Source organism: Melopsittacus undulatus, chromosome 1 (genome assembly GCF_012275295.1).
Source record: "Melopsittacus undulatus isolate bMelUnd1 chromosome 1, bMelUnd1.mat.Z, whole genome shotgun sequence".
NCBI lineage: Eukaryota > Metazoa > Chordata > Aves > Psittaciformes > Psittaculidae > Melopsittacus > Melopsittacus undulatus.
This window is the reverse complement of record NC_047527.1, coordinates 38,171,161-38,243,249: the sequence shown is the minus strand read 5'-3', so window position 1 is coordinate 38,243,249 and position 72,089 is coordinate 38,171,161. Positions and strand designations below refer to the sequence as shown.

The 72,089-nt window shown below is 39.7% G+C and overlaps 1 protein-coding gene across 1 annotated transcript; it reads right to left on the bottom strand.

The window, feature by feature from the left end:
* Positions 1–15,087: 15,087 nt before the first annotated feature.
* CA8 (carbonic anhydrase 8) lies at positions 15,088–64,885 on the bottom strand. Its single transcript, XM_005152521.3, has 9 exons — positions 64,807–64,885; positions 64,310–64,501; positions 60,299–60,423; positions 39,369–39,464; positions 36,884–36,946; positions 35,469–35,517; positions 32,728–32,840; positions 26,145–26,316; positions 15,088–15,555 (listed from the first exon to the last, which is right to left on the bottom strand). The coding sequence occupies exons 1-8, from the start codon at positions 64,883–64,885 to the stop codon at positions 26,182–26,184; spliced, it is 852 nt and encodes a 283-aa protein (XP_005152578.1). The 3' UTR covers positions 15,088–15,555; positions 26,145–26,181.
* Positions 64,886–72,089: the final 7,204 nt, after the last annotated feature.

The window sequence follows — 72,089 nt, the reverse complement described above, 5'->3', positions numbered from 1 at the left end:
GTTTTAAAGGTTTAATCCTGTTCCACTGGATGGGGTGGTTTGCCACTGAACTAGATACTGAACCATCATGGTCAAACTATGAATGAAGTTTGGAAGCAATTAATGCAGAATGCATATTCCTGAACATTTTGCTGCAGTATACATTTTCAGAATGTACATTTTGAAGTATACCTGTGGCTTCCTTGAAATATTCAGTGCCTGCAATGAGCGAAAAAAAGGCTGGGAGGAGATGAATTAGTTCTTTCAGTTAAAAGTATAAACTTTTTTGTTGACAAAGGATGCAACCAATAAGAAATCTTTGACATTTCTCTTTGAGAAGATTACAGATCTTTCTTTAAAACACCAGTTTTAAATCCTGTCTTGTTATATACACTTGATAATCTTAACATTCCGTTTTATAGCAACCTTTTTCCAAATGGCTTTTGAGTCAGTGCCTAAGTCCAGTAGCCACTGCCCCTTTGAACACTCTTTATTCTGCCCAGTGCCTAAATTGCTGACTACACCAGATGAAGATGAATTACTTCAATGAAAAATATTCAATCATCAAAATGGCTGCTGTCTTTGCTGAAACTGTATTAAAAACTAGAAGTGGCATAGCGTAGATATTCTCAGTATTAGTGATGTATTAAAGAAATCAGTAATACATATACCATTTAATATGTTTATGATTCAAGAGCTGGCAAGATAAATACATCCAAAAATACAGTGAGTAACTTCCTTTACTCTCTTTATGTATTCTCTTTTTTCATGAACTGTTGTTTACACCGAAATTTCCTGTGTCTATACAGAAGTTATGCTACCTCTGCTGGTAAATCTAGCTATTTTAATCTGTTTGTGTTGATCCAGCAAAAATGTGCTTGGTACATCCTCTGGTGGCAGTACTTGGAAACATCAGTTGGGTGTGCAAAGAACAAACCAACCAGGTTTTGTCTTCATGTTTCTTTTCCCTGCTTAGGCAAAGGAGACCTGTGGGCAAGAGTGTCCAGAATGAGCCACTGGGGAGCAGATCACCTTCCTTCCAGGATGAGTTGTGCTGGGATGACCTGCTAGCCACAGGGCTGTCCACCACTTAAGCTCAGAAGGCTGATGGTAATACCACAGCTCTCCATTTGCACCCCTCCATGCCATCCTGCCACCTCAAAGTATTATGTTTTTATGGAACACAAGAGAAGTTGTGTAATTCTTGGTTGTGGTTCATTTCCCCAGAGTGCTTTAAGGTTGAAGGAAATTGCAGTAGACTTATTGAAGCACTGGTACTCAGGCACAGGTGGGAAAACCCTGTGCCAGGGAGGGAGATGAGAATATACTCTTGGCTCTCTGTATTTAGGACAAACTAAATATTATTGAAGCAAATTTCCACTAGGATGGATGAGCCTGACTGAGCAGAGGGTGGCAGCCAGGCTGTTGAGAACCAGGTTCATGAAGTCCCCTCACCTCTCCTTGCTTCTTCCCAGGCAGCCCAGGCACTGCTCCTCCTTCAGGGAGCTGGACAGTGCCACTTATAGATTAATAACATTAATAATGTGCACAAAGAGCAAAGAAAGTTGTATGAAATAGATATGAAATTATATTAATTTGTAATTGACTAGCATGTGATTGCCTAAAGAGCATGTGTAAATAGCTCCTTTTCTGATCAGAAGGTCTTGTTTTACTCAAAAAATAGCTATTTGCTTTTCTTCTTTTTTATCCTTTTAACGTCAGGAGATGAGCAACATACAAATGTTTTACTCTACTACTTTTCAGTTTAACAATGAAGAGGGATTAGTTACTGCTTAATCAACTTCTTTATTCCCAAGACATTCTGATGAGGCTCATGAAATTAAAACAAGCAGATTTCTCAGTCCCGAACAGTGGGTTGTGCTGAGGGTGAATTTCTGCCCTCCAGGGTGAGCCCTATGAAGGAGAAAGAAAGGAAAGGAAAGAAGGGCATCAGGAACCACTGGGAGGTGGTGTCAGGTGGGATCAGCGCCATCTGGCCATCACTTGCACCACAGTCTTCAGGTGGTATGGTGGGTTCTCTGTACCACAGAGATGAGATCACAGCCTTGAGGTGGTAATAGGCTGTTAGGATCAGGACCAATCTCTGTGTCTCTGCCTGAAGGCACTGCTAGGCCTGTCTGTCCCTAGGGAGGTGCCACAGGACAGGAGCTGCTTCACTGTCCCTGGCTGCTCCTAGCTGAGTTGGTGGGACAGGACAGGTTGAGTGTAGATCTGACTGAAGGTACCATTGAGCCTATCCATTTCCAGCCATACGAGCAATCTGCATTTCAAGAGACTGACTATATGGCTAGCCAGAACCAATGCCCTTTTTTTTAGTGATTTGTTGTGAACAATCGATAATTACTGCTTGCAACCCTAATATTCAATTATTTATTTGATCATTTAAGTATTTAACTTCATTATTAGAAGGGCAAACTATTAGATTCTCTGGGTATTAGAATGTCTTACCGTAGATCTGGCAAGAGCAAAATGTGTTCAACTACATAACATGATAAGCAGACAAATAGCTTCTAGGCCATGTCTTACTGCTCAGAGATAATTTGCCTGAGGTACTACGTAAGAGACAGATCTTGAAAAGAGCTTTGAAGAAGTGAAGTGTTTGGACTATCCTTACTGATTCTCCAGTACTTGAAAAACAGTAAATAAAGAGATATTTCTTGTTTAAAAACACAGGTCCTGGAGATCTGTGAGTCAGAAAAAGAGAACTGACTCATCCTGCAACCCAAGCTGAAGGACTAATGAGAATGAGTGAAATATTTCTGTCACTCCTGATGGACCCACAAAGAGATTCATATGTCTATATTGGAAGTGGTCAGCATCCTTTTTCAGCTCTTTCCTCAAGACCCATGCCATGACTGCAGTGACAGGAAAGATTCTGGATTTGTTTTGATTGTTTTGTGTTCTATCTGGTTTCCTTCTCATCGTCCCACTCAACTGCACCTCTAATTGTGTACTTAGTCTTAGCAGGTACACAAATGAGCGAGGACAACTTTTATCTCATAAAGTTCAGAGTTCGGCCTCAGATTTGGCTTTTCCCCTTAGGGCTGGAGGAGCTTTTCCTTACATTGCTGTCTTTTGCAGTCTCTAGGGCAGATGCTGCTCTTTTAGACTGCATCTCGATCTTACGTCTGGCTGAGGCATACGACCTGGATGTGCCAAGCCTGCTAACCCCTTGCAAGAGTGGTCAGTTTCCAATGGCTGAATGCAGATCTCAGCTGGCAAGCAGCAGGCAATGGAGTTACCCAGTGTGGAAACCATCAGCCACAGCTATCTTTTGTCTGCAGCTGGCACCTTACCCTGAGATACATACACTGGCCAGATGTGGGAGGCAACTCTGGCAGCCCCCATCTCCCAGGCAGGCTGTTGCTGACAGCCACACTGCTCAGCTTGTAGCATGGCAATGGCAGAGCAGCTCTCAGACTGGTTGGGTGCTGGCAATGGCTGATGTCTGCATCTCCCTGATAAGACCAGTGCTTGCCTAAGCTCCTCTTTCCATTCTGCTGGTGGCTATTAGGCTGCCAGCATCAGGGGAGCAGAGGGCTTCTAAGCCATGCCAAGCAGCACACTCGCTCTGTGCCCCATCTCCACTGGCAGAAGAGAACAGGCAGCACTGTCTCCTGATGAAGTCAATATGAACGACTTCTCCTCGGTCCACAGGAGAGCGCCCACACCCTTGTCTCGTAGAAAGCAGTTTCTCAGAAGGAAAAGATCAGCAAAGCCTTCTCATACCATGCTCCAAGGGTGACTTGCAAGTAGCCACTGAAAGGCAGCTGGGAGCAACATCCTATGGCAAGTGTGCCTCCAGCCTCTCCTTACAGCACACCATGGTTCAGTGTGATGGGCTGAATAGCACCTGAAAGGAGGGGGCTCAGGAAGTGCCAAGGCTCAAGTTAAAGATGGCTGTTTCTAAGCTAATTGATTTGCAAGTTTCAGAGTGAAATAGTGGCTTGAGGTACAGATTCCAGACACATGCTGCCTAAATGATGTGTTGACTGTATTGGCCAAACAACATTTTACTGCTGGATGCTTCATGTATTTTCTATCATGGGGCCTTGATATTAAAGAACAAGGGAAGGTTATTGAACCCAATGTGGATTAATGAAGGAAATTCTACAGTCTGGGCCATTCAGTGTTCAAGGCCAGGTTGGATGAAGCCTTGGGTGACATGGTTTAGTGTGAGGTGTCCCTGCCCATGGCAGGGGGGTTGGAACTAGATGATCTTAGGTCCTTTCCAACCCTAACTATTCTATGATTCTATGATTCGGGGATGAGGTGAAATTACCCTAAGGATGCTTTCTAGTCTTCACATCAGGAAGTTTATTACTTTGCTGACATTGGTGTTACTGAGGCTGTAGTTAGACAAGATGGTAAACCTGTTTCAAGATGCTTATTACAAGATCAAAAACCCTGTGGCCATATGACACAAAACACTAAAACAACTTCAGTCTGTCAGTTCAAATTTATTCCAAATATTTTGAATTCTTAGTACAACTTCAATCTGTCTTGACAGATCAGTTTTTAGCTCATCCTGCCCACTCTGATTTTATGCCGAATACACATCATCTGTTTACCCGTAGCTGGGATAAAGCCTGGCATATATCCATACCCTGTACTCTGGCTAATTCTTCAGAAATATGCCCATGCCTCATTCAGATCAGATTTGTACCATGGACTGATCCAGGAGCACATAGATCTTACTGCTGTGGAAGCACAGACCACATGCACGCTGTTTACAGAAGTGGTGTGTGATGGAAAGAATCTAGGAAGAAAGTAAAAGTATAGAAATTGGGGGAAAGCTGATGAGCAAAAGAGAGTGATATCTGACTTAAAAAGAGAAAGAAAGAAAAAAAAATGAGAAAGAAAAGCATGTGAAACAAAAGATGGGAAAGCCACACACAAAACTGCATGCAATACAAATACGGTTACACATAGTACCAGAGCTAAAGCATTGAAAATATGGATTAAAGATAACTCAAAACTAGACAGAAGGTTAATGCACACTTCAGAACCTGATGAAGGCATTGCTGGGTGAAAATCTGTGGTGTATTTTATGAAGACCAGGCCAAATAAAGTCAACGTATCTGCTTTAATGTTGGTTGATCATAAGTAACTGCAAGTCACTTTGGTGAAGCAGTCTGGATTGTACATATGGACTTCAATGTATTTTTACTACAGCTCTGAGAGTAAGGCTGTACAGCTGGAAACAAACAGGAAGAATGCACAGATAAAATGGGAGGACTCTATCTGGAGAAGATGAAGAAAATCTCATTAAAAGCTAATGAAAGACAATTTAAGAGACTAAGGAGATAAAAAATACCACATGATCTCATTAAATTAGTAATTGAAAAACTCTTGAGAGCAAATTTAGACTTGACAGATTTCTAACTCTTTTCCTTCCTCTAGCCAAATGTACGCCTCTTATGGGTACAACTGCTTTGTTTTGGGTGACAGCAGTTTTACCCTTGCATGTAGACATCCATTGCAGCTAAAATGTCAGATGTAATTCCTTACTGGGAAGGAGACCATATTTTGATTTTTTCCTCTCCTTCTTCTGGCTGTTAGGGAAAGGGACAGGCACAAGGAAATTGAGGGGAAAAGGGGTACATCATTACCTGGTGTCTTGTTGCCTAATGAGCTTGCCAGAATTGAAGATATTTAAGTAATTCTTTCTTAGAAATAGGTGGGAAAGCAGCATTATTAAAAAACACAAAAGCAGTCTCATGTGTGCATAGCTAAATGTCTTTCTATATTAAAAGATTACCAAAGTAATACCAGATCACTCTTTTCTAACTGCCTAAGTAGCAAGAATCATAGAATCATAGAATGGTTTGTGTTGGAAAGGGCCTTAAGATCATCCAGTTCCAACCCCCTTCCCATGGGCAGGGATGCCTCACAATAGACCATATCACCCAAGGCTCTGTCCAACCCAGCCTTGAACACTGCTAGGGATGAAGCATTTATCACTTCTTTTAGCAACCTGTTCCAGTGCCTCACCACCCTCACAGTAAAGAATTTCTTCCTTATATCTAACCTGAACTTGCCCTTTTTAAGTCTGAGCCCATTACATCTTGCCTATTGCTACAGTCCCTGATAAAGGGTCCCTCTCCAGCATCCCGATAGGCCCCCTTCAGATACTGGAAGGCTGCTATGAGGTCTCCACGCTCCAGGCTAAACAGCCCCAACTTTCTCAACCTGTCATCATACGGGAGGTGCTCCAGTCGCCTGATCATCCTCATAGCCCTCCTCTGGACTTGTTCTAACAGTTCCATGTCCTTCTTACATTGATGACACCAGAACTGTACATAGTACTGCAAGAGGAGGTGTGCATTCAAGAACACAAAATCTCTCCTATTTAGAGACAGCAACATAACCACACATTATCACTCTCTTCATTTACAGGCCAACTGCCAGATACTTTCTCAAAGAGCATACCTTTTTAATTTTTCTTTCTGCTTGAGAAATAAAAACAATTACTTGGGAAATGTAGCATGCAGGTTGGTCTGGAAAGATGCTGAAGGCTAAATGAAAAGAGAAACAGGTGATCATTAAAAAAGGCATATAAAGCATGAATAAAACTGGCTAAAATTTGGAACCTCCATAATTTAGTGGATCCTGACATAATTAAAATTTAATTCTGGTTCAGAAAAATACTAGAAATGTTCAAAAGGGCACTTTCTTTCCTTACAGCTGAAACAAAGATCCATCTTCCAAGGGCTTCACTGGCTCCTTACTTTTGAGAGCCCAAGATTATGCACCCTGTGCTGCTCTTTCAAGACAAATCATCTACTTACAATAATTTCAGGGGGGTTGTGAATTAAAAAACAAAGGTGTTACTGTGCAGAAATGCAATGAACAACACAGCCTACCATGCATGTAAACAGCAACAGGATTCTGCTCTAATTCAAAAAGAAGTAGCAAGGGCAGCCTATTGGTTGCATCTCCACTTCTTAAAAACAGAAAGTCATAGAGTCATAAAATAGTTAGGGTTGGAAAGGACCTTAAGATCATCTAGTTCGTCCTTGTCACTCTGCCCCTCAGATTTGTGAGTTTGACACTCAATGTTATGGACAGTAAAAGAAAGTTTCGGCAGGTCATAACTGCAAGACACCCATCAGATCTTCCTTTTCTGCATTTACTAAATGAAGAGGGTGTGAAATGAGCTTGTTAGCCTTTTAGTGATTAAAAACAAAGTTAACTGTGATGGCACACTAACCACAATTACAGTAATCAACTCTAAAATGAGAATGAATCCTTAATATTAGATTCAATTTTGTTAATGAGAAACTGGATTTAAGAACTGTTACTTGATTAACTAACCAAGAGATGTAAAGAAGCAGGGAAAACCTGAACGTAATACACCACCTAAATCCTTTTGGGAAAGGGTAAATACTGTAATATTAAGCAGTACACAAAAACCAGCTGTGCTCTGCAGCCACCTGATCCTAAATGCATTTGGGAAAGAAGGCATACCAGGAGGAGAAGGCATCAGATCAGGAGAAGCAAGGGGAAGTTTTATCTTGGAGCAAGCAAACAAAAGCAACATGATACAGGTGTCAAAAGCCCTTGGAGGGAGGAGGTGGAGCTTCAATTTAAGTGTTATAGGACACCATTAATCTGCCTGTATAGCGGTGCTCATTTGTGGCACTGCAGGTACTGCCTTACCTAAAACGGTAATTTTCACAAAACTTCACAAACTTCACTTATCCCCAGACTGTGGCCAGAGATAACAGGAACCTCTGAAACTGGGTGTCTATACTCAAGCAATACTTGCTTTCCAGACATGGCAAAGACCCTGAAAGCATAGGACTTTTTCCCCTATCCCATTCTTGCAATTGCAGCACAGTGAGCACATAGGAAGGTGTCCCAAACATTGTGCCTTGGGGAAATCCTGTGGGAAACCTGTTTATGCCAAACAGGTAAGCAAACATCTGCCCATGCAACACACACTTAGGCTGGGCTATCCGATTGTTCAGGAAAGTTGTGTGTGTTGCTTTAACGTGATAAGTTATTATGAAGGAAGCTCTTGGGGACTATACCTGGGCTCACTGTGCTCACAGTTTTCAGGTTTGTGTTTCCTAACAGCACCAATTCCATTAAAAACAAACAAACAGATGAGCTCCATTTTGCAAATAAGAAACAGCAAAAGCCAGTGGGACTCCCTCAAGAGCTGGAGACAAACCAGCACCAGGACTCATGGTGCTCTTCAAAGCCACTGGTGGCTCTGCTGCCACTGGCCCCAACACCATGAAGATCTCTGTTACAACCACAGCAACACTGGGAGAGCGGTGGCTGCGGTGTGCCAAGGACCTGCTGGGGCCACAGGACTGATGTTTTAGTCACCCTTACTCCTGGGGACATCGCTACCACAGCCTGACTTACCACTGTCTTTGTTGCAGGTTACTGCTGCTTCCTGGCGCCACATGTCCCGCTTAATTGGAATTCATGACGGCCTAGATAGTGGTGATTTAATCTACAGTGTTTATTTGTGAATTTTATCTAAGTAGGTGTGATCTCAACAAATGGCTTAATCTACAGTTTTCTTTCCAATTTTCATGTATGTGATTTTTCTTACAAAGCGTCTCTTCCCACAGACCCCTCCATGAACTAGGCCATAGCTCAGAAAAGATAGATGCCAAATTGTGATACAGAGAGAGACATCTGCAGATATGGATTTTCTTTGTTTGCCTTTTATGCTGGGGAGCAAACCCTGCCTGAAGCTCTATAGCATGCAGACATCTAGTGGTTAGATAACATAGTGCAATTAAATATTTTACAGGACACCTGTACAAATTTTACACCATCACATCATGACCTGAAGGTCAGATACCTCAGATGCTGTTGGAAGCAGATTGTATGCTTCTCTGCAAGTCCTTTTTCCATTCATTCAGCCCTCTTCACGGGTATTTGGAGATGCTCTGGCCTCATGCATTTCTAGGATTTCATTTTAAATTGTGTGGAACTAGGGTGGTCAAAACATAAAATGCCAAGAAATCAGGAAGGTTTAAAATGCTGAAGCACATCTGCTAAATCACAGCCTATAATTTCACACTGAGACTCATACACTTGGTAGTCATTACTGGCTTCCCTGCCAAGAGCACACAGCTCTCAGGGTTTTTTGTGTTTGTTTTTTATTTGTCTCTTGAGTAAACATCTCCTTATCTATGTGAATTACTACACGTTTCTAAGCCATGAATAAATCTTTGCACTACCTTTGGTTTGCATCCTTTTTCTTTCTGCTCAGCCACGCATATGTTTACCCAAATAAAGAGAACGAACCTTTTTCTAATTATGATTCAAAATAATGAAATTCACTTCAACTGAACTATAGTGCAGCAGGAGGAAAAAATCTGGTATCTCCACAATGTGAGGTTAAGCACACATTGTCTAGTACTGCTTTATACCTGCTACTTAAAATACTGCTGACAAGGTGTGTCATATGCCATTGTATGTGTTTCACTGACTTATCATAGCTTTCATCTCTTTCATGCTCACCACTGTTAGATGTTTACATGGGAGGCTCTTCAGAAAGCACTGTTTATAGTGTATATTTATATTAAAGCTCAAGGGAGGCAAAGAGTTTATGGCTATGTAAGATCAAGACGTTTTTGTCTCCATGGCAGGCACAAACATTACCTTACAGAATAAGCACAAGAGTTGCTTGTGCACTAGAAGCTCCAGCCTTCTCAAGCACTTTGCTATTTAAAAGAATGGAGCTTGTGTTATGACTTTATTTCTTTATTGTCTTCCAGTGGGTGAGTAGGGAAGGTTACCCAAAACAAGGAATGCTGTGAATAGTCAGGATCTGGGATAAGGATTGGTACCCAAGGACAGCCAATTCCCTCTAATTCCCTGGAACTGAGAGCAGCAGTCTTGGGGAGTAAGTCTCGCTAGACATGGTTTCTAATTGTTGATTTGGGAACTGACTTGAGTCAATCAGCTGGATTTTCACAACCCAGAATGGACCACTTCCAACACAAGCAAACTGAGATGGAAATACAGAAGGAATATTTCTAGCCACATCCCTGCTAGAGAGAAAGACACTTAAGGAAGCTTCTTTATGTTGTTTTTGCTTCATGCTCTCTTTATGCTTTCTCTTTAGTTTGTTATTTAAGGCTTAAATAGCTCACTGTGTACTTTATAGAGCAAGCTATTTTTATCTACTATTTCCCCTTACTATACTCCATCTTCATTGTTTGCCTGATATTCTGGGATAAGAGCTTCTGGATCAAGATGGGGTTAGGCTCTGGAGAAGGCCAAGCAGAAACAAAGAGCTGCCACAGCCTCTGTGCACAGCATGGGAAGAACACTCGTGAGAAGGACTTGAAGATACTGGACAGAAGGGCCTTAAAAAGTGACCAGCATTGAAAAACTAACCTTGCAATAGAAGTCATCTATTGTAAATTCAAAAGGAAAAAGACTGATGAGGTAACCTGACAACTACCTTCAAGGAAGGCTGTATGTGGTTCTGGGCAACCTGATCTAGTTGAAGATGTCCCTCCTTACTGCAGGGGGATTCGAGTAGGTAACCTTTGAAGGTCCCTTCCAACCTGAACTGTTCTATGATTCTATGATTCCATACTGAGTCAGTGCTGGCTTTCTAATTTTTCAAATAAGGTCATAACAAGTTCTCCTGGATGAAGACCACATGTGTTGCAGGTCAACATGAAGTCTCTAACTGGCTGACTCCTGAGTCTTCTTTTTATACCTGGCATCAAAAACCCAGTCTGTGATGACAGAGGAAATCCTCACATGATACAGGGGAGAAGGCATTTGCAAAGTGAGTGTAAAGATAAGTTTATTAATACACTTAAAGAATTCAAAAGAATACTGTAACAGAGAAAGTCCCATGAGAAAAATTATAATGTCTTCAGAGCAAGTCTCAAACAGTATCCAGGTCCTTTATTCAAAATAAAGGACCTGGAACTGAATAATGGATAATGGAAGGAAGAGAAGGGAAAAGGACTTTAACACATGCTCACTAAGCAAATGGAAAAATATCCCATCATACAAATACCAACAGTATATGTACAGTAATGGTGGATGATGTTAGTCAGTTTTCATACTGAAATTTATTAACTATAATTAGAAGTTCTAAAATTCATTTTAAATTGTCCTTGGTTTAAAAATAGTTTTTCTATATACAGTATTCTAAAGACAGGAATGCACACACAAATGTATGCTTACAATGACAGTTAGGGCTTCATAATCAAATGTGCACATAAACACTTCCAAACACATCCTGCATGATCCAGCCTCATATTTATTCTCCAGCTGCGCAACACTGATGTTTAAAGGAAAAACACATCTCAAAGCTAACTCCATGGTTGATGATGCCACCATGAAACTCAGCCAAGGAGGAAAAGTCAGGACAAAATTTGTCCTATTTCCACAATCCTCAACCCTAAGAGAGGGTTTTCCTCTTTTCCTCTGCAGTCACCATTCACTAGGAGGTTCTCCCACTTCTACAAGGAAGGAAGCTCCTCCTCATTCTCATTAGAGTCGATGTGACAACCATGAGAGGATTAATTTACACAAGGCTATTACTGCACCGATGCTGTGCCCACCACTCAAACAATGAATGCAAGTCTGAGCTCATGGCAGTTGCCCCCCTGGCATGTTCTGGAGAATGCTGACGTGTATGATTCCTTGTGAACCTGCCTGTGCATGGATGGATCTCCCCCTCCTCATTGCTTCTGCAGTCTCAGCAAAATTCAACTGAAATTTCTTAGTAAAAATAGTTTTCTTTCCTTATGTTGTGCTGTTGTTAAGCACTTTAAATTCTTCAGCAACAGTAGGCTTCAATTACCCTCTGGGATTCAAGAACACCAAAGAACCAACATTTAGGAGACAGACAGTAGCCATGGACAACTCTTATTTCCTCTCAGACTCAGTGTCCTAGTTCACACCTGTTTCTATACACAGCTACCATAACATGCTTGACACTGTAATGTCTGGGATCAAGCCTAGCCTTCAATACAAACTGATTTATGCCTGGTCACTTCCTAGGTGTATTTGGGGTACAGGCCTAGTATTCATTATTGCTCCACCTATGCCTTGATTTTCACACAAATGTGAGAGCCAGAGCAGAAGGCAGCCATAGGGAGCCATGGTGCTTTCTAAGAGGCTCCTCTGATCAGAACAAGAAGGAGCCCATCATCACAACCTGGAGTGCAAAGCACATCACACCATAGTCTAAAGTCAACTTAAGAGCTTAAAGCATCCTAAGGTTTCCAGGGAGCTCCAGAAAAATACAGAGGAAAACAAAGAATACATCACCTGCAGGAGGAAGTTCAACAGCAGGCATCCTGCTCCGATTCACCTGCCTTCTCCCAAGAGCTGGATTTCTTCCTACAGTTTACCAGAAGGCTGCAGGTCCAGCTTTTGCCTCATGAAGCACATAGCTGCTTTGAAGTATTATTGTCACAGATTTGTTGATCAACAAGTGTATAACTACTCAACACCTCTTGGAAACTTGTAATTCACATTTCTAATAAATCTGTACAATTATGTGGAACATTACACACACAACTACTTACCTTTAAAAATACTTCCACAGAAGTATTTCTTCATATATCTATCTATATATATTCATATATACAAAGAATAGTTCTTTGAATATCTTCACAGAAGATAGCAATCTGATTCAGAATTTTAGTGGCTGTAGGCTTGAAAAGGAAGTTATTACACTACCCTCAGAATACCTCTATCAGTGTTTATGATTTCTTAAGAATACTAATACAACAGCAGGCATGTGGAACTCTAATTGGGGAGTAGCAGGGCCTTGCCACACTCAATAAAACCTCTCATGGGTGCAGTGTAACTGAAGTAATATAGAGAGCCCTTCCTGGAAACTCCTCCCTGCAGACTTCTACCAAACCCAGAAAGACTAATTTAATTTTTCACAACATACCACAAATGTGGTTTGACCCATCTGTAATTAGAATGGGTGTGCGTTTTGTGAATGAATCTGTTGCTATAATTAGACCTAGTTCTAAAGACAAAATACAGTTATAAGTATTTTTACTGCTGGGTTTTTTTTCCCTCTTTCAAAGCCAAGCATAGAAAAAGAAAGTCTGACAAGTGCTGAGACAAATTTACTAACCTCAGTTCCTCAGTAGTAATATTTATATGACCAGAAGTTCACTGTACAAGGCAATGCAGGAAAGAACAGCAAACACAGGAAGGGAGCACAGGAAAGGGAAATCATGGACTTTTTGGTGGAGACATTACATCACTCGCTTTGCAATGCATTTGTATCACAGCCCAAATAATATCAGCAAGTTCCAAGATAAGGAATATGTTTATTTAGAGAATAAATCTAGTTCAGATTTCATCATAATGTCAATATTTGCCATATTAATGTTCCTCTCAGCTAATACTCAGTAGTTAATAACATATTGTGTGCAGAAGGAAAAGATCTTTCCAATGAGCTGTGCATATAACCAGGGAATTTCCAGGTTTGGAACATGGTTCACTCTGCGTTTTGGAGGGCTCCTTTATTGCTGGTTGCACAGAGGTAGCAATAGGTCTTCAACCAGCAGAAACCAATTGACTTCCATTTCACAGGTCTTTGTCTGGGGTTTGTTTTTTTCAAGATTTTAGTACCAAACCTGACAACTAGGACAAATAATCAGGCTCCTGTCAAAAACTACAGACAGTCCAGCCAGGCCATTGCGTGCCACTGCAGCCGACTTTATCCTCTATGGCAGGATGTGGACCAGTGGAAGGGCAGGCTCTGGTGATCAGCATGTTGGGGTTGGGCTCTGGCTGCAGCTGCCTGGGGAGTCATTGCTGAAGGAAAAGGGGCAGAAGCAAGCAAAGCTGCTACATGGACATCATAGAAGTGGTGGGGACATTGAAGATGGAAAGTGTGGTTTTGGCCAGCACTGAAATCTTGAACCTCTTGACTAGATAATGAGGCTATATTTCATTAAATTTGGGCAGAAGGTAGACTTTCTTAAACATAACCCTAAGACATAAAAAGTTGCTGTAGGCCCAAGGAGCAACCTGACAATTGCTATTCTGCTAAGCCCAACGAACACAGATGACTTCATGGTGGGCTGCATGCTGTCCATTTTTCTATGCATTTATTGCAGTGCATGCTGTCAAGGGCAGCTGTGTGCCTTTCCAAAGAAAGCACATGTTTCTGCAGTACACACAGTTATGAACACATGAATAGTGAGTAGTATCCATTCCCCCTCACCCAGCCCATGTGTGGTGGGTGGGTTTGTCCTATTGTTTCTGCTGTCCCTAATACAGCTCAGAGAATTCGTAACTCATTACTCAGAAGCAGCTCCCTCCATAGTTCTTGATGAGATGGATTAAGCATGCCTTCTGACACAGCATTTACCATGGCCTGGTGATGACTTTGTGATTGATGACTCCCTAATCTGCTCCAAGGGAGTAATCTCTCCTTTGTGAACCCTTGGTTTGCATCTCCATTGTGTCGCGGCTTGCAGCTTGCCATCTGTGCCTCTGGTGTTCTACTCACACAGGTCCCTACATAAACCTGCCCTCCTCATGCTAGTAAAGTGGACCTCACTGATAGTTATGGTGATCAAAGCTACTGCCCACCACATTATTACTGACTCTCCTTCAGATCATTCAGGTCTTGGTGTTTTGCAGGAATCAGAAGCTACAAGCTTGACTAGCTGGCTCTGACTACAGTTCCCTTATCTGCTGTGTCAGAATGTGTCATGTGTGGCCCAGCATGACAATCCCCATGCTGTGCAGTGAGCTCAGGACATGCAGAGCAGGTCCCCTGACCACCATCCTCAGCAATGTACAGAACAAATGGAACTGACATAATTCACAAGAGAACAAAAGCTGATCATTTTCTGCCTGAACTGAACATTTCTTTGCAAAGTTCCATGAATCACCAAGTAGAAAACAATCCAGATGATTCTGTTTATTGCTATATTGGTTAAATGTCCTTATTTCAAAATCAGTCGTTATTTCAGTAAGGTTCCTAGTAACGCAAATGTCATTCAGATTTATTTAGATAAGCCATGTTAAGTGCATATGTTTGGCAGAGAAATGCTCCTTTCTGCCCAAAAATTAATTCTGAATTTGTATAATACTCTTTGTGAACAAACAATGTTTTTATTAGCTTCATAGAATGCATCTCCCCTCTACAAAAAAGCTGGTTACTAACAGCACAAGAGATGATATGGAAAAAAATTAAATTTAACATTTAAAACAATAATGAGTATGTCTACATATTAACATTCATACCAAGCTTAAAATTAATACTATTTGGATCACAGACTGCTACTGAATGCTGTGGTAAAGAAACTATATAAGCAATGATAATTACCATTTAAAAATAGCTAACAGTGTGAATTGGAAGATTTAATGTGTTTTCTTCTTTTAATGTACAACCCCATTCCCAGAATTTCACTGGACCGTGTGGACAGACCAACTGTCACAGCTGTCTATCAAGGCTGAATTAGATGAAGAGAAACAATACAGGCTTTGTGGTTCAACTGAAGCAGCAGCCTCAAAAGTTTCCATTTCTCATCTGAGGGCACTGTGGGAGCATTGTCTTCCCCCTCTCTGAAAAGAGAATGGAACAATTATGTTACTGAAATTCCTCCACAGTGGGTCTGAAAGACTGTTTATGTCCAGCCAGGGAGACAGGGAAAACTAAAAGCTGGGATTTCATGACAGCAGGTGGGGGCAATCTCAGGGTATATACATCAGTGACATAATGGTCCTGATTCTTCTCTTTTAGGATAAAGTCAGTGCTGGAAGATTTAGTAGCAATGGAGGAAATGGTAATAAAAATGAAAAGTTAAATGCAGTGGTAAAATTATTAACTTGAAACAAAGCTTTACAATTGGCTTTCTGAATCAATCAGGTAATTGATTCCCATGTGGAGAGCATGGCAGTAAACTAGAAAGGAAAATATATTAGTCACAGATAGATTTTTACCAGTTACTATTTTAGGGACCCTATCAAGTGCAGTGCTGAGTATGCAGTTTTCATCTAAGTCAGGTGGGCTCAGGAGATAGAAAGCAATCACTCAGTTTGTCCCTCCTAATAGCAGTAATATTCGTATTCATTTGCAGCAGAGATAAATCAATACTTGGTTTCATGCAAACACATATTCATGTGCTTCGGCATAATCTTAGGAAACCAGCTGCTCAGATTCCCAGTTCTTCACAGGTTTTTTTATAAAGGTGTACCATAAAGAAAAAAAAAACATGCATAATCATAAAATATTCTCCATCTCTGGAAAAACTCTTGACATGTTTTTTAGTGGGCTACTGATACAAGGGTTCAGGGACCCACTCCCTCCCTGAAATGAACAGAAAGTTTCATCTTGCATGGACAGAAGATACTGGATCTGGAAATCAGACTGCAAAATCTGAGACAGGAAGCTAAAGAGAAACCAAAACCTGTGTTCTTAAGGTTCTGCATAGGCAAACTAATGCTGTGACACAGTGACACTTTCTCAATCTCAATTAGTACTAAACTAATTAAGAAAACTGTTTTATACACTGCAGTGAGTAGTATCTCTCTTCGTTCTTGGATAATCCCTAGTGTGATGTAAGGGTGATTGAGTATCTAATTACTCCTTAATTGAATGCACATTTTGTACATTTTTCACTAGTTCAAGCTTAATGCTTTTAGTCCAAAAATCAAAGTCAGTGAAATTAAGTTGAACCAGGATTTGGGCAGCTATTGTATTCATGGATTACTTTTGGAAAGTGGCCTAATTACAAGCCAGACTGAAGATTTCGGTTGTTTACTACAGAAATACTTAACCTACCGTCTGACAAAAGACTGATTGCATATATTGATAGTGTTGTTACTCATGTCTACGTTTTGTTCTTGTTTAAGAGTAATTTTTCTACCACACTAAATTAATAGCACTGTTCCATAATATATGTGATCAAGTAACACACTATTCAGGCTGAAGGTTTATGTAGATATGAAGATACCTGCTTCCCTTACTCTTCTGAAAAGTTTTTGGAAATGCAGTATTTGAGCTATAATTGTACAAATGGGCATATGTATTATAATCAGAAAACTGCCTAGATGCCTTGCTTGCTTATAGATCATAGTTCTGCCTCTGAAATTTCTTTTGCTTGGGTTGAGTCCTAAATATATTAAATGGAGTCCCATTGCTTCTGCTTCTACAGATCAGAAAACCATCCCCAAAGAAAAGCTTCCAGGATTAGTGCCATAAAGTGTATGTACCTGGGAAATCTGAGAGCTATTATTGCACTACCCATGTTTTTTAAATAAATAAATAAATAATAAGGACAATCAAAATTCAGAACTCATCCTCAGAATGTAAAAACATCGCTATGTTTCCAGGAATACTTATTTCTAATTCTTTTGTATAATAATTTTATGTACTTATATTCTTCAACAAGATCAGTTTTTTTTTTTTGTATAAAACCAGGATAAATGCAAGACTCTCAGAAACTCTCAGAAACTTGCAGCAGCAGGAGCAAAGATAGGGCCAAGCTGGTATATTTTAAAGAAGCAAAGATCCCAATGTTTCCCTAGTAATAGACAGAACACATTTAAAAGAGAAGATATATGAAAGCTTCAGTGAAAAGGATTATTTTTCAAAGTCTTCCAGAACTGTTGAGAAAGTACAAATAAACGAACTATAGAGAAATGAAATAGGAAGGCCAAAATCATATACCTTTCCATCTGATAGGGAGAAAATAGGATGCCCCACTGTAGCAGCCTTAGGTCAAGATCACTATATAAGATGGAAAAATTTCCTCTGCTAGTTAAAAGTAGTCAATGTCCTTTCTGGAGAGCTTTTCCACCTCTTTTGAATACTATAATCCTTACCATTATTGTCTCACACATTATTTCTGGTTTTTTCCTTATAGAAGTTTCTTGCCTTCTCCTCCTTAACACTAAGTTTAAACAAAAAGCTTAACATGTTAAAGAAAATCAAAGGACATGTTTGGCAAAACCAGTTTAACACTGGCTACGCATTACTATTATCTTATTCCTTCCTAAAAAGAGCATCTGAAAATAGGGCCAGACATGGATACAGAGTGTCACAGAAAAGAGAACTGACCACCTTACCTATCCTGAAACACTCTGCATTCCTTCCATGAACAGGTCACAACCTATGGAGTCTACATCTAGTTCTGTGGCATTTAACAACATATAGCTTACTAAAGTGTACTTTTGTTCCCTTGACCTCTGGGGTTGCCTAAAACTCTTTTAAAAGTTACAGTAAGTTTTGCTGTGCAGCACTGCTCTGGTGTTAGTCTTAAAACGTTGCTAACAACAGTCACTGCTGGTATTTCCTTGAGTGACAATTATCAGCTGCTAAAACATTTTCAATAACCAAAGTAACTCGGCTGGTTTTGTTTACTATTTATTTTCAAAACATTGCTATCTGCTTAGCAAGAGTCTGTTTGCATCCCTTCATTGCACTGTTTTCATCCACACAAAATAATTAGAATTGCAAATTCCTGTAAGAGTAAGGACCTGTGACTACCTGGATCTTCAGTTTCAATGGAGTAATAATGCTCTGCTTTAAACTCCCTGCATTATTTCATGTAGGTAAAACAAAGTGCACTCTCACTGCCTAAAATGTACATTGCTGAAGGAAGAATGCATACTGCAGGCTTTCCCCTGTGTCTGTGGTTAGACACATGCATCTGCATGTCCTTCTAATATCCTTGACATTTGAGAGCTCTTACATTACTATATTTCACATGTACTAATCTGGAGTCTCTATATCTTAACAAACAGGTGTATTTTTATCAAAGATGATTTAAGCTTCCTACCATTTTGCCTTACCAATTTGCAGCATTTTCCTCATAACTGAAAATAACATGGCAGAGCTTAAGTGTGTGTTCAGACCCTAACTTTCATGTTGAAATTGCCAATAAATATACTGTGAGGATGTTTTTATGACAGGCACTCCTGCCTACATTATCACTTCCCAAGCAGCAGTGTACAAACTATACATGGTTTATGGTAAGCAGCTGGAAATTTTACTCTCAAAACACTTTACATAAAAATGCTGATGGTAACAGTGCATTGTGGATAGCAAAGAATGTGTGATGCTGACAGAGTCACAGGTCATAAAATTTGGAAGCCCTTGTCAGAATGAAGCGTCTCACTTAAAGCATAAGTAGGGGTCTAATTCCTAGGCTACCTTGTGATATTTTTAGCTTTGAAAAAAGAAGCACAGTGTTTTGTTTCTTCTCTGCTTCTTCAGCATGCTAAGAGATTTCAACTACTTCCCATTCCCTCGCCAATATTTGTGTATTTCTAATGAGAACGCAGAAGAGGATCGAACAAGGACAATTGCAATATGGTACCAATTCTGGAAACAGCTACAACTCAAAATGGTTTTCTTCCTCATTTAGGGCTTGATCACTCCCTACACTAATGCTCTGGCCTGCACACAGCATAAATTCCTACTACAGCAGTGAACAAATCTGTGGCTTTTGGGATGCCTGTGGCTATCAAATCAGTAAATGATGTCTCCTGTGACAGAGGTATGTCACACAAACAAGCATGTTTTCTATTCTCTAATTTGGATCCTCAGCAGGGGGAAAACAAGTTAAGCTAAGAAGCCAGAGATCACAATCTCAGAGCATACTCCATTCCCTGCTATTACAACACAGTAGTGGGAAGCAACCTGAAAAGGCACCATCTTTCAGCCATTCCTGAAGCTCCTGGTCCCCTAAATGGTCCAAAAGTTTTGGTATTGTTCAAGTAGCTCTCCAATTATGGTGTGTGGCCCACAGCCCTCATACTACAGTCACACACTCACGTGTAAGAATATTCTCAAGCACTCTGAAGTAACAGCAGAATGTTAGACACTGCACAGAAGATCTTAAAAATAGGAGAACAATAGTCAGTTTTATTGATAACATGAAGTTCAGTTTCTTTCAAAGACTGAAACTCAACAACTAAACCAACCACCTTTTAAGCACAAACCCTAAACTCATGGAGACAAACAATGACTGATGAAAAATCCCTTGCTGCAAAGCAACAAAAATACTCCTATTTCATCAAATCTAGGAAACTGGTGTTTGTATTTCTAAAGAACTAGTGTTGATAATATCTGTGGTGTTGTTGGGTTTTTTTAAACCAGGAAAAGAGAAGAATAGTCATAGTAGCGTAACGATGCATAGCTGCTGAAAGCTTCCTCCATTTCTGGATCTACACAACAGGAAAGAATATAATCCCTAAGTGTTGGAACTTCTGCAGAGCAACATGTTTGTGAAGTTCAGGAACTAGAAAGGCTACTAGGAACTAGACTAAGACACATATTGATTGCTAATGTAAACTTCCATTCAAATGTGAAGCTCACTGAGATCTGCTTAGGTAAAAAATACAGACCACAGCATTGCGCCACTTGTCTCCATTTCTCAAAGGCAAGACACAGCCCCATAACTCTTGCTGTATCTGAATGTCCCTTCATATTCTATAATCTAGTAACTATACAATGTAAAGTGCTGGAAAGCGGATGCACCACTATCTGTTTAGTACTAGTTCATTCCCACTGGCAGCACTGATGCCCTCTTCAATGTCCTATGGAAAGGGCAGCATAGTTTTGCTGCCACAAGAGCAGCTCAGAAGCTTCAAAAGCAAGTAATTTGCACTCTCCACTCACTGAACGCAGCAGACACAGTCACAGCATTGCCCTCTCTCCTTACTCTGAAACTAATGCTGCACTGATTTCTGCTTGTCTGCTTGGACCTCTTAATATCAAGCAGAGAGTCTCTGAAGTATCAGGCATGAAGTCTGTGTTCCTCCCATCCTAAATTATTCCTTCCTGTTCCTCAGGCCTAGCACAACACTGGTATTTTAATGATGTCGTTTATTTTCTTTTCTCTAATCTTGAACGTACAACTAGCAAAACAGTAATTATATTAACAATGGCTTTTAATCCAAACTCATTTCTGCTATCATAATTTAAAGGAATATTAATTTATAAGGATGAATTTGCAGCTACTTACAAACTAAGGTCTACCAAATACATATATGTATACGTATGTATGAATGTGTACATTCATTTATGAATATAAAAGGAGTTTCTGAATCAATCACAAAAAAAAATGTTCAGGAAAATTGGAATAATGTATATATGTAAATGGAGTAGGTATAAGCCACTTGAAGGACAATTTATTTACAGATACAAAATAAATTGTGTCTTGGATGTGCACTTTTGAGACAACACACTGGAGATTCTTTACTAATTCTTTACTAATTACGCTCAGTGGAAATTTTATTTTATCACTTTCAAAATAAAATATTCTTTCAATATTATTTTAGCAAGCTATTTTTTAGAACTAGCTCTTACTGCCTTCTATTTAAAGAATCTCATTGATTTCAATGACTTCTGTACCAGGCACTTATTTTATCTCCTCTTAATAAAGGGGAGCAATGACATTTAACTACCCTATGCACTGAATCATGCTTATAAAACCTGATTTACACAGGGATGAAGACACATAGGCATGCCAAAATGAATTTGGTATCATTATCAATTCAAGTTGATATTCAAGTGTTCGAAATCAGACAACTTGCTCATTCACAGATAAAGCTGTCTCAGTGATGTAATAGAAGAGAAAGGCATGCCTATCAAATCAGCTACATGTAAAGCAACAAGGATTAAAGAGAGGGTAATAAATCCAGCAAAAACCACAAATGATGCTGGATTCAGTGAAGAATGTGCTACTGAAAAAGAACCTATCCATTAGGTATGGTGGCAAGCCCCAAAATAAAATAGCCTGTTGGAATAGTCTCAGTTCACATGTTTAAAAACAGTGAGCCAGGACTCAAACTGCCAAAAAAAATAGCTATTAACAAAAGGGAATATTTAGGTTTTTTCTCACTTGATTTCCAAGAGCAGTAGCATTTGTTGTCCCCATTGTTAAGCTTTGCTGTAAAACAGTAAAAATTACAAATCTGATTTGAAGATCCCCTGAGGTTATCAAGAAATAACCTTATGGCTCTGAGTCAAATATGAAGTATCAAAAAAGCTACTGGCAGCACTGAGGAAGTCACAATGCTATCCTTTCTCTATTTTCTTTCAGAAAAGGATCTAGGAGTCCAAGTAAACAGCAAGGTAAATATGAGTCAGTAATGCACCCACAAAACAAAGGCCAACAGCCTCCTGTGATGCCCTAGGAAGAGCATTGTCAGCAGATGAAGGGATATAATCCTTCACTTCTGCTCAGCACTGACAAAACATCCAGAGTACTGGGTCCAGTTCTGGGTTCCCCAGTTCACAAGAAACATGGACATACTAGAGTGATACAATCAATGGGCCACAGACATGATCAAGGGATTGGAGCACCTGTCATAGAAGAACAGGCTGAGATGCTAGCCTCAAGAAGAGGTGTTTCAAGAGGGATCTTATCAATGGGTGCAAACAAGTATAGAAGATGGCACCAGAGTCTCAGTGGTATCCATTGAAAGGAGAAGAGGCAGTGGGTAGAAACAGAAATACAGAAAATTTCATTCAAAATTAAGAAAAATCTTTTTCCCTGCAAGGGTGGCCAAACACAGTAACAGGGTTCTCCAGGAGGTTGTTAAGTCTTCATCTTTACAATATTCAAAGCCCAGCTAGACATGGCCTGGCAACTGCTTTGCACAGAGGATTGGACTAGTAGATCTCCAGAAGCCAACTACAACTATTTCAACTACAGTTATTCTGTGATTCTGTTGTTCTTCACCACTAAAATCGAACTCAATTTTTTCACCTTCTATGCAACTGCAGGAGAGAAAGGATGTAAAAGCTGTCATATAAGTGATGTATTCCAAAAACACCCACAGAACAGAGTCCAAAGGCACATTAACCCCAAGCTATAGAAGGGAGATCTATTTTTGACAGAAACTTGGAGCCAAAAGAGGCCAAGTTGATAGCCACAAACTTATTTTAAAGCCAATTGGGATAAAGAGAGCAGTGAAGCTACAATGTTCTACCCAGTTTATGCTCCTGAAGGCTTCCTTTAGAGCCTGGGCAAACTTTATTCTAGAACTAGAGAGAGGTATTTTTAGATCTGGGCTTTTTCATATTGAATTGGGGGGGGTGGGAGGGAAGTAGTTCTTTACCTGAGATAACACACCATTATATATAGTGTTTGTGTCAACTATGCCTTCATGTCGACAAACTAATACAAACTGCATCAAAGATGAACATAAGCCATTTCATCAGAAGCCACAAAGGGTTCAGTTCTGTCAAGGTTTAAATCAAGGCTGAAGAGCAGATGTTCTGAAGATTTGTGAGCATGGCATGCATAAAGCCTGCATTCTGATTCAGTCAAAACTAATTAGACCTTTCAAGCAACCTCTTTCTACTCCTGTGTATATAACACTTACGGACACATTTGTATCCATCTTCTCTTGACAGAGTGACAAGGTCATGGAAAACTAATGCTCCTTGAGGTTCTTCAAGTGGCCATACCACACTGATTTGGAATAATAGAAAATATTGAAACAGTTACTGACAGGAGTTCCAGCAGCCTTGGCAGAGGAGCATCATGTCAGAAAAGAAGTCCACCAGTGTGTTTGTAATTGTATATATTCAACACATACCAGAGCTTCAAAATAAAAGGTAATCTCTTTGAAAGAAAGAAATGCTTCCTCTTGGATCACTATGTAGATGCTACCCTGCAAACTGTTACTTCCCAATCTGCATTGAGTCTTCATTGCAATATTCAGGTGATGTCAGCAGTCCCAGCTTAACGACCATTACCTATTCCTATGCATGAGGTAAGGTGTCTTCTGAGGATGTCTGAGATCTCTGTGGGAAGCTACAGTTCCTCAACACCTTCCTTCTGGACAGAACTGTGTGAGGAAATCCCTACAAAGTAAGTAGAATTGTTTTCTTTCCTTTCTCTCTGTTTGAATAGAAAAAAAGGTGATCAAAGCCACACAATTTCTTTTTACACTTCATTCTTCCGGCTCTCCAAAGACAAACTCAATAGCAAGGATATATTGTGAACCTTTGATTGGTTCAGTGCTATTTGGACTGATGCATCCAAAACTAAAAAGAAGACCTGGCCAAACGAATTTCTGATAAGTAATTCAATCAGGTATAGAGAGCCAAATGCCATTTCTTCTGTGGGCTACACAATGCCAGAAGTCACAGTTCTTTCTCAGTGCTTGAGAGTCCATAATTAGCATAGCCCTACAGTAAGGACTATTACTTTACATTAAAAATTCCATCATTTGGGAATTAAAACTGCAGATTATGTGAAGCATGGCCAAGATAAATCTTATTATTTTAAACAAACCTTTATAAGTATTGGCAAATGTAATAAAATTTCAAACAAGAAAGCAAAAGGGAAATTTTTACATTTCAATTCCAGCATTGTAAAGGAAACTCTTTCATGCTGAAAATTCAAACTCAGCGTGTCAAGTAATTTCACTGTTACAGCCTTGAATTACCTGCACTGGCCTGAGGGCATTATTCACTCTCTGAGAAAAATTGTACTTTAATATTGCTATGATTTTCCCAAGTAATTTTTATGCAGAAGCTGGGATGAATTTGAAACATCCATTTCAAGATTAAAGTGATGACATTTGGTGACTGCAGAGAACCATGTAATTGAGAATTGGTCTTAGGGATGTGCCCAAAATTAAATAGCAGAATGAGAAAACAGTACTAATAAAAGTACCAATGTTTTGCTTTCTTTGCTTAACTTCAGGGGTGTGGATATTAAATAAGGTTATAAAATAGAAACCCTCACTTAAAAAATGTTTAGAAGGATACACTATATTGAATGCTTATGCTACATGGAAAGATCACAAAATTGTTGCCCACTGTCCCAGCCTGTTTAATATTTCCTGTCACATGCAGGAATAAAGATGATCTTCCCACTCGGTTTGAATGGATCCATTTTTGGAGGCACTAAATTATCAATCTCTTTTAGGGGTTATCGGCTGCCCAATCATTTGTTAACTTCATATCAATATGGGTGCTGGGCCCAGAGCATGCTCTGAGAAGGATTAACTCCATAACTGAGTCTCACATGAACTAAGGATTTCCATCATTGACTCAGATACGGCAAAAAATTAATGTACAAATAGATGTCCTTACCCAAAAGTGCTTATCAAAAAATTTCCAGCAGCATGCTTCCAGGTGAAACTCCAAATTAATTAATTCTCTTGTGAGCATATAGCTTTGAAGAAATGTGCAGATAGAAAAACTGATACTTTTATATGAAAATATATCAGTAAAATAGGGTAAAGGAAAGTACCCAATGTCTTTGTCATCTAAATAAAGTTTACAGTAGGATAGTAGATGAAAAGTAATACTATGTTAAAAAAGTAGTAGAATTTTAATTTAAAGAAAGCAAGTGAATAGATTCATTCTTTTCTTAAAGACTTCCTAGATCAGCTGTCTTACTATTTATATCAAGGTGGAGCCACTTCATTACAAAATGAGCCTAATTGTTAGAGTCCTGGTTCATTACTTTCAAGGTAATTGGTTGTCTTAGAATCATGGAAATGGTCAGGTTGGAAAAACTTTTTAGATTGATTCCAAACATTAACCTAACACTGCCAAGTCCACCATTAAACCATGTGCCTAACTGCCATGTCTACACATCTTTAAATACCTCCAGGGATGGGGACGCAACCAACTTCCCTGGACTTTAACTCTCTAAAAATCTGAATACAAGGTTTTTCATTATAGTAAAACATTGATTAACTAAGTATAATGAGGTTTGGGCGTAAATGCTGAGCAACGCTAGAAATATTCAACAATGACTGGTCTTCTAAAAAAATAAGGTAAGAAATCAACCACTGAACCTCAGTAACTGCAGAAATCTACCACATAACCTAAATATACTGTGCTGTTGCTCACTGCAGTAGGAGAAACTTAAAGCTACAGGAAGTAACTGTGATCTGTGAATGATCCACTGCCTACTAAAGACACCACAAATATTTCAATTCACCAAATTGTATATTAGATTCCAGCCACTAAAGAATCTAACAATAATGAAACTATTCCAAGAACCAAACTATTATATCACAGGACAGAACAAAACAATAGTGTCAAAATTTACGATTGTGACAATATATCATAACATCAGCTGAAATGAACTCAGTGTGTTTTTTCCTTTAGCTAAAGATCCCCTACCAAAATTACTTCAATGTTTTGATTTTTATGCTAAGCTTTTACTTACCTGAATAAGATTAATTTTTGTTATTCTTCCTCTTCTGCTACTGAAATGCAGCCCTGATGATTCTATCACTAAGTGGCTGAGTTGGTCTGAAGTTATCTCCTAGGATTCCATCACAGCCCTCTAAAAGCTCGGCACCTTTAACATGTGTCCTCAGTCTACGAAATTCCTCTATCTGAAAGGCAGAAAAACAGGTATGAAAAAGCTGAGATACATTCTTCACTAATGACCAATGATCAAAATCAGCCACTTCTGCAGCTTTGATACTTCGAGTGCTCGGGTACCACATACTGAGGTCAACATACATCATTAATAACATTTTAAAATAGTTGTCAGCACTGTCAAAGCATTAAACAGAGAAAACTATGAACTTTTATGCACATAGTTTGGCCATGTGCATAAACTTATCTTTTGCTTTTTCACATCTTGTTTTGGGATCTATAACCTTCCTAGCCATTATATATTACACTCTAGGAATCAACCTCACAGTTGTGACATGAGAATAATCATTCTGGTCTTCTTCAAAGAAGTGCATTTCATTAATAACTTACCTGACTATAAATTGTTCTGAATTTCTTCCAGTGATTTATTTATTGCCTGAAAATGTTGCTTCATTTAAATAAAAATTATTTTCTAAACCAGAATTCTGAACAGACTCTCAGCTTTAGAGGAAGTCTGCTGAAATTTTATACAGAAAAATATGTTTTTTCCCATCAAAATTAAATATCCCTTTTGGTGGTTTTGTAGATGTAGGTGCTAAGTGTACTTAGAAATTAAATACAAACAAAAAATCAATATAAAACATTTCTATTGGTCCAAAACAAATATATTTCCGTTTTTGATTTTTCTAAATGTGTAGGAAAGAATGTGAGCAGCTCTCATCTCCATCCCTGATATCAGCATCAAGCTCTGTGTGATAAAAATCTAAGAAAATCAATGTCTATCTCATCAATATTACTATATTATTATAGTAACTATCATTATTATTGTTCAACACTGCTGTTTGATCTAAGAAAATGATATTTTAGATAAGCAGTTACAACTACTAAGAAATTGTGGTTGGTTTTGCTTTGGTGTATTGACAAGCTATGTTAGCTGGATACAGCAAACCTATTTGAAGGCTGACTCCCCTAGCCTGAGCCTTTGAACCTATACTGACCCTGTGATGCCTCACTATCCAGCTCAGATGTGACTTGAAATAAGCTACACAAAAAGCAAAATGAAGCCTGAAGTATTTAATCATTTTATCATCTAAGTATTATAGAGAGTTAATTTCTCCATTAAAAACACCCAATGAAGGATTACAGAGGATGCAAGTGTGATTCCAAGATTAAAAGAAATGAGATACTAAATAGCAGTTAATGGCATTTTTATTCTTTTACTGCCTGCAGAGAATTCTTTCTCACTGCAACCCAGAAGACAACTGCCTTCATTGCTGTTTTCCACTCTACAGCAGAATTGTTACAGACTTATTTACTTGATTTAGAGGCTAGCTCTGCTCTGCTTTATTTTCCTCAGAAAGCAGTGTGCTTGAAAATCAAGTTAGCTTCCCACAGTTGAGATATAAGACAACAGCTTAGACTCAAAAGATGAAAAGCAGAATGAACTGTAAAGCTCTTTGAAGGTTCTTTGAGAACAGAATCCTGTTTTGGATGATTTCTGTTTGTTTGTTTAAAGCAAACCGAAAACAAACCCACTACAGGCTTGGAACTGAAAAAGTCTTCAGGAGTCAGGCACTGGTAAATCACTGAAAGGATTTTGTAAAGGTGGCCGCTTTCATCGTCTGAATCAACTCTCCAAAATCTGAAATAGCTGCAGTTTAGGAAGGAACATTTTACAAGAATGTGGCTTTTGTCTGATCTATTGAGAATGAGACTTCAAACAAACACAGATGAAGGAGAAGGAAGAGCAGACTCTGCAAAGCTGGTATTTATGAGCTGTCTCCCACTATAACTACAATGCTCTGCCCCAGTCCCCACAGTAAAATCTTTCTCCCGGAGGTACCCCTCACAAAGCAGCTTCCAGTTTCTTCAGTTAGGAAAGTAGAACTGACCTGATCCCTATGCCTGCTCTTTAGTCTTCAGGGAAGTAAAGAATTGTAGCCCTCCTCCAAAGCGGAATTACCTTTGAGATCATCAGCCTCCTTGTTTAGTCCTTCATATCATGGTTCAGACAGAGACCTTCTATACACAATGGTTGTCTGCTTCACTCTTGAGAAGTAGTTCTGTCAGAAAAGGACACCAGCTGTGCTGACACTACTTCCCCTGTTAAATTTCCACATGAGAAGGCAATACGTGTGCCACACATATCCTGCTTAATGTCATATGGAACGACTTACTTTCTCCTCCCAACCCCTCTTAAGTCAATGCTGTGAAGTACACCTTGTAGGACTGCCAGGGAAATAGAATTTTAGAGGCACATGGCAAAGCATCCTTGGATATTCACATACTTTCAACAGGAATAGCCATTTATAAAAGCTCTTCCCATTCCCAGAAGACACTGAGGATGACTTAGGCTTGTTCAGACTGAAAGTCAGGAACAAATTCTAACCAGTGAAGAAGTAAAGCCATAATGTGAACAATCACTATCAGTTTATATTTTGAAAAATTTTGCAAGAATGTTTTTATCACTTCATTCAGATCTTGAAGACTTCTTTTCTTTTACTTCCTTAAATATTTACTGTAGAATAGAACACACAAAACAAAGAATTTGCATGTTTTCCACAGACATTTCTTCTGTATGAGGAACAGAAGCATTATCCTTTTGCCTGAATACCATGAACCTGTCAGAGCACTTTATTTCACAGACGACAAAAATTTTACACAATTCCCACTCCAGCACCATATGCTAGTTACTATTTCTGTGCTTCAGGAGGTCTTGGTTTTCAATGAGGTACACAAAAGGACTAGAGACCTTGCCATTCAATACAAAGCCAGTTAACTCTGACAATGAGTACAGCAGAATGACAGCTCCATGCTGCATCATTGTTTAAAATCCCTATTCTGAGTGGCTTAGACAATGTACTTGTTCTGGGCTTCAGTGAACCACAAAGCACATTATTCACAAATGTCCATTTTTTTTTAAAATATAGTGGAGAGAAGCATGAGCAAGTCTTTTTCAATTATTTTCTGCTCTTTACTGGCCTAACAGGAATGAGTTTTCTATTTTCTCCCATTGCATTTCAGCAATGTACAGGCATGGGTGAGGTGTCTCACAAAAACAGTCAACACAGTTCTTTCTGGGCTGTATATTTCAACCTAAGACATGTGAGGATGATAAAAAAAAAAACACAAAAGGTGAGCAGGAATATGCTAAAAGAGCACTGCAGGGTGCAACTTCCCAGACAAACTCCTTTCCATTGAGATCAATAATAAAACTCCCAGAATCAGGTTTGTAAAGCCCTTATTCTCCAAGGGAGAAGAGTTGCCTGCACACTTTATTCAGACCTCACAGAAAGACCCGTGAAGGAAAAAGCTCTCTGATGGAAGTGAAGCCAGTGATTTCCAATGAGAAGACAGCACTGGACTCCAGCAAAGTACATCCAAACTGTAGTCCTGGCTTGCTCTTTTGCTATTCATACAACGAACAGACTCAGATACCAGCTGCTGAAGTGAGGTGCACGTAGAGATGAAACTCCTTTCACTTAACATTGACTTGGATCAGTAGCAAATCAGCTCATCAGCTGAACTTTACTATCTATAAATGTCTTCAGAAGAAACAGAAAATGTTATCTACTGTGCAATGGGCAGCCTATTATGCCTATGCTAAAATAGTTACTTCTTCATTGTTTCAAAATAAGCAAATGTGAAAATATACAGATGTGACCATGAACTAGAATTGCAATTTTCTTCTTTTTTTTCCCTTATGACCTACAGTTTGCTAACCTAACCAATATTATTGTGTTAATTACAGAAAAAGAGAATGAGTATCTTGTCTCCAATATATTAACAAGCTTCATCAGAGGAAGGCAATAAAACCTATTGCATATCAGACTGTGTTGCTCTTTAATGCTTCTTGTTATTGACACTCAGAAGTTATTATTTTATGGCCTGAAAAATGAAAGTAGAAAGCCTCGAATTTGTCTCTTATTGGCTATAACCACAGATGCTGCTAGTATTTATATAAATGGCTTGAAGTTTCATAAGCTGTGTTCATTAATATCCCACAGAAGAAAGTTCTACAAGTTAATGACACATGTAAAATAGTATATTTAAATCCATTAGAAATGCATTTGTGCTGAAATCTATGCTTTAACACTACAAGCAGGATTAATAAAATTAAATGCCTTTACCAGCCTGCCATGGATGATTCAGAATGTTATATGCCATACTACATCTCTCATTTTCCATAGACAAAAAAGCCCTTACATTTCCAATCTCTCCTTAAACTGAATCTCTTATAGGCACTCTTGCCCACATGCACGAAAGAGGCCCAATACTTAACTGCAGCCAAAATGCTAATTACAGGCTAAAATCCTGGATGTCTAGGCTATAGCAAACTATCCTGACACCATAAAAATCATATTTTGGACATCATGGAGAACTCTCAGTCCCTTTTCTGAATCCCAGAATCACCATCTCTCACTTATTTGCTCACATATTTATTTTAAACTGACATCTGAAAGCGGTATCTGATACAAGAAAAATTTTTATCCCATCTTGGCAAAAGTCCTTCATGTGCTTACTAAGTAATCTCTGCACAACCTTAATTTTAATGCTGTTGCATTCATAATTATCAGCGAGGATTTTTTTTCCTAAGTCATGTTGATCTACAAGTTCAAAGCACTGCGGATCCCATTGGCATAAGTCTATTCCAGTCTCTCACTCTGCTCCAGTGCCACATCTCACCTGCAAACATACCTGTCTGTGGCAGGGAAAAAGCCCCCCCATGACCTGTGCACTCTTTGTCATCGCAATGCTTTTGCTGGATTTGATTCATAACAATTTAAGGCAGTAAAACACAAACCAACTAACCCTCACCTAAAGAATGCCATGGTTATGAGTCACAATCTTTTCCCCAGGCATAATATTATCTTCTGGGGACTCAGCCCCTTCACACTATGCTCCAACACCTCGTTTCCTTGTGGTAAATGAGCACATAATAATGTTAACTAAACTCACATTTCTTTGCTTAATTCCTCTTTATTCACCCTCTCACCACAGAAACACAGAATCAAAGAATCACAGAATGGTTTGGATTGGAAAGGACCTTAAAACCATCTAGTTCCAACCCCCCTGCCATGGGCAGGAATACCTCATCCTAGACCATGTCTCCCAAGGCTCTGTTCAACCTGGCCTTCCATATCCCACCATATGTGGATGGCTTGAACTGTGGCCTCCTCCGTGCATCGACTCGATTAAAAGGGGATAGAGACTACAAAATCTGCAAGTAGTATGAAATCAAGTATCGTACAATGTCTCAGTGTAATAGCTATGGTCTTTATAATTCTGATTAAATACTCTTAGTTATCCACATAATACCTGGACAATTCGCTGCCAAGTTACAAAATGCAGTGCCTTTTAAAGTTATTCTGAATCTAATAATGCCAACAGAGCTCTGTTTCCTCTTTACTCAGTAGTAAGAAGCCATAAGACTTACTCTTTCACAAGCAAATAAATACCACATTCATGATGGAGTACATTTAAGTCTCAGCTACCATACAAATAAGCTACTGGGACCTATTGCTTTTATCATATGATTAGAACTAGGATTCAGTTTTCATTGAAAAGAAACACTGACAAATTGTGAAAATATTGTGCTGGGATTACTAGAAAAAAACCTTAAAGCATCAAAGATGAAATAATGTAAACCTGAATTTATCACCTTTAATACTTTTGCCCTTCTGTTTGCACATGTTTCAGAGCAGGCAACGAAAATTAAGACATTCACCTTTAGGGATTCTCAAAAGTTTCACTTAAATTAAACCCACATTTCTCCAACCGGGATTCATAGAATGTGGGAGAATCATGAGTTTCCATTGTTTTCACTGGGATTATTTACAGACAGTTTTGAAACGTTTTCTATAGCCTTGTATGTATATGTATAGCCTTACATGACTGCTAGATAAAATTTATAAAAAAACACAACCTTAACACACATACATGTAAAATCAAACTTAAAGAAGCAGTTTCTGTTTGATATATATTACAAAACAGAACTAAAAAAGCAAGGCAAGCTAAATATAGTTCAGTGCAATATAGCTAGCCTGTGCTACCTTAACATTTTTCATTCTCCAGGACATAGTGTCTCCTTGTGACTTTTTGTTCTTCTAACATCAAAAAGCAGTGATATTTGAAAGCTTACAATTACAAAGAATTGAATTTCTCTTGCCCATTGACTTCTTTCTTTTTCTTTCACTTAAATAAAGAATTATTTTAAATGCAGATGATAAATGATAAGGTTTTTCATCTCTGACCTTTGCATTGCTTTCAGTGACTCAAAAGGCTTAACCTTTATTTGAAAAGCCATATACTGATCTAATGGGATCTTCAAGGAGAACAGATATAATGTCCTGATATATATATTTGCACGCTATAACCTTTAGCTCATAACCATATTCCAAGGTCACTTTAAGCACAGCTGTTACCTGCACTTGGGACACAGTCAAAGGATAGCGAAATAATATCCAGGTGACACCTTCACTGCAGGGTGGAATGGTTAGAGAGCCCTCATACACCCAGTAGTCACGCAGAAGAGGATCTGAAATTGAAAGAAATGTGGAATTTTAATGACATTAAGGAACATCACTCTGTTTTTCAGTTATGACGCCTTATGACAGCCACAAGCTTGCTCATATGATGAAGTTAGTACACAGTAAGCTACAGTGTGAATTTATAACCTGCCAAGCACTGTTCACTACTTAGCTCATGTCTTCTTGTCATTATATTGCAGTAACTTCCCCCTGCAGATGATAATTTTAAAGACGAAAATGCCACTTTAGATTTGTGAAAAATAATGTGCACGATTCATTAAAATAACACAGCAAATAAATAATGTGGTGATAAAGAACTCTTCTTAGTGACAAAGCTACAAGACACATCTAATTTTGAAGGCAGAGGGGCTGTGGGGATCAAATTTTCACTGACTTCCACATTTAGGACATGTCTCAAGGATGATTTTATTTCATTTTTTTTTTTAAATTCAGTGAAAACAGCTCAAGCCAAACTTTTCAGTTCACAATTCTGGTGACATTTTTCGAGATGCACTGGAGCCTCCTAGCTTTGGAAAAGTGAGATGAATTTCATAGGGGAAAAAAATCAATGTTTCTTTAAGAATAAATTTATTTTAATAAGTTTCTAAGCTCATTAATAGGTTTATAAAGAACTGTTGTCTCTCAAGAAAATGTGCAATGGTTTGTCCAAGCAGTGTTTTAACTCTAAAGACAACACAACATACAACAGTTTGATGTTAATTATTTTAACCTTAATTCCTCAAAGATTTCAGTCACACTGCACTTTTCAAGACTAAACAGTGCTTTCCTTTGCTGTAGACCATACTCACAAATTACTCCCTGACACAGCTTAAGATGTATGGAGAGGAAACTGCCTAACTGTAAAAGAAGGGACAAGAAACAAACCTAGAGAGGAACTGGAAACAAACGGTGGTTAATCATGCAGTGGAGAGCTAGGGGGAAAATTGTCACGGGATTGACAAGTACAGAATGTGAGACTGAAAGCAATGAGACTTGCTTGGATGTCCTAACCTGTTACTTCCATTTCACTACTAGCTCAGAGGATTATCAGGAGAACTAAATCTTGCTAATGAAGCCTGCGATTGTCAGTGAATGGATTTTGGTTTGTTGGAGTAATTTTCTTTCTCAGTTAGGCAATTACATAGCAAATCCATCGAAAGCAAGTTGCATTATCAAACACTCAGGAGTTAAGAACTGCAAGAATTAATTCAGCCCATCCTGTGCATGCACGGGGACAACGTCTTGTTACATGATCATGTATGCCTTTTCATTTACTTGCAAAGATGGATTATTTTGTTTTGAAAACCCTCTAATAACATCTGGATTTCCCAGCACAATATGCGGTCCTTAGTCTTCTTTTTTCCATGCTATTCGAACCCTGCTTGTTACAAGGATCACATTTTGTCATTTTTCGTACTTCTAATGCACTCATTTCTTCAGTGTCTGAGTGCTTCCCAAACGTGACTTCAATTATCCTTCCAACACCCCACGGTGTGAGGAAAGACAGATTACCCACACACTTTAAAGATGGGGAACTGACTAAAGACAAGTTAATGTCAAATGCATCTATTCATTTGAGGTGTTCAGTATGAGATGCTTAGAACCTGATTTCTCAAGAGTAATTAACTTTCTACAGCACTTAATACAGTCAGAGCACTGCTCCCATTGACTTCAGTTGGAGGCGTAAGCACTCAGCACTTCTGCAAATCAGACCCCATGATCTCAAGTCGGGCACCTAGAAAATGAGGAACACATAGTTAGAGATGACTTATGAAGATTTTGGTTTATGTGACTCAATCAGCATCAAACAGGAACTGTGAGGCAGGGGTCCTGTAAAAAATAACTTATGGTCATGCAATTAAAAGATGTTTTATAATGTATATGCACAAAGGGGCACAGGCAGCCTTAATTCCTGCAATTCCTAATTGCTGAGCACTTGACTACAACCTACATAACATTCTTTTGATATATATAATTGATACAGTTTCATGTAGACCTGGAGTACTTTGAAAATCAAAGATCCTGCTACTATGGTGCAGAATTTAGCTCACAAAGATTCCTTGCAGAAACACACATCTTGCAGAATTTTTATTTTTTTTTAAGTCATTTTTTTTCTAGACAAGGTAGTGTAGTAGTAGTAGACAAGTACTAGAGGTAGTGGTTGTTTCTTACTATTACTCTTTTACTTTTAGCTATATGAATTTGAATTTGCCTCCCATTGTCTCTACTTGTATGCTACACAACTGTCACTGCATTATGCACTGCCTTTTGATGCTGCCAAAATACTACCTTGGTAAGTGGGTAACCTTACGCTTCCTATTCTGTGCCAAACTAGAGAAAGCAATACACACAGCTCCCCCTTTAGATGTGATGAAAAAACATCAAGAAAATTAGCAGCAGTATTGACAGCAGTGCATGGACTACAGTATCACATCCCACTCACAGGTGCAGATGTATCATAAACTCCAAAGGGACCTCATCCCTATGCCTGCTAGCACCACTAGGTGCAAAATGTATTACCACCTTATGGGACACACTCCTAGGCTTGCAGTTAGACTGTGCTTTAGCTCAAGATTATCTCAGCTTCTGCAACTAGCTACTAATCCACATACACAAAAGTAAGCAAAGACACCTACCTGGCAATAAAGAGTTGGGATTAAAACAGGGTATTGTTTTGGACTTTCCCTGAAAAAGTGAATACAAATAAATCTCATATCTAGTTTCTATTAAAATGATGATGAACAGAGAGGTAAAACACACTGTGTGCTCTTACAACATTAAGACTTGAACTCCTGTGCGAAGTAACCTCATTACTAGCCCCCATTTAACCATCATTGCATTTGTCCTCGCAGCTACACACAAACACGTTTTTTATTCTATTTTATTCTTTACTTCTAAGGTTATCCCAACAATTTGTTAACTTTCTGCCTTTAGTACCTGAGCTCCTTCCAGGTCCCAGCCTTGAAATTCTTTACATGAAACTCAGGGGTTCCATACAAACTGAGTTTAAAATCCAAGGGCCAAAGCAAGCTTTGCCTTGACCAATGTGGGTGACACTTAATAAGATAAAGCTGGTTCCACATATTTAATGCAAGATAAATTTATGTATGCCAAAAGTACATTTGATGCTGACCCTCTGAAAATCGTTATTATAACGCACTCACAATGGTGAGGCCTTTCATGACCTTCCTCTACTTGGCTGACATTTCAGTAATGAAACTATGGAGTTCTAAACACTAACTGTTTTCTCTGACACCTTCATAAACAATGAGTTTGCAATCTCAAGTATCATGACTAAAGTTTACCATATATTATTTGACTGACAGATTCTCAATTCTATTCTAATAACAGCTTCTAATTTTTCTACACTTCAGCATCCACTGAGGTGAATGGCTAATGTCTCCAGACCAATGTAGAACATCTCATTAATACATCTCAAAGTCCTTTAAAATCAAAGGTAAGTATGATTATTTCTATGTCACAGACAAAGACATGAAGCAGAGAGATGGAAATAACTCGCCCAAGGTCATTTAAGATAGCATCAGCATTCTGGAAAGCACTCATATCTCCTCAGGCCTGCTAGGTTTATTATCTGTCCTTCAGGAGCCCCACACATACTCCACCTGACAAGACAGCATTGTGCTTGCTGATTTCCGACTGCAAGTTAATATGGGTGCCCAGTTCATCTATTCTTTTCCTCTACAAATTAAAACCAGATAGGTTTGGAGATACTGTTGCTGGTATTTGCTAAGCATGTTGCAATGTTTACATTCACACTGACTCCATGAAAATCACTGAAAAGGTACTATTTGCAATCAGTTACTGGTATAGGAGATCAAATTTTCCAGCCACCAGAAAAGGAAGCAACTACAAAGACTGCATATTATCTGAATACTGTAAAATGCTGAAGTTCTGATGCAGGCCACCAAATTATGTTTTTCACACATGGCTTTACTATTAACACATCTGAAACCCATCTCTTAGCTTCACACAGGTTTATTATCTCTCCAAGTGCTCAGTGAAGGAAGCATTTCATCAGACAATGCCTTACCTTGTACTGGATGTCCTGGAGAATTTCAGTCACAGCTTTTAGGCCTGCATGCTCTTTTCCTATCTGAAATGCAACAAGCAGACATGAGTTTCAGGATTTTGCTGTTTCAGAAACTCTAAGGAAAGACAGAGGTCAGCCTGAACAGTAAGTTCTGTAGTTGGTTTTAGTCAAAGTACACAGCATTGTGTTAACCAAATATACTGATACATGGCAACTCCAAACAATTAAACCACTGTAAAGCCACCAGTCAAAAGGAAATGAGGTAAATAACTTTAAAGCAGAAACAGAAACTCACAGAACAAGAGACAGTCACAGTTAAGACTGGCAAGTTTTGACTAACCCTGTTTTGCAGCATATACTGCACATGAAGTAAAAATCACGCAGCATTTTGGCATATAAACACCAAGGATAGAGTTTGTCCTTACCAGTTTTTGTCAGAGAAGTACACAGGAAGGAACAGAGTGAACATGACAAGACACTTCTAGAATTTGTCCCCACAGTGTTGCAAATCTGGCCCAAGGTGAAGCTTAGGGGAGTTTTTTCCTGCCGGCAGAGTGCACAATGGCAGATCCCCTCCCACATGGCACCTCTGGGATCCTGCCAGTGATCCCGGCAGCCTATAGCACTGCCTTTACCAAACACACAGAAGATGGGGTTTTCAAAATAAATCCGGGGTTGAAATAAGAGATTCTCATTTTCCACGTATGTTGTTCACTCTGCACAGTGATTTCAGATGCTTCTAAATTGCCCATTCTAGGATCCTAGCTTTTACATTCAGAACAACATTGCCAAAACAGGAACACTAAGGACTGCCTTCCACTTGATTTCTTTGCCAACACGTACATATTTGAGATGAGGAATAAAGCGGGCAAGAGTGAGAGTAGGAAAGCTAGATCCTGAAAGTTCCGTTAGCTTTTTGTTTCTTTTGGAATAGAATGGCACAGTAGTCACTGGAAAGAAACAACTGAATGTCAAACAAAAAGTACTTTGTTATTTCTTGGAATGTAAGAAGATTTTCTTTTGTTTCAGAATGGAATTTAAATTTTAAACCTTCAACGTGCATAAAAGATACAGAAATCACTTCGAAGACACCGTTTCTAAATTAAGAATCACCAAGGATTACACTTCAATGACACTTAAATCAGTGAAAATATTTTCACTGAACTTAAAATGATGTCTTTGAGAACTGTGATGCAAACCTACAACATTTCCATGCCTTTGAAACAGAAGAAATGTTCACCAAATTTACTCTCCCTACTCCTTTAATAAGCAGCATAAATGCTGTTATTACTTGGTCAGTTGTAACTATATGATGCCTTTCTTGGCTAATGAAAAAGCCCTTTGGAATACTTACAAACTTTGATGAAGGTGAGAGACCAGAAACAGAAAATGTATCATTGAAGTTTCAGATTTATTTAAGAATTTATATATAACTTTCTAACTAACTCGAAGGTTACCTCTGCTGAAATTAGAAAGTGACTTACATAAGCAATTATTACACAGCCCTCCAGATACAAAACTGAGACTTTTTAACTTCCATTTTTAGCAGTTCTGAGTGTTGGAGCTGTAACCAATGTACTTTTACATTCAAAGAGAGTTAAAGCTCAAAGGCACTCATAAACTCGTTATGCAATACAACAAATTAATAATATGACTGTGAAAGAAAATCCATTTGATCTGAGCATGAACTCTAAACCTCTTCCTCCAAACCCATTTAAATAAAACATTTTGCCATTTCTCATGAGGATGATGGTGTCTGAGACTAAAACTGAAAATCTTCTTTATAGTGTGCATCCCTTGAAACACCTTCAATAGCAAACAGATAAGGGGGCCAACTTCCCAGCTTGCATTACACCTTCTCCCCAGGAAGCTCTAAGCCTCCTTTGTCACAGGCTTTTTCTTAGGGTCTGTGGCAAGTCTTGCTACATTATCAGCCTGGCTTCTCTGAAGAAGTGATGTCATCCCACCTCACATGCATTCTGTGCGAAGAAACACACCTGTTCCTGTGTTCAGAAAAGCACAAGCCTACTATCGGTTTTCAGCTGTGAAAATGGGTTAGACTTTTTCTTCCTCTTTCCTCGCCTCCTCTGTATAGTTCCTCAATCCCCAAACAGCAGGCCTGGCCAGGAATGGAGAACAACACATCACAGATATAGTGAAGCATTTGTGCCTCCTGACAACCTCATTCTGCCCTCAGAGGAATGGAGACTGGGTACCTGCTTACGGCCAGAGTCACGGAGAAATGGCCAATTATGTATAGCCCCTTCTTTAACTAACATACTCCCAACATCCCATTGAAACAATGACTACTTGTTTAATTCACAATGGAATTTCAATACATATACACAGAAGACATGACTGAGAAGTATATTTCAAATAGAATACAGCAGTCATTGTTTTATTTTATGAAATCATTAAAAATAAAAGAAAATGAAGAGGAACTCATTCTCTTCAGACAAATGATAGTGCAACACAGGAAACTTACCTGTACAAACAAAGCAATAATAGCTATGCCGTGCTTCTTCCCTACTGCTTCATCAATGCTGCTGTAAAGTGTGGAATTCCAGTGCATTAGATGAAGCTAAAAAAAAGCAGTGCAAACAGATTGATAGAGAAATATGTTTTGTAATAAAAAAACCACCAGCAGTTAACAACAATTAAAAAAACTCAGCATGTGTGTGTGTATGTGTATGCCTATGGCTATGCATGTATATACAAGTGGATTCCTATTATAAACATCGGGAATCCCAAGGAAATAAAAGGGTCAGCTGCAGAAAAAGTGATGTATAGCCAGTTACCAAATGTCTACAACAAAAGTGTAACTATGCTAATGATGTTAATGGTGATTTACCAAGTTCCTCACTTTGAGTACTGAAATAATGTCAGCTGATGAAACGCACCAATTTTACCTCTCAGCCAGCCAGCACTCTTCCAAGGCAGGAGTATGATTATGGACACAGGCTGTCCAAACACACATTTGACTGTACTATTTTAATGTCACTTGTCTCACATTATCACTTCCCAAGATGAGTCACCCAAATGTCACTAGTAAGAGTAGAAGTGATTTCAGGAAAGGTTAAACATACAGAAAGTCGAGCAGAGAAAAATGGCTGGAGGACCACCTTAGGGACAGCAGTGAAAGGGATGCCAAAGAGTGTAATACGAACCCTCAACCACCGTCTCCCACATGGTAGCAGGGCCTGTAGGAGGTAATGCATGAATGCAAGTCAGGCGGCAGACACAGGATAGTAAACACAAAGTCTCTTCTGGTGAGATGTCACAGCATGATTTGGGAAGTGGTGTTTGAGAATAGTGCTGGATGACAGAACATTTGGAAAGAGACATTGAAAAGAAGAAGAGAGGCAGAAATGAAGGCGGGTGGAAGGAAGGAATGGAGTAAGGGAGGGAGGGGATGGGAGGGGAGGAGAGGGAGGGCAGTATCTACCATACTGAGAGGTAATATGCATTTCAAATACAAGTTTTTCCAGCACTAATGCTAAAATGCAATCTCTGTGGCTGGGTCTGATAACATTGCAAAGCTTCAACATCCTGAGCACAGCTGCTTTGAAGTTTATCTGCCAACAACTTTTGCACATTTCAGATAGATAGAACAGCTAAAATGTACAAACGCTTAGATTTAATTCCTGTTGTAAAATCGTGATCAATGCTTTGCTCAGTCATGTGTCTAAGAAGTTAAAATGTCATGCTGTTATCTAACATTTTTTCCACCTTCAGCAAAATTAGTTTTTAAAACAGATAGTGTGCCTTCCTATTTTGTGTTTCATTTCTGCACAGCTACAGCCTCTCTGAAATGCTTATTGACCCTCAGACAACAGGAGTTTAGTCAGGCATCTCAACATTTCAGAAGACCAGTTTCTCAAGCAATCACTCTCGCTTTATTTAATCTCTGATGAGAATTTTGGGCACTCCTCTTGACGACTGTCATTTCAAAAGTCAATACAAAATTTTAAATTAACATACTGTAAATTGAACTCAGTTCCAAATTATCACACAAATAATTCCATTTCTGCTGATTAAAGGCATCTGCTATGCTAAAAATATGAAACATTTTTCTTTAAAAATATCATAATCATTTTGCACATGAGAACACTAATACAAATATACTTGCCCACAGCTACAAAACTTCCAGACATACAAATGCTCCATTAGAACTAAGCTATCTATTGCCCATGGATTCACTTGGTGCCATGTACTTTATCAGCTATAAAGAGCTTTGCTACACATTTGATTTGCCTTTGGCTTTTAAAGGAACAAAATAGCAGGATCAAATAATAAGGCTTCCGTCTCCCAGGCTCACGTTAGCAGACACGGAACTACGACCACCAGAGGAAACAGAGCCGAAGCACTGCATTTTCCCAAAGACTAGCCTGGCGTTTCCATCAGCTATCCACTAGAGGGAGCTCAGGGAGCCCCACAGCTCTCACCTAAACCCTGCCGTTAAGAAGCAAACAGGAAAGAGAAAGGCTAGGGCGACTCGCAGTCGGTATGGCAATGCCCTTGGTGCAGCGAGAACAGCGCAGCATGGCACTGGGACGCGGTTGGTTGGATATGTCAAAGCAAGCTTGTCCTCTGGCAGCTGGAACAATAGCGCTGAGGGCGATCACCAAATGTAAAGAGACCATGACTTTGACTGTGTCAACAGGCGGGTCTTTGGCTAAAGCTGCCGTGGCTTTCACCGTGTTACACTCCTTTGCAGGTGAAGTCTAATCTGACATTTGTCAGCATTCTGACAACACTGTTTGTTTTTTTTCTGAAGCTTTTAAAGCAAAATGCTGAGCCCCAGCAAAGGAAAATGAGCAAGAGCTTCTGACCATATCAGCAATTACTACAGTTCATCCAGAAACAGATTGCTGTCCTGTCCTAGGCAGCAGGCTCATGAGGACAGACTTTTCTATGACAAGGCCATAGAGGCATAGAAGAGGTGTAGAATTAGTATGTGCAGCAGCATAAGTAGCCTGAAAGGAAGACATGCTGCAAAATATACTGAACTGCTTTCCAAGGAACATACCTACTGGCCAGCATCTCCTCCCACATCTCCAGCGGACATGGGGAGAGTAAGTTAAGTATTAGCTGTGCATTTTAAGAGTATATTTAGGGCTCTGAATCCCCTCCAGGTCTCCTTCCCTTCTACCAGCTCAACAGAGGTCGGGATGGTCTACTAAAAAAACCCCAGCATCACACAAAGACAGAAAAGGGATGTACTTAAGGCTACTGCAGACACCCCTAAACTAATTTCAGGTTTAATAACCAACATTACTAAATGTATCAACATAAAAAAATGGTACTGAAAAAAGGCACGGAAATAGGCAGTCAGCACTTTCTGGTCCAATGGTTTCTGTAACTTTGAGGTTCTGCCCAAGGATGCTTAAAGTATACAGTAGACTCCCTGGTACGAGTATCCTCATTTTGTACTGGGTTCCTAAAGCCCAAGGCAGAACAGACTTCTGGTCTGTGTTTAAGATGCCACTTTGCTACTTCTTTGGAGGTGGCAATAATTACAGTGGAGTAGTGATCGATTTTTTACACAGCAGATTATAAATTTGCTGCCATAAGCACTGTGGTCCCAAACAGCATCAGCAGCTTCATAAATGCATTAGACAAGTTATGGACAAGTCCAAAAACAGACACTAGAGAGAACAGCTGAGATGCTGCCTCTAGCACTCCTAGTCCTATGATGGTAGATGATGAGGGAGTAGAACAAAAATTTGTCAGGCTCATGCCCTCTCCCTGTAGAGCATCCGTAACACTGCTAAAGATAGCATACTGGATGGCCCGCTGACCTGATCCAGCAGCAAATTTATTACATTCCCATGTTCTGAAGCAAGGTGATATTTGGAATAGCTATTCAAAGAAAAGGTTCTGTCACTAGGGATTTACAAAGTGAAATCAGACAGGGAACCTAATGGAAAATAATAATTAATACCATAATATTTCCTAACAACATGCTAACAGGCTCCACATCTTTCGCTCTCTGATAAGCCCATGCATGCACACTGAAATAAATAAATGGTTGTCAACATGAACTTAAATAAATGGAAGTCAAATCAAATTAACTCTTCTACAGAGCAGGAAAAACATAGCTCAGATGGGGGCTGGGTAAGTACACAAGAAAGTGATTCAGAAAGGGAAATATTAGCAAGGAAGTGGTAAGGTCTGAGTGTAGCAAAGTGTTGCTTCCAAGTTGTGGTTTATCCTGTGTATTTGTGTGGTTCTCTGGAGCTGGAGCCTTTTGTTGGCTCTGGTTTTGTTTGTAATATGACATCAGATGAAAACATCAGATAACAGTTTAAAAAAGAGATAGCAAAAAGTCCACAAACATTACAAAATTTGAACTCTAGAGAGTACAGTCCACAAACAACATGGCCTGTAACTCTTGTTGATATTTTATGGGAATCAGATGTGCACAGAGGAAAGACTCAAGTGCTTCTACAAATCTTGAAACTGTCAGTGTAATATAATGGCCATGCACACTGACAACTTCATACCCATGCATCTGTATCTTACAAGTAGCAATAGCAAGAGAGGCTTATTAGATTAGTGCTCCATATTTCTGGTAACCTTCAGTTTCACGTTGATTTGAGACAGCTACATAAAAAGTGCGTACTCACAAGGGGTGCCAGTCTCTGATATGAACATAACCATGTGGGGTTTTTTAAATAATCAGCTGCAGTGTGTTGGCAGCTTACCATTGTGTGGTTTTCATTCAGAGCACAAACAAGCTGCACATGTCAGTAGGAGAGGCTCTGCTCAACTTGTTAGCTAATGTTTTGATACTCAGTAGTTATGATAGTTCTATGCAACCAAAATGAGTCAGCTACACTGTCACTGATTATCAGAATCTGGCTCAGCATGCCAGACAGTATATTTTTACAATAAATAATCAGAAAACTGTGAGAAATGCCTTTGAGCATTCAAGAAAACCATTTTTCTCTTAGGCAAATTAATAATTCGGAGCCTTTTAATATTCCAGCTGTAAATAAAAAAAAATTGTAGCAATGACTTCCTTAAAATCAGGTAAGCTGTAAACTCATGAAGATAAATAATAATAAAGTGCCAATAAAGTAGATTTGTTCTGTGAAGGGAGCTGGAGGGACTCTCCTTCACAGGAAAGATTAAAAAATTACTCCAGGTATCAGATCAAACCCCACAGAAGGATTATTCTGCATTGAACATATTCTGAGAATCTTCCCAATTTTCATCCAGTCCCCACTCAACTGAAAGACTACTGATCCCAGTCCTCATGTCCCTGCTTAGAAAAAGCTGACACTGACATGAACAAGGGGCCTGTCTCAATGTAACACTCTCAAAACTAAGTAAGGACTTGAGATTCAGGCTTTAAAATCAACAAACAAATGAAAACCCTACACTTGAATCCATTCCTTTCTCTACTACACATATCTCTTTTATGTCATTACAAAAAAGGAAAGGACTGGGATGGTAAATTTTTACACAGAATCAGTCCCTGGGATGACAGATTCTGGCAGCAATCAGAGTTACTGTATATGACCTAGCATATTTAGGTGTTCTGAAAGCCAGTTTCTCTCTAATAAAAAACAAAAGTTGCAAAAACGTACATTTTCCTGGTCTGGCACTGCCTGCTCTGTGGAAATCTGCAGGGTCCTAAGCCCACTAAGAGCAAAAAAGTGATCCTTTAATCTCTATTGCTGATCTTACTTTATTCCCAGCTCACACAAAAAAACATACAATGACAGGATAATTTATCTGGAAGTAGCCTCTGAAGTTCAACTGCCTCCTTCTCCCATTCACAGCAGCACCAACTTCAAAGTTAGCTGCTAATTCAAAGTCATCATGAGATCATGCTTTGATCAAAGCAACATGAGATCAGGTTGGTCAGGGCGTTGTCTAAGTTTGCTCATCTCCAGCAATGGAAATCCTACAACCTTTCTGGGTAACCTGTTCTGTGTCTAACCTCCCCCATCATAAAGGGTTTTTTCCTCCTTGTACCTAATCAGAATCTCTCTTGTTGCAACCTATGTCCCTCACCTTTTGCCCTTTCACACACCAGGAGTCTCTGTTCAGGAGCCCAGGCATAAATTGCCCATAACTACCAAAGGGATGCTTCTTGATTGGCTGCTGAATGACCCCTCTTTCTCAGACCCTCTCAGTCATCCACCTACATGAATGTTTCACCTCTAAGCTTACTTTCACCTAAGCTTACCTGACTGTTGCAATGTCAGGATAGTTGCTGCTAGCTCTGTTCCTTACTGCAATATGATAGTGTGCATCTGTCATGCAAGTGTCAGAGCAAACATGAGACAGGCTCATCCCATATAGAAAAATACGCTCTGAAATATATCACAGCTCATCTTTTGTTATGACATATCTGATTAATGGTAAGAGAAGAAGAAGTAGTAGTCCAACGCTTCTGCACTCTTACATAATTTTAATGTTACCAATTTGCCATAAATCTGCACAATCTGGAATGACTTAGTACCATAAAAAGGAGCCCACATAGAATTACTGCTTTCTTTATGAATGTTTGCTGCTAAACTACTGAAACCCTGATTTGTTACTGGGATTCCTATAAAACACTGTTTGATGTATAGTGTTTCCATTGGCTATGCCAGGCAGTTAGGCAGAAAGTTGGGAGTCAAGGGGAAGTGTGTCAACAAAACCTCTCCTGACCTCCCTGGCACCAGACACAAGCCCTACAGGAGACGCATGTGGATTAAAATCACCCACATCTGAGGCAGGAAGAGGCCACACAGAACACCTGCCCAGCCTGGGTGTAGGTCCTACCTCAACCTCATAACTATAGCCCATATTGCAAGAGGTTGTGCCATAGGGGATCCTTTTGTTTGGTTGGCTCCTGTTTATGCTCTACACACAATAGAAGATGGTAATTTTTCAATAATTCCTCTTCAAACCTGCACATTAACCTATTATAACATCAGATTATGATACTATCATCACCAGGCTTGCTTGAATCTATGCTGCTGTCGCAATCACCCATTGTACTTTTTCCACTGTCTAGAGTCTTAGTCTTTACTAAGGAGCTAATCATTACAAAAGCTTCTTTCTTCAATGCATTCTGCATCATGTGTAAAATAATCTTCAGGAAAGCTTTGTTCCTTGATCAGGACTAGGTTATGCAGCTATTTCTTGTTAGCTGTGCAACTAGCAATTACAAGCTCCAGAAAAGTCTTTCTAGTCTAGTAGTATTACAGGATAAGAAGAGATCTAAGGATGAGACATATGTTAGTGCTCTCATATATTCCAAGTCTTATTTCAATCCACATAGGCCCTATTTCAGAAGACTAATAAGCAAATATTGCATTACCATATCTTAACCAGAGCTGCATCTAAAACGTGTAAGTCTGGAAATTTTGGGCGTATTTCTTTTTGCCGTATTTCTGTCACTGATGAGAAAGACAGTGGAGCTGAAATTCTGTTTTTTTCCACATAAACATCATCTCAGGGATGAATCTATATCCCTAAGGTAAATTAAAGAAGCTTTAGAGCTGCTCTGCTGAAGATCATAGATCTAAGAACTGTTGTCCTGAACTCAGCCAAGTTTGTCAGAGATCAGTATATTCCAGTTTCAGTCTCAATATGCCATAAAAACTAAGGAGCGAACAGTACAAGTAGGAAACTCTGGCTACCTAACTAGGGCCAGCATAAAGTCTTTTTCCTGGGTTGAGAGTATGAAATAAAGCTGAGGATTTCAGCTGGTAATAATGGAAGGCAACACAGCCTACTTGTACAATAATGATGTGTAATATCAACCTCACAAATATTTCATAAAAAACATCACAGGAGGACAAAATGTGGAAAAAATGTGCCTTGCTATTATATATGCACACAAGAATTTATGACTTGATACTTGACTTGGCACTGAATTGTTTCAGGAAGCAATTGACTAAGCTGTTGGCAGTGACCATAACATACAGTAATTAAGTTCCAAATCCTCACAAGGGGACCAAACCAAGAATATGACCAGGGCACAAAGCTTTAAGAAAAGTGATTAACAAAAAAGAAAGTTAGTTATTAACAGCCTGAAGGAGAGGTTTAGGAAATGAAAGTTAATGGAATTGATACAGAGGCTGTTTGAAAATGTCTTTGGAGAAGCAGGAGTATGTGTACATACACCATGCCACAAAAAAAACAACAGAACCCCATAAAACCTTAACAAAGCCTTCATGGTTAAACATTACAGTTCAGTCAAGGTCAATATGCTTCCTTTGAAAATGCAAAAGCAAGCAAAAGAAAATTACTCAATCATGAACTCTGGGCAAAATCAAGAAAAGGATGAAGAAGCAGCCAAGGGAGTTAGGCTCTAAATCAGTAGACTTGGTTTATGTCTGTAGACTTGAATTTTTCAAGGCTTCTGTTGTGAATAGATGGCAAAATGTCACCAAATCTCAGCAGAAATTAAATCTTTAAAATTTCATACATAGATCCTTGCCATTAAAAAAAAATTAAAAAAGGAGACTTCAGCCTATCTTTAAAAGCAGTGCTAAGTTCAGCACTGAGACAACTGAACACAGCACCAAGAAACACGGATGACAACACCATTAGTGTTAAAAACCTGCTGATCAATACAACATGGAAGAAGGGAAAGCCCAGCTTCTGCTGAACTTCTGCCTATTACAGTTTACTGAAAGTGTTAAAGATCTAGCAGGTCTAGTCTGTGGGTTGACCATCAGGCTCTAAGTTTGTACAGAACAAGATGACATTCCCTGAACAAAGAAGTCTGTAATCTAAAATCAGAGAAATTAGGAACAAACAAAGCAAATTGGAGCAGAGTCCAAGGTATCCTGGAGACACTGTTCAAACAATTTTGCAGTCACAGTGTGAAATACTATACATCTCAGCTCAAAAACTCAATTCACACCTACAACATGCAGAACAGATACTTGACTGGGACATCAGAGTCCAGAACACTTGCTGACTGGTGTTCTCTCCACAAATATCTTTGAAAGAGGGTAGAACTGTAACTTGACAGTAAATAAATTCTTTTAATAGGATCATAAAAGGAAGGTATGCACATCTTCCAAAATCTATTCTCTTTCCAAAAAGCAAGCCAAACAACAGCAGAAGTAGCTTAGGCAATTGTGTGGCATACCTTCAGGTGTGCCACTGAAAAGGCAAGGAACAGTGCAACTACTGAATTATTTGCAGCATCTCAGGCAACACTCTAGCAGTTGCTGTGGCAAATTGCTTGTTCTAAAGAAGTACCTATGTTGGTAAGCTATACTGAAAAGAATAATAAAAATATTGCAACATCTAATAGTAAGTATGAATCTGTGCTCCCTTTGAACAGTCTAATCACATGCAGTAGCCTCATTTCATATAAGACAAAGAACCACAGGCCCATCGAAAAAAATGAAAGTAACAGCAGGAAGCACTGACATATATGAAAAGACTCAGAAGGCTGCAGCTACGAGCAGTAAGCTAAAAAGAAAAGCTATGGGAACCATAAAAAATCCACTGGGGTGGTATTCTTCCTGTTCTGGCAAAAGATGCCAAAAGGTTCTTAAACAAAATAAAACAAAAAAAAATAATTTAAACACAATTTAAAAAGGAAAAACAGGTCAAATCCTGTGTCCCTCGTCTAACCAGAGAGATGGACTAACTCTTCAGGGAGAAGCCTCATTTCAACTATATACAAGGCTAGGAAACAGGAAGGGGACACATGAAGAATGACACAAAGCTGAACAACACATCAGTTCTCAATACTCACAGGTAGGCAAAAACTACCTTCATGGTAACACAACCACACCAATGTCTTTATCTATCTTAAGTTTCTATGAAGGACACCAGTCTCCAGAAAGCTTTGCAAACCCCCTGCAGACCTTTTTTATTCAGGCCCTGAATAGAAGATCAAAATATCTCCTTGCTTGCCCATGAAAGCTGCTGACACACAACATCAGCTTGCCTGTTTCTTAGGAAAACCACTGGCAATACATCGAAGGGTGTAGGAGAATCTGAGGATGCTGTAATGCATAACTTGTGTGTATTTATTTTTAATTCCCATTTGAAAGCACAGGCACTGCTTATTTCTACCAGCAGGCACAGGAGATGAAAATAGTAATTAATCAAAAATTAACATTTTTCCAACTGTAATAAAAGCATGCAGGCTAAGAAGAAGAATGAAAAAGTCAAAATACCCTTGTTTCTATCTCTCTTGCTAATAACCTAATCAACAAGAAAACAAAAAGCTACACAGTTGTTACTGTTAAATTCATAGGTCAGACTCTTTGCTGTGCCAAGTTTCTGCTCAGTTCATGAAGCAAGGATCACACAGAGCAGGTTATTGTTCCCTGATACTATGTCTGGCCCAAGCAAACATGTAGGCTGAGGTACCCTGGGTTTGCCCTTACCTGTGCTGACAGGAACAAATACACATTTAAGATTTTCTTTTTCCTTTCCTTGAACTATGAAGGCCCGGAAGGAAAATGCAAGTATTTTAGTGCAGGACTCTCCAGCCTTCTTTTACTCTGGATTCTTGCCAGCCTGAGTGGGTGTGGGTGTGTGTCTCCATGTGTTTTTATATAAAGCTCCTTTATAGCTCCACAGTTAGAAAGCGCGAAGCTTGGATAAAGGACTGGCTCTTGACGAATAGCTGGCAATATTACATCAAGAAGACAGAAAACACAAAGCGCTATCAGTTAAGCATTTACTTCTGAAAGTGTTATTTATATGACTAAGCATTTAATATAAGCATGTCCAATTCCACAAAGTGTTGGCGGCAATCTGTTGTCTTGGATTTAAACCCAGACCGTATGTAGAAGGATTTAAATCAGTGATTTAATTTTCAACAATAGATTCTCTAATGAAGACAGAATAAAAAGAACTCCTTCCCTGCTAATTTACTAAGTTTTATTAGCAACCATTTTGAATCCCTCTGTGTTTCAAAGCTAAGGGTCTCTAAAGGGATGAGAATCTGCACCTGCATTTTATCTTCTTAAGCCATAATCTTGACTGCTCTCCAGTGAGCAGCTGCTCTGCCATACTACACTCCTCTAGGAAACTCTGTCAGGCTTTTTCCTGTAATACTGGCTAAGCTTCCATTTAAATAATAAACTTAATTATACACCTCCAACAGTTTTCTCTTGAACTGCTAGTATGCACATTGCATAATGGTGTTACACTTTTCTCCTTCCCAACATTTCCATAAACTCCCTAAATTTTATCAAACTTCAACTGTTCCCCAGTCCAGTTCATTATGTGGCTTGATGCTGGCACAGCAAAAAGGCAGGAATGACCAGTGAGACTCTCTCATTGCCAACAGTGTAGCCTTCAGACTAGGGCATCAGACAGCCCCATGGTTAAAATGCTTCACTGGGATTTACAATCTAAGTTAGGTATTTCAGTACTACAGCGTCTGAAAGTCTTAGAATTCAAGCACCTAGGAATCATGAGTCAGTTCTCTGTCAGTTCTGAAGAAAGCATCATGTGTGACCATGGCTAAACAACTTAAACCCTTTGAACTTGTTTTCTACCAGTTTGTTTGCAATAGCAGAACTTGTCTCCCTTGTACTGATGTTTTAAGGATTAAATTATTTGTGCTTGTGAAGCACTCAGGCATGACAGCAAATGCTTATGTAAACCTTTAAAGGTTTTCAGCTCTTAGATGATCTACAAGATTCATCCTTTACCTCTTAAGAGCCATGAGTGCACCATTAGAGCAAATAACATAAAATTTTGGGTTTAGCATTAGAAAGCTATTCTAACTCAGGGTATTCACTCATGCAATAGGGCCGCCCTAACTGGTCCTGACTCAAGCATGAAGTGTGGAAAATGGGAAAACAGGAAATCTCCTTTCTCAGCTTCTTCCACAAGTGACAGGCCTTAGAGAGAAAAGCAGTCAGGTCTAGTGGTTAGGGCAAAGTGCTAAGGAAAACCAAACAGGAAAACCAAGGCACCAGTAAACTTAAGTAAGATAGGAGCAGAATGCCAGCAGTGATCATGGCAGAAATTAGAAAATTGTGCAAACGAAGCAAATTGTGTCAAAGGCACACAGCAAGAAAAATGACAAGGAAGAGACAAGAGCAGCCATCTTCTTGTACTCAAACCTGGGTTTCAATTCTCTTCAGAAACACCATCTCCTAAGTGATTACACAAGCTCTTCTCTTACAGCAGAGAGAAAATGTGTGCAGCCATATTAGAGTTTAGAATGGGGTTCACAATAAAGGATGCCATGAAAGCAGCCTCTATAGCCAGAAGTACAAGCACTGTCACCAAGACACTTGTATGCAAAAGGAGAAGGCAATGCTGTAAATTTGCTCAAGGACTTGAAAAGATTCACATGGTTTTAAAAAGTATCAAGGGCTATATTGTTTCCACCTCAGACAGGGGTTGCTACAACCTATTTTGTTCAATCACTTGCCCACCTCACCACCACACCTGTTATTACAGGCTGTGACTGAACATTGCATCTTCGCTCAGCGCAACTGCAATATAATTTCATGCAAAATGTCTATTACATGTGAAGCACAAAAACTGTCTGCAGCTTACGGCAGAACTAAACCAATGAGCTGAGGTAAGATAGAACAGGGAGCCCAGAGAAGGGCTTTCCTCGAGACACTCCTCATTTTCTTTTCATCTGCATTTCCTTCACCCAACTTCTCTCCATCTGTGACATTTCTCCTTAGAAGAATTCTGCTCAGTCATCTGTAGTTTGGATAATTTATTTCTTAAAAGAATACTGAAATTCTTTATACTGGTAGAAGTTACAAATTACAGACTGCTGCAACTGTCACCTCAGAAGAGTTTTAGATGCGCATGAGCCATGGAGCTTTTACACACACAACTCCCTATTAATAACATATCTCATAAAAGAGAGACAAAAGGATAAAGAAGCTTCAGTACAGACTGTTAAGGCTGCTCTTCTCTGACTTGGTGTCCCACAGCTTGTACGTCCTTTACAATCCAACAAATAAATTGCAGATATTGCACAGAAGGGAATTCTCATTTGGTACTTCTGAAGATGCGTACAGTTCTTGCACAGGGCTTAACTGAGCATTTCTCAGGTGACAGCCATGATAAAAGCATGTTTGTGCTAGCACATCATCCTATTTTTGCACCTGCTTTCACAAATCCATAATACAAAAAACATAGAACGTATTCCCTAAAAAATGCAAACTGTATGTGACTGAACAAAACAAGGGCCAATCCAAGCTCATATTGACAAATTACCTAGAAACAAGGTACACTTCAGAGACTGCATGTGCCTCTTTAGGTCAAATTAACCCTCAACCACAATAAAAATACAATACTGAAAGAGCTTAGCAACTAGCAGTGTCAAGAGTCACAAGCTCCTCATGTGTGCTTTTAAAGTGACGGTAATTTTGGTTTTCTTTTGTTGCTGGTTTTCTGTTTCTCTATATACTGGGAGGAGATGGAGACCTCCTAGCTTTGGACCACCACAAAAAAAAGCAAACAGAACTCACATAAATCTGGGGACCAGAGTATACAGTACATAGAAAAATTAAGAAAAATTCTTAAAGACCTGCACATATGGGGCTAGTATCCCACATAATACAATTCACTGACAGCCCTGGGATTGGTGCTTGGACCAATTTTGCCCATACAGTGCTGCATAAAGCTAAGTATTATTGTTATGGTCATAAATGGCATCTACGTAATACGTAAAAAATTCTTACATAAATCATTGTGGCTTTGGAAAATAAAACTGAAAACATCTGCTTAGACTTTGGCCTGATTTTCCTGTGTTTTTCCACAATTATGTTCTCCAAAATTAGATAATGTCCAATGGACATATCTACTTTAAACTATTACTAATCTGTTATTCATAACCTGTCAAGGATATAGCTATTCCATGAATGACATTTCCTTATAAGACCCACAGTTTCAATCACAGCTCACAGTATTGATCTGCAACAATCCCAAAATTTAGAAAAGTATCCAAGCCTTGGAGTAGCAAGTTAACTTTCCACTAGAAAACGTGGATAATTTATGAGCAAAATTCCAGACTTCAGCTACTTAAACCCTTCTGGAATCTGTTCTTTTTGCCTCCTGTTAAATTCATGAGAGCCTAAGCAAGAGTCTCCATTCATAGCTCTTGTGCTGCTAGAGTGGAATGAGTTTTTTCTTTTTTTTTTTTTTCACAAGCAGGTAATCAGTGCAATCAGCTAAGGCAACAAGGTTAAAACCCCTTGGTTTAAAACTTTCTCTTTTAAGGTTTATAACTAGTATCATAGTCCCATTAAAACTACTGGCAAAAATCCACAGGTATCAGAACTGAGCTCACATATTAGAAATTACTGTCATTACAGGTTAAATCCTACTTGCCATTCACACCTACCCAGCCCCACTGCAGTTTTTAAGTCTCTTCATAAAGACAGAGACATGTTTGCATGCACACATTCTCCCAGGTCTTCTATCGCAATTATAAATATACTGTTTCATTTTTTTAATGCAAATAATTTTCTAACAAATTAATAAGGAACTGATCTAAAAGGACTGCAAGATTAAGCAATGTTGCCAAAGAATATTAGAAGTTGGCAAAGAATACATTTCCATGTTGAAAGCGTGACATTTCCTCTCAAGAAAGACCAGAGAGGGGATGCACAGTGTGCAGATATCTGATTTCAGAGTCAGGCTCAGAGAAAACTCCAAACCAAATATTTTAGGTAGATAAGCGTAATGTTAACAGTCTAACCTGAAGCCCTAAAGCTATAACTCTGTTAGATGAGATCCTTAGGCAGGCACTGCTTCATGTGAACAAAGGGAAACTTAAAGGTTTAAATCAGACTGAGGGTAGGATATGTTTGTTGCATTCTATTTAACTTCATTGCAGCAGGTATTTCAGCAGCTCTGAAACAGTCTACAGAATGAATTAGTCTGCTGTTCATTACACAACTGAAGGGAACATCTTTTTCTACTGTACAGAACTGATTCTGGTCCCTCAGGCAACTAGATTTTCTTCTGTTCTACTCAAAAACTATAGGACAGACTATAATACAGTTTTTAATCTTCCTACACATCTTGGAAATGGGAATGATTTACTGCCAATCCTCTTCTACTGAGAGCTTTCACATGGTTCACAGCTAATATAATCCTACATTTTAAAGAGGATGGATTACAGAGAATTTATCCTCCCGCTTATAGTGCAAGCAGTGAAAAGAACCCTTTTATTTTCTCAGATACATTTTTATTTCAGAGCAGTGGCCTGGAAATTCCCTTATGGTTAGATTGTGCCCTTATGGTCAGATTGTGCCTTTGGTCACACCAGCACTTGAGTAACTAAGAGGAAGAGACGCCTGTAAGGCAAAATTTTCCTTGCTTCCCTTCACTTCAGAAGCAGTGAAAACCTTTTTGGTTTCGTTTGGGGCTTTTTCCATAAAACAGCATTGATGCCATCATATGGTTCACTTTCTTCTGCTTTCGTGTCTTTTTGACTATAAATTGATTTGGCCTTGCACTATAGTATGCTGTGTTGATACAGAGATTGAGTACAGTGGTTCTCCATTTTTTGCTGCCCCTGCTTTAACTTTGCTAACAATAAAAATTAATAGCAGTAATTTGCTATTTTATTCCCTTCTATCTCCATTATACATCAAAGGTAAGGGAGAGAGTCAGCATTTCATTAGCTCTTTCTTTGTTCTCCCTTCTAAAATCCATGCTCCTGGCATGAAGGAGAAGAATAAAGATCATAGAATCGTAGAATAGTTAGAATTGGAAAGAACCTTAAGATCATCTAGCTCCAACCCCCCTGCCACGGCCAGGGACACCTCACACTAAACCATATCACCCAAGGCTCCGTCCAACCTGGCCTTGAACACTGCCAGGGATGGAGCATTCACAACCTCCCTGGGCAACCCATTCCAGTACCTCACCACCCTCACAGTAAAGAATTTCTTCCTTATATCCAATCTAAACTTCCCCTGTTGAAGTTTCAACCCGCTATCCCTTGTCCTATCACTACAGTCCTTAATGAATAGTCCCTCACCAGCATCCCTGTAGGCCCCCTTCAGATACTGGAAGGCTGCTATGAGGTCTCCATGCAGCCTTCTCTTCTCCAGGCTGAACAGCCCCAACTTTCTCAGCCTATCTTCATACAGCAGGTTCTCCAGTCCCCTGATCATCCTCGTGGCCCTCCTCTGGACTTGTTACAACAGTTCCATGTCCTTTTTATGTTGAGGACACCAGAACTGCACACAATACTCCAGGTGAGGTATCACAAGAGCAGAGCAGAGGGGCAGGATCACCTCCTTCGACCTGCTGGTCATGCTCCTTTTGATGCAGCCCAGGATACAGTTGGCTTTCTGGGCTGCGATCAGACACTGAAGCCGACTCATGTTCATTTTCTCATCAACCAACACCCCCAAGTCCTTCTCCACAGGGCTGCTCTGCATCTCTTCTCTGCCCAACCTGTAGCTGTGACTGGGATTGCTCCAACCCAGGTGTAGGACCTTGCACTTGGCATGGTTAAACTTCATGAAGTTGGCATCAGCCCACCTCACAAGTGTGGCAAGGTCCCTCTGGATGGCATTCCTTCCCTCCAACATATCAACAGAACCACACAGCTTGGTGTCATCAGCAAACTTGCTGAGAGCACACTCAATCCCACTGTCCATGTCACCAACAAAGATGTTGAACAAGACCAGTCCCAACACCGATCCCTGAGGGACACCACTTGTTACAGATCTCCAGCTGGACATTGAGCTGTTGACCACAATTCTTTGCATGTGCACATCCAGCCAGTTCTTTATCCACTGAGTGGTCCACCTATCAAATTGATGTCTCTCCAATTTAGAGACAAGGATGTCATGTGGGACAGTGTTGAACACTTTGCACAAGTCCAGGTAGATGACATCAACTGCTCCACCCCTATCCATCAGTTCTGTAGCCCCATCATAGAAGGCCACCAAATTGGTCAGGCAGGATTTCTCCTTAGTGAAGCCATGCTGGCTGTCACCAAGCACCTTGTTGTTTTTCATGTGCCTTAGCATGCTTTCCAGGAGAATGTGCTCCAAGATTTTACCAGGCACAGAGGTGGGACTGACTGGTCTGTAGTTCCCTGGGTAATCCATTTTCTCCTTCCTGATGTCAAACAATTTGTATCTTTCTTACACATTAAAACACGTTCAGGTAAATCATACGTATAACTGTGGATTTTACTTTTTTGTGAAAATATATGCTGTAAAGCACAATCTAATCTTTGATACCTTCTTCCATTTGCTGGCAAGAAAGAGTCTCTCAGTGTTAAGACGATTACTAAATCTTTAGCACAAGCAATGCCAAAAGGCAAAGTAAAACTGCTTATCTGCAGTAGAAGTACTTGGTAAGGAAGGTTTTGGGAGAAATCTGCACAAATATCTCCTTCCAATTTCTGGCCAAAGGCAAGAATGGCCTTCATGCTTTTGTTTTAATGGAACAGAGAGAGGAGTATTGTATCAATATGCACAGCTCTCTGCTTTCCTTTGTTTGAAAAGATACCTTGCGTATGAAGACAGGCTGAGAAAGTTGGGGCTGCTCAGCCCGGAGAAGAGAAGGCTGCGTGGAGACCTCATAGCAGCCTTCCAGTATCTGAAAGAGGCCTATAGGGATGCTGGAGAGGGACTATTCATTAGGGAATGTAGTGATAGGACAAAGGGGTAATGGGTTAAAACTTAAACAGCAGAGGTTTAGACTGGATATAAGGAAGAAATCCTTTACTGTGAGGGTGGTGAGGCACTGGAATGGGTTGCCCAGGGAGGTTGTGAATGCTCCATCCCTGGCAATGTTCAAGGCCAGGTTGGATGAAGCCTTGGGTGACATAGTTTAGTGTGAGGTGTCCCTGGCCATGGCAGGGAGGTTGGAGCTAGATGATCTTAAGGTCCTTTCCAACCCTAACTGTTCTATGGTTCTATGTTACAGTATTTATCTTTGATAATTATTTATTGTTTTGTCCTGTCCTACTGAATGACTGCAAACACAGATGTTTTAGTGAAAATGGTAACACCAGCTTATTACTGTCAACACTGGTTTCTTCAGTCAAGAAAGGTGGAAACACATCTTTGCTGAACTTCTTATAATAATAAAAATAACAATAAACTCAACCTCCAAGACACATGAACAACATTTTTTGACAGTGTGACTTATTTCAAGGAGCTGTTCCAGAGATTACATAAGCTTAGTAGTCTAACACATTTCACCATAAACCTATATATACTAACCACATGCAAAGGCCCCAGCTGTCTAGAAAGAAATAATAGATTATTGCATTAAAAGACACAGGATATTACCCAAGTAATACAGGATATTGCTTAATTTTTCAAAAAGTAGTTATGGTATCAAAAATGAAGAGACTAAGGAAGTAATTCAAGAGTGAGCTTCCAAACTTTGAAAAACAACACTCTTTTTTAGTCATCCTTTACGAAGATCATCACACTGATTATCTGAAGCTGTTCCACAACTATTTGGTCCAATGTACTAAAATAAAGCTTTACAGTCTTCAGTCCTAAAAAAACAGACTGCTGCTCCAGTCAATAAATAGTCTTAGACACTCACCTCATATAGATCTCTTCAAACTCAAAGTTGGATTACGTAGAACTGCTCAGGTTTTATAACAGCATAATGGAGTATATAATCTGGGGCTAGATTGTTGCGCTGTTAATGTACCCACTTAAACCAAGCACTTATGTTTTCAAGATATTGCTTATCCCTTTGACTTGTGCTCCTCCCACAAAGAGAGGAGAATTGAAAATCCTTATCATTTGCTTTGTAAATCATTTCTATTTTTTTAGGAAAACAACCTACTACATTTACTCCACTGGCAGAAGATCCAAACTTATGCACTTGGTGCTCAACATATTTCTAGGCATACATCTGTGCACAAACAACTGTCAGTTTATTTTGTATTTAGTACTGGACAAAAGCATAGACTACAACAGACTGCTTGTATATAGCAAAAATAGGCACTCATCACTATATTCAGTAACTAACAAACCCAGTGAAAATCAAGCCCAACATGTGTTCAGAATATGGTGCTTTCCAACAAATATATAGATCAATGGTAACGTTAGCAGTTAAGAAAGTAAGATTTCCTGGTCCCTTGCTCAAAATGATTGCTCTTCACCAAAAAAAAAAATAAAAATAAAAACCTAGATGGGGAAATCTCTGGAATGGAAACAGAAAATCTTCCATTCTGGAGTCTCAGACTTCATAAACATTTACAGTGGTCACAAGCACATGTTTAATTATTGCTCAAGTATAATATTTGATTTGGACAATTTAATATAGCAGCTCTTTGTGCATATAGCAGAAGGAACTGCAGCTCATCTGTCAAACAAACTGCCCTGCACTTCCTTGCAGCACAAGGCAGAAGGTGATGAACTGGCTCAGCCAGTACACCTGTGTGCAACTGACCTTGGATATGGCATGCTATGCTGTCATTTTCTGCCAGAAGAATTAACCTGCATAAGGATCTGTTTGAAAAATTAAACATTCACACTGTATTCAGAGGATGAGTTAGGGGTTTTTTCTGCTACAGAATTTTTGCCTCAGTAATTATTTCTGAGAGATCAACCTAGCTGAGAGATGCTTTGATACAAGAGATGGGATAACACCAGCTTGCTTACTGCCAGGTGATGTTCTTCAACTCTGCCAGAATTCTGTTTGTGCAGCTGCTGTGCTGCTTTTGCAGTAGGTGAAAAACGAAATCCCTTCATGACTGACTAAGTTTGTTGTTTTACATCTCTGGGTCAAGTATACTTTTCTCTGGACTGGTCTGGAGTAGAGTTCTGGTGTTTCTATAGACTATCAACAGACTTTTCCCACACACCACCAAGGCTGTTTGAGAAGTGATCCTTAATAAACAAGGATACAGGAGTCCCTGACAGACTCCCAAGTACAGATCTCAACATAGTTTATGTCAATATTTCTTGATCACCACATGTTGGATCAGCCTTGAGGAAAAGCACTATGCAGAGCTGTTTCATAACAAGCAAACTACTTCCTGCCTCAGGAGAACACTGCAGTACCCTGAAGGTCTTAATGCCCATAAAAAATCATGTTGTATATAATATGCCAGGTAACCAAGATGAAGATATGAATCTTCTGCTTTCTCTTTTGTTGATAAGTCTTCCCCATTCAAGTAATTCTCCTGCATTACTATAATGTGCTGAAATCAACATGCAAAGTGGATCCACATGCAGATGTGGCCATGGCTTTGTGGTGGACTTGGCAGTGCTAGGTTAACGGTTGGACTTGATAATCTTAATGGTGTTTTCCAACCTAAATGATCCTATGATTCCATGATCTGCCTCAATTCAACCTGCAAAGCCCCTGTGAGTGTTTTTATATATGGGGGGTGTGATGGACCAGTGCAAAATAGCAAACAGCAGAGATCATGCACTGACCCACAACTCTTAAAGAAAGCACCTGAACAATCCTAAGAATTAAGTTGATGGTGTAAGTCCACAGGCTTTTTACACTTAGCTCTCCAATAGCTGCTCTAATACTTTTTATATCCTTTTCCATATAGCAGTTTTATTCCAGTCTGGCACCTGTGAATATAATGCTACAGTAACAAATTTCTAGCACTGAACAACACAGAGAAAAAGCAAACAGAGTTTCAGGTTCCTGGGGTATTATGATAGATAAATAAAGCAAAGATAATTCATAGAACTCTGAGAAAAACTTGAGTTTCTTTAAAATCAATAGTGCACAACAAATGAAATAAAAGATGCAAAGCTAAAGTCACCAAACAATGCGGCTGGTATCAAATCTTGCAGCCCAGAGTCTAAGGAACTCCAAGTCATTCCATGACAACTGTAAGCAATGGGACAGTGCGATGTGAAGTAATATGATAGATGGCTGCTGGAGGGCAGGAGAAATAGGGCCCTGGGTTGCCCAGGAGCCCAAAATGACACCTCACGAACAGATTTTTCAGACTGCATTATCACTTTGCTGTGTTCCTAATTTTGTAATTCATTGAGTTATAATGGAACATACCCAAGAATACCCCATAATCTTCAAATTTCAGGTATGTAATGCTATTTCATGAACAAATTGCTCTGCACTTACTCCAAATTTACCTAGGTTGTTATTATTCACTATGGAAATATTTCCAGTGGCTAGTTCCCCCATCTATAGCTATTAGTCAAGGTGACACAGGAAGTGTTGAAATGGCAGATCTTGTTAGAACACTAATATTATAAAGACAGAAGTTAATAATTCTGCAAGTTAACTTTATGACCAATTAATCATACAATCTGATGAGTGCTGGAGGCATTCTATTCCAGATGCATGTCCTAATTTACCTGCACTAAAGCACACCTCAGCAAGATAGCTTTGTTGTGGAAATATAAAGCAATAAAAGGGGGAGCTAAAAGAAACTCTTTTCAACTACCAGGAATTCAGGTAATGAAAGAAAAATCTTTTGCATTTAGCTGTTGTATTGCAATGCAATGCCACTCTTACCTCCATGGGAAATGCCTTAAAATTAACTGTGTGTTCCGAACCACGCTGATTTTCTCTCCCCCAGTGAAATCGAACATCATGTAGTTCAAACTCATGTCCTCGAGGTAATGGTCCCCCTATTAACACTTGGAGAGAAGACAAATGGTAAGGAACTTGGTTTTCAAAGCAGAGAAGCCACTGAATATATTTTCCAAATACAATGCGGAAATTGCTGCAAGCTTCTTTATTATCAGCAGTACTAGAGAGGGGAAGAGTAAAGTTGACAGAGTTGATATCCTCACTTTTGAAATACTGTGCCAGTAGAGAACCTCAATTCAGGCAGTTGCAACCAACAGTGTAATTGCTGTCATGCTGCACTCTTTGTTTTATGAGGTAGAACAGCTGGTCATAACACAAAATACAAAACATTGTACCTTTATCAGTCAGAACAGGAAATATGTTTATTGCTCTTATCAAGACAGTACCTGTGTGCTCTAAACAGATGGCAGGGGCTCTAAACTGAACTGGTAAGTACCTTCAACTTGTCCAAATGCTTAATCTCCATCACCTGTATTTGCTATCAGCCACAGAAACTGGTAGAAAACCTTTGATTGCCAATATTTTGGTAGGCAAAGGTTCTCAGTCATATACCACCTATCAAGCCTCTGAGATACAGAATGCTTCCTTATCCAAATATAATTAATCTGCACACAGTAGCAACAACATAGCTCATTTACTTAAAAACAGCTTCTAGGTAGCCATGGTTTGGTTTGTTTGTTTGGTTTTTTTTACTTCAGTTTTTTAAACATCTGGTATTTCTTAAAAAAACATCTGCCCACAACTGCTACACATACACACATACACACCAAAAAAAATATTTAGTAGCTTGATACTTTTGCATTAACAGACTTCCACCATAAGTAGCAAACGCAAGCAACTGCACCTTGTGAGGCCAAATCTACTCTGGAATTAATCAATGGAACCTTTTGCCCTAGCATTTCTGAATCTGCTTCAGACCAAATATTATTCCACAAGCTGTAGGGAACTTCCCCCGGAAATCACTGAATATTGGCTCCTAGTCAAGGGTGGATTTTACTTGAGGGCATTCACAGTCTTCCCCAGAATCCATTAAATTATAGCTTACATTTCATAGACTTTGAATGAATCTTTTACAGTCTCAGATGATTGATACAGATTAGTTAATTGCATAACTTACAGCTTTAGGGAATTAAAGTTTCATAATATAAAGTTCTTTTGACATGCAAACTAAACAGCCTTAGTTTAGAGCACAAGGCACAGTATATGACTAAAACATAATTTAACAATGAAAACATATTGCAACTGTACAAACACAAAAACAAATGTACAGAACTATAAAAAAACTAAAAGAAAACTGATCAGTTACAGGTTTTATAAGCAATTACATTGGAGAAACAAGTATAATATTCCAATTAATCCTCCTTTAATAATTCTTCATAACTAATTTAAGCAGCTACAAATGTAGTTATAGATCCAGATTAAACTTGCTATGTCTGTATTGTATTGGTACCTATATCCTATAGGGAAAAACTACAGATCTGGTGAACACTGAGGGAAAGAACAAACTGAAGTATTTAGAGAAATCTGAACAAATAAAAAGAAACATGATATTCATTAGTGTTTTTTCTTAGGACAATGGAGCATTTTTTCTGTTTTAAAATATTGTTCTTAGAGACAGTGCAACCAGAATAAATATTCTCTATATGATGCAGTTCTGGAACTCCAGGAGCTTCAAAGGGTTTATTTGTGAGTCTTAAGTTATAATACTGATCCCACAATAAATGTATTTCAATGCATGAAGCATGTTTATCTCTCCTTTGCCTCTCCTCCAATCTTGATCCTTGTCAATGTATGAAACATGTTTAACTTCACTTTGCCTTTCAGCAATTTTTGAACCTCAGTAGAAAATTATTCTGAAACTATCATCCACTGTGCAATCCACTGCTGGCTTAGGAGAAGGTTCTTTGTTAGTAGAATATTCTCTAAAGTATTTTTCAGCACACAATTCCATTACACAGTTGGTCATGCTTCTTCCACCTAATGCATAACACATGTATGATGATTAAACTGGAAGCAGCCTGCAAAAATGTTTGCAATTAAATAATTAGATGGATTCGGGAATACCAGATGGACTGTGTGTCCTGAATTAAAGGATAAAATCAATCACCAGTAATGACAAATTGATTTTTAATATGTATCTTAATCAGTTTATTTTTTCCACAAAGTTTTCTGTTGACTGTTAGCATTACAATAGATGAGGATCTCTTGCACATTAATTGGACAGAGTTTCAAAAGCATTTAGTGCTCAACAGTTCCCATTAAAATAATCTGGCTAAAAGGATTTGTCATCAGAGATCCCCTGTGAGGAAAAGAAGCTGCAGGAGTTTCCGCAATCCCTGAAAATTGGCCACAATACTAGGTCAAACAGAGCTTATTAACTCTTTAGTCTTCTTGGTCGGGATAACAAACATTGTCTTCCCCCTCAAAGAAATAGAAAAATTATCCCCAGTTTACAAATGGAGAATGAGACATTATGGAACATGGAATCCAAGGAAAAGCTGAAAACAAGATTTCCCAAATCGTAATTCCATACCTCTGTCGTAAACTTTTATTCTATCTCACATTTTCTTCTATTTGGGGACTCGTCAGTCTGGCATCACACTGCATTCAAGTTTAAAAAGAAGCACTTCCTTCTCCTAAGTCTCTAATGGTTTTGCACATGCATTTTGGTATGGTGGTCCCATTAAGTTACAAACTGCCCTTGGGAAGGTAGGGTTCAAGGAGTTGCATTGTGGCATGCAAGTGATCATGTTGTTTGCAGTCACTCTCACTTCCTCTACAGGAGAATTTAAGAACCTCCCTGATCCTGCAGAGAGACCCCTACTCCCTGGGAAAAGAACTCTGCTTCTGAAGAATGCAGTAAAACTGACTAGAAAATTTCTGTCCTATTGCAAATCTGTGCAATTTTATGGAAAGAAATATTCTGTGTTAGAATAATACATGGGATTTGTCATAGAAAGGAAAATGTAAAATAAAGCATCACCATCATTAAAATAACAAAACCTTCCTCTTAAAAAAAATCATTATAACACTGAACTGACTCCCTCACTCTCAGCACAGCTGTAGCTCCAAGGACTACTGGGATCTCCAAAGGAAACAAAAGTTCAAATAGCTCATGGTTTGACAATGTTCAGCTGTTTAAATGCCCCCAGAAGGCTGTTACTAGCTAAGATTGGTTAGAATAAGTTGGATGCTCTTCCAAACACATGGTAAGAACTACCACAGTGCTGGAAAGCACAATGGACTTTTTTTCTCACTAATTTCTTGACAGCTGTCTCCTTCACACAGAATAGTTTACCCAGATGAAAGATCTCAATGAGACACTGCAATTTCACTTAAGTGGGAATTGTTTCTTTTATTATTTGCTTCTGATTCTTATTTGATGAATGATGCCAAAAAATACTCTTTAAGGAATGAGGACTGCTTTGCTACCTGCTCTTCATCAATATTGTAAGCATGTATAACTGGAGTATCTAGCTTAAGCTGCCCAGTTCTGCAGTTAGTATTCAGAACCCACTCACACCAATGAAAAAAGTTATTTTAACTTGCACAGTCTTCAGACCAAGGCCAAATTTTTCCAGCTGTACAATAGTTGGGCATCACACTGTCTTAGCAGTAGTCTGGACTGCTTCTGACTGTCGACAGCTGTTAGTGCCAGTGAACTAGACGACACCACTATAAGAGGAAATTCTAGGCATGCTCTGAAGCAATCTGGCTGACCATCATTCTGAGTTCGGTGCTGAAACTTGCATCTCCCATTGCAAAGCTTGCTCCTTTTCCTACTGAAGTCAACAGCAACACCCTTACCAGCACAGCCCAAGTCGAACACGCTGCTGGGAGCAGTTGCTGTTCCCAAGCTCCAGGACACAAGTGCAGCCGGTCTCAAGGCAACCCAAGCTTTAGTGAGAGAGCAAAGGCCGTGTTTCACTGTACCTGATTTTGACTTCAGGGCAATCTGAATCGAATGCCCATCGTTGATCACTTCACAGTCACGACATACTACGTAGTTGGGTGACAGACGCACTTCCAGGAGCGAGGGGTCGTATTTAGCCTCTCTCGAGTTCAGGTTAATAGGCGACTGGTACTCTCCATTAGCATCGGGAAAAATCAGCCCCCACTCCACTCCTGAGGCACAAGAGAAGGATGTTAACGGGGACACCCGGCGGCCGCCGGGACAGACGGACCCTCCGGCCCGCCCCGCTGCTGCCCACCGGAGCCAGCGCTGCGCCTCCGCCGCCCCCCGCTGCCTTCCCGCCGGCGGCCACGGACCCGCCGCCCGCTGCGGGCAGGCGTTTCCCCGCTCGGGGCGGCCGGAGGCCGATTCCCCCCTGCTCCGCTACCCAAGTAGCTGTCACGGCCACCCCCTCCTCTCCTTCATCGGCCACGGCGAAACTTTGTCCCCAGCAGCGCCGCCGCCGCCCGCTCCTCACCTTCCTCGTATCCCCACTCCGGAGCCTCCTCCCGGCGCTGGAGGGGCTCGTCGCCCTCGATAAGGCTCCTGTCAGCCATGGGCGGGCGCCCTGCGAGCAGCCCTGTGTGTGTGTGTGTGTGTGTGTGTGTGTGTGTGTGTGTGTGTGTGTGAGGGGCAAGGCGGGGTGCCGCCGCTCCGCGCCGTGCCTCGGCCCTCCCCCGGCCGGTGTCGTCGTGTGGCGGGGCAGGGGCTCCGAGCGGTCCGGGAGCCGGTCGCTGTCCCAGCGGCGCGGCGAGGTGAGGTGAGGTGAGGAGAGGCGGGCGAGGGGTAACGGTGGCGGATGGTGGAGAGGGCACGGGGCGGCCGCGGGAGCCGCAGCCCAGGCTGATGTCCCCAGCGGGCCGCTGCTCCCCTGTCCTCCCGGCGTCTTCCTCGGCTCCCCTGCGGGCTGCTCTCCTCGCCCGGGTGAGGGCTTCAGCAGCTCCCGCTGCCCCTCGGGCTGGGCACAGGCGGTCTGTAGCAGCGGGGACACCCGGTGGAGGCAGTTTGAAGCGAGGGGAAGGACAAAGCCCTGCCCTTAGGGAGGAACAGCCCAGGTACAGGCTGGGAGCCACCAGCTGGGAAGCAGCTTGGCAGAGAAGGGCCTGTGGGACCTGGTGGGCACTAAATTGACCATGTGCCCTTGCTGTAAAGAAGGTGAATGCTATCGGGCTGCATTAGGCAAAGCGATGACAGCAGGTGGAGAGAGGTGATCCTGCTGCTCTGCTCAGCACTGGTGAGGCCACACCTAGAGTGCTGTGTCCGGTTCTGGGCTCCCCAGTACAAGAGAACTGTAGAGGCATTGGAGAGAGTCCAGCACAATGCCATGAAGATGGTTAAAGGACTGGAGCACCTCTCCTGCAAGGAAAGGCTAAGAGAGCTGGGGCTGCTCAGCCTGGAGAAGAGCAGGTTCAGTGGGATCGTATCAATATGTACAAATACCTGAACGGAAGATGTAAAGAGGATGGAGTCAGGTCTTTTCCTGTGGTACCTAGTGACAGCACAAGCTGAAACATGGGAAGTTCCCTCTGAACATCAGGAAACACTTTTTGCTGTAAGAGTGACCGAGCACTGGCACTGGTTGCCCCAGGATGTTGCCCCAGAATGTTGTAGTCTCCAGACCAGGAGACACTCACCTAAACACGGTCCTGGGGAACTCGCTCTAGGTGGCCCTGCTTGAGCAGGGCATTTGAACAAGGTGATTCTCCAGAAATACCTTCCAGTCTCAGCCATTCTGCAATTCTGAGGTTCCTCTTCACGCCATAGAACTCTGCCCCTTCTATAGAAGGATGGAGACCCTCAGTGAGGATAAGGGAGCCACTGGGTAAGTGTGGAGTTCATCTCTGTCACTTCTGTTCTGAAAAAGGGTTATGGCCTCCACACTTTTTGCAGTGACCCCTTCATTTAGGCCACATCCAGGAGTGTGGCTTCAACTTCTCCTGCAGAATATACAAAATGTAGTGTTGGCATGGGAGTAGCAATTACCACCACTGTGAAAGTGAGACAGGAGAGAAAGAACTTAGCTGGAACATCATTAATGGAACAAGAGAGTACTGGCTCATGATCTGTGTGCAAGGTGAAAAGAAAATAGGACAAAAGAAGTAGAATGTACTGGGTTGTTTTTTTTAAGATCAGAACAGAAACAGGTTTCCTTCTGCAGGACCATTACTTATCATCTTCACAGCTGATGACTGAAAGGAATATATACTACCCAAACAAACTATAACAGTGGTGCAGCTTATTGAGGCAAAAAAACAAATAGGCATATTTCCTCATATAATGATCACCTGACATCAGTACAAACAGAGAAGTCATATTTTTGAACATGAATTTTAGTCACATGAGATATCATGTTGCGTATACATACCCGTCTCCCATACCAAACTGCGTTTATTGGTTCTATTCTCTAATTGCTTCTTAAGTACACACTGGTTGTTTCTATTAATGTCAGTCCATTTGAATCATTGCTCAACCACATGGGGAAAAAACAAACATTCCCCTAAATCGTAACTGATTCTGGTCCATCTGACTGGAAATTAATTTTCGTCTTCAAACAGAGTCTCACATTTTGAAAAACAAGTCCTAGGAGGCTGGGCTCATTCCTGTGCTCCTAGAAGCACAGTACTTCATTCATGCCCTCTATTAAGTCCTTTCCTGCAGTAGCTTTCCTGTGGGACATCTGTTCTAGAATTTCATCCTTATGAGGGGCAACATTATCAGACCTGCAAGTTCCTGTTTTGCAATAAATACTTTTTGTGGCTTTCCATAACTTTCATGGCTTCCATTCATTACTGAACTTAAGAACTAAGCTAGTTATACTTGTTGCCCTTCCTTTTAACCTTTCAGTTCTTTCCATACCTCTCTGCAAAATTAGGCATAGCAGGTAAAGTCTTAATGAATGGCTGGCATTTCTTTATTCCCATACGTCTGCTGAGTTGTTTTCTGTGAAAATATCCTATTTCTTCCATAGATTCTGTCAGGCATAGCATGATCTAATCAGCAGATTATATTCTACTGAAGACTCCTGCACCTTTAATGGTGAAGTATGTAACAAAGGAGTTCAAGGGTATGCCTCCACAATGAAATGGAGCACAGGACAGAACCCTCACATTTGACTCCAACAGGAAATGTGGATATTGACCTGACCAATCTCAGTACAAATCAACTCATTCATTTATGGACCCAGCTTCAAGTAAAAGGATTGAGACAATCAGATGGAGACCATGGCATGATCTAAGCCTTGTTCAAGATCAGTGGGATTTTGTCTCCTTTAATGATGTAGGTACTCTTGAAAGTGTTGTACTCTGTCAGTCTGGTCTTGTTCCTATGTATAGTAGACTGAAAGCACCCTATGCACTGCCCTTTGACACACATTGATGTACTGTGCAGTCATCAAGAAACACTCACTGTTGCAGCATTATGTTACCTGATACAGTTGTCCCAGGGCATCCACATCCACTTTACAGTCCTTTCTTCTGTAATTAAGTGTGGTCTTCTTGGGAATCACATGGTTTATAGCAGCCATTCTCTGTTCCATCTCTCTCCTAAACTGACTTTATATAAATCTTTAGAAAATTTAATACCAGACATCTAAAGTTTATGTTTGTGTAGAAGCTCCCGATAGTTGGCTTTATTAAGAAAAGATATTAAATATGTAACTATAATACACATAAATACACTCTTTATTCTGTAAAAATACATTGCTTGTGGTGTTTGCTACCTTGGCTCAATATACTGAGAAATCTGAGAGGAGGCATAGTGATGGCCCTCAAGCTAGTATCAGATTGATGATTGAAAAGCAGGAGAAGCCTAGCCAATGTGACCTTTGTAAGTGGCATGGCACCTCACCAGTAAAAGCAGAAGCAGCTCACCTCTCTCCTGAATTGCAGTTCAGCCTTTAATTCTGTGGAACGTGCTGACTTCTTGTTTAATTGGGATTAGTAGTCACATCCTTTCATGATACCAGGAAAAAAAAGTCCAGGCACAGATCCAAAGTTTTAACAGTTCCTCTTTGAACTCAGAGGACAGTAGTTCAGAGGCAGCAGAGACTCTGACATCCACTTTTGTCAAATGAGAAAGGTCTTTTTGAAACATGTTTGGTATAATATTAATCCTGATGAGACTGCAAACAACTATTCTTGTATTTCTTATGTCTAGATGTAATTATTAATATTTTTGATACAGTTGCTGATTTTTTTTCAAAAGACATTATACCTTCCCTAAATACCTTAAAATGTGTATATGGGCCTGAACCAAAATTCTGCATCCAAACACAGTGAAATTTGCATCTGTAAGTTGTCGTTAATGACTAGCAGCTTCTTTTTAAGAGATTACATTTCAACAACTATATTTATTGCTTTTACCAATCTGAAAGGAAGATTCCAATGCAGGGAACTGTACAGGTTGCTAAGATGTCTGTAGGAAAAAAGAAAAGAAAAATTACAAGAATTGCAAACTATATGTTTTGACCTGCAGGATTCTTTGCAAGCCACAGAACTAAGAGTTATCTCTTAGAGGGATGAGAACTGCAGACTGTAAGATGATCGTATTTTCTTTCTTACTCACTTTATTACCTTCCTGCCAGCACAGAGTAGTTAAGGGCATGCAGGACTTAATATTATGATAAGGAGAGAAATAATCTGTGGGGTATTAGGGTATTCCATCTGGGACAATTTAGAGTCCATTTATGCTTCTCTAAACCAGATCTCAGTTCTCACCAAGGTGTCCTGGAAGAAGAGGCCATGTCCATGTAGCAGCATAGGCAACTGAAAGGATCAGGAACATCTAGCTTTTCCAGTGAAGAGGGCTTTCTATTTTGTTTCCTGTGTTGAACTAACGTTGGCCAGCAATCATCTCTCACATGGTCCATTTTTTATCTTTATTTCTTGCCAGGTTACTCTCTCAAATAAGTTTGATTCTTTTCCAGATTTAGAAGTGTAAGCAGGAAGTTTCTGAATTAGGCCATTAGAACACAAGCTTCTAAGTAACAAAATTGAAAATCTTTCTGCACATTTTAAAACAAACTAGTTCTTTACAAGGAATAATATTCCAGTATTCCTGGAATAATATTATTTGCCTATCATTTTTTTTTCTGCAGCTGAAGTAATGTGCTACAAAAAGGAAATGGATGGTTGAGTAGTATAAATAGTCCAAAATGAGAAGGTAAAGAGAGACCAGTTTCAGTAAAGGGGCCATTTATAGTAGAGAGAAGCCATTTACAGTTAAGAAGACCATATATTTGCAAGTGAGGTTTACATTGGTAGATGCCATTCTGCAAACACTGCAAAATAATCAGCTGGATCCCAATTTCCCTTTACATCCATACTAAAGGGTGGTTTCAGTGGCCTTGTGTGGTTTATGGTCTGCAAGTGTAAATTTGTGCTTCTTGCCTTTGCCTGGTAATAGGAGAGCAGGTTCAGACTTCACACATTTCACTTTACAATATACATATTTGGGGGAGGAATTAAAAGATCAACACATTGATCTGAAAATGTGAGCCAAGTTCTTTTACAGTACAGATACAAAACTCTTATAGGCAAAATTGCATCTGTAAGAGTGCACAAGAGATGAAGGGAAAAAAAACAAGGGGGAACATGCTAATATTTCTAAGTTGATGGGCATATTGTCATGCATTCTTCCAGCATTCAAATATGTAAACCAGAACTATTATGGCTGACCATGAGGATTCACACATACAGCTAGAGGACACTACAACAGATTAGCTTCAAGTTCTTTAAAGAAAACCCAAGGAATGGAAAGCCATTTCTAAGGACAAAAATACCACAGTCAAAAGGGAAGTGGTTCATTAATAAAAAGTACAGTGTAAGTAAGGGCACACTAAAAAAATAGAGAATAATCCAGTGAAAACTGGAGAATAATCTAACATAGTCTCCTGGAGCTTTTCTTTGCCTTAACAAGTACTAGCACTGGAAAAAAAAATCTGTGAAGAACTATAAAAAAAGTAGCAAAGGCAACAGGAATTGCTGATGAAGTAAGTACAAAAGTAAAGTGAAATCCTGCAGACAATAGAAGAGTAGAAGGGAAGTGACATTCTTTTCCCCTAGTAAGCTAAAAGGAAAAGAGAGATAAAGGATGAAATAGGTTGTCTCTGAAACACAGAATGTAACTGATATTCAAGAGCCCTGACATGGCAAAAATCCTGTGTAAATATTTCTTTATTTCTTTAGGAAGGAGCAGAGCTAAAGATACACCCAGACCCAAATTCAAGGAAGAAGATGGGAAGCTCAGAGGAAAAATCTGAAATAAGAAGATGATAAATATCTATTTACCTATCTGTAATAATTTCAGATCTTTAACATTATATGAGATTCCTGAAGTATTAAGAGTTTCATGTAATACCTGTTGAAATTAAGTGGCTGTCAGTGGAACTGATAGATGTTAAATCCACTTCTTGCAAATTAAATGTTTAAGAAAGAAGCAGTGAAACTGGGAAAGACATAGTATCTTCTACTGTTTAACGTAAAAGGTGAGAATGAGCTAAATAATGAGCCTCAGCAATTTTTCACTAGAAGAGCACAAGCAAGTGTTGGCTTTTATCTGGGAAGCTCATGAGAAATGGGAAGCACAGATCAGGATCAAATGGCAAGGGAATAACAACGTATTTGAGTCTGTAAAACGATGTTGAAAGGAGAGCCAGTTCTTTATTCATTCTACTAAGTTTTGCTTATCAATATGTAAACATCCACCAAGTGCTCACGTGCCCCGTTCTTGTAAAGCTTTAAAATCACACGTTCAGAGTGCAGTCTGGCTTCCTATATCACAATCTATTATGTTTCACACAGTTACTTCTGCAGAGAAAGACTTGGGGGTGTCAGTTGATGAGAAAGTGAACATGAGCCAGCTTCAGTGTGCACTCGCAGTCCAGAAAGCCAACCGTACCCTGGGCTGCATCAAAAGGAGCATGACCAGCAGATCGAAAGAGGTGATCCTGCCCCTCTACTCTGCTCTTGTGAGACCTCACTTAGAGCATTGTGTGCAGTTCTGGTGTCCTCAACATAAAAAGGACATGAAACTGTTGGAACAAGTCCAGAGGAGGATCACAAGGATGATCAGGGGACTGGAGCACCTCCCATATGAAGACAGGCTGAGAAAGTTGGGGCTGTTCAGTCTGGAGAAGAGAAGGCTGTGTGGAGACCTCAGAGCAGCCTTCCAGTATCTGAAGGGGGCCTATAAGGGTGCTGGAGAGGGACTCTTCATTAGGGACTATAGTGATAGAACAAGGGGTAACGACTTAAAACTTAAACAGGGGAAGTTCAGATTAGATATAAGGAAGAAATTCTTTACTATAAGAGTGGTGAGGCACTGGAATGGGTTGCCCAAAGAAGTGGTAAATGTTGGACAGAGCCTTGGGCAACATGGTTTACTGTGAGGCATCCCTGCCCATGGCAGGGGGGTTGGAACTGGATAATCTTAAGGTACTTTCCAAGCCTAACTATAATATGATTTTACTCATGTATTAATTATTTGGCTGTCAATAAATAATAACTTGTGTTTTGCCACAGCACATTTTCCAGAAATGCATGACCTGAAGGCATCAAGAAATGAAGAATCATTATTTTGACAGTTTGTTCCAGTAGTTAATTCTCTTCAGTGTTAACTAATGGGTACCCAATTCTAATTTGAATTTATCTGGCTTTAATTTCCAGCCACTGGTTCACATTATGCCTGTTTGCCATGACACAAGATCCTTTATTACTTTGTCTTTTCTCTCTAATATAATCACCCACTTTGGTCATCCCTGTG

Excerpts from the sequence above, each read along its gene's own strand:
- CA8 (XM_005152521.3), bottom strand. The coding sequence starts at position 64,885 with ATGGCTGACAGGAGCCTTATCGAGGGCGACGAGCCCCTCCAGCGCCGG. Across the intron at positions 39,465-60,298 it reads TTAAGGCATTTCCCATGGAG|CTTCATCTAATGCACTGGAA; the intron begins GTAAGAGTGGCA and ends GCTTTTTTTTAG. Across the intron at positions 35,518-36,883 it reads TCCAGGACATCCAGTACAAG|GGAAAGTCCAAAACAATACC; the intron begins GTAAGGCATTGT and ends TCACTTTTTCAG.